This window comes from Hyperolius riggenbachi, chromosome 7 (assembly GCF_040937935.1).
Source record: "Hyperolius riggenbachi isolate aHypRig1 chromosome 7, aHypRig1.pri, whole genome shotgun sequence".
In the NCBI taxonomy this organism is placed as follows: domain Eukaryota; kingdom Metazoa; phylum Chordata; class Amphibia; order Anura; family Hyperoliidae; genus Hyperolius; species Hyperolius riggenbachi.
In genome coordinates, this window is record NC_090652.1 from 63,431,694 (window position 1) to 63,503,782 (window position 72,089).

Genomic DNA, 72,089 nt, shown 5'->3' on the forward strand with positions numbered 1-72,089 from the left:
GCATATTATCGTTCATGAACCTTGCTTTCACTATCATTTCATGAACATTTGTCTGCAGCGGCCATCCATTCCAGTGAATGGGTCTGCCATGAATTAATGTTCATGAAAACAATTGCGAGAGATTTGAGAATGATCGTTTGTGATATTCGCCCATCACTATGCCTTGGACTGCAATTAAAGGGACACTGTAATGAGAGAGATGTGCAGGATGCTTTTAACCCTACCATCCTGGCTTCACTGCTAATTCCATGCCTCTAATACTTTCAGTACATGGCAAGGAAATGAACAGCGCTACTTAAAAACAGACTAGTGCTTACCTGCAAGAGAGTGCAAGCCCCACTTGTGGGATAAAATACACACCTAGCATACACATGCCCTGTCTACCACTGGAGGATGTTAGTTTCCTGTAACAGCTTGCATGCAACTTGTTAAGTACTGATCCCTCCCACTGCCCAGAAGTCATCCTTGATGAGAGGGGACCTAACACTAACTAAATCCTTACCTATGTATATGCATAGCCTGGGTGCGGCCAACCAAGTAAAATCGAAAATTGAAAATTGCGCAAAAGGTGGATCAGCGCATCACCAGGCCGCCTCCAAATGGCCTCCAATCAGAGTTGTGCTGAGCCCCCCCCCCCCAGAAACTGCAAACGCACCTTGAACCCAAACAGAAGCTCTGCATATACATACATATACAGGACATAAGACGATGCATAGACAGTACTGTTTGATGTCTCCATATATTACCTGTGCAGCAGTGCATTTCAGCAGTGCACTCCTCCATGTATTTTCTAATTAAGTAGGATCAGCACCTCAGTGGCTGGCAACACCTTTAATACATATGTTTGTTAAAGTGGAATAAAACCCAGCATTTCTTCTTTGCTCAAAAAGATTATTTACAACATATACTATACTACCACCATTTTTTTTGACTAGAATAGTATTTAACTAGTTAAACACAGGACTTACAAGCTCAGTGCAGAGCAATCTGGACATCCAAACTGGAGATAATGTTATCTTGTGTTTACTTAATTGTATCAAGTGAGGAATGTGACACATATTCCTGCTTATATTAAAAGATGAATAAAACCAGTTATGAATAAAATGCAAAGTCAGCTCTCAGAGCAAAAAAAATGTACTTTGGGAACTTGTAATTTCTAAATGAATAATACTACTTGTGCACAAAAGCAAATATGATAACCTTATGGTATATAAAAAGTAGGAAAACATGTTTTTTTTTTTAATATTATGTCAGGATTTTATACCGCTTTAAAGAGGAACTCCAGTGAACATTTTTACTGTTGGCAGGTGACGTAGCTGCTGCATGGTTTTTGGCAGTTGGAAACAGCTGTAAACAGCTATTTCCCACAATTATTATTATTATTTTTTATGGAGGCTACCTCAGAAGCAGCAGCCAGCTGCGACCGCACAAGGCATCTCCCCTGGCCCCCCACGGATTATTGATCTGGTAAGCGGACGCTAGTCACTACATTTTAACACTGGATCACTTTAGATCATTACTGCATAGGTGTATTGATTGGTATTTCACAGCAATTATATGTATTTTACCCGTTTTTGATTTTTCAAGCACTTTTTTGTTGTTTGGTGGTCTGTGTGTATGCGTACACCTATCGGTTTCATTGATGGGTGTGGGCATGCACACATATATCCACCTCTTATTTGTTAACCCCCTCTTTTTTTCTGATGTTTTTTCATAGAGCTCTGTGTATATTCATTGAGCCGGAGATTGAACACAATATATGAAATATTTTTAGCACTTTAACTGTTGGGCACTGGCACCTTTTTTGCGGCACTTCAAGCACTTTAATAGGTTTTGTATATACGTGGCACCTGCTTACTCCAGGAATGTACTTATTTATTTGATGTATTTCAATTCATTTATTTATTACTAGTGGGGGCATATATCCATTACATTGGCAGCCTCTGGGAGCGTTTTTTATATACATTTTTTAATTGTTTTTAATTGTATCTAGCTTGCTGTAATCAAGATAATTAACTTTAATTGGAGACAAAATTGTGGAGTATTTTTTTGATATAGTGCCCTAGATGGCTTTTTCTTTTTCTTTGATGGTGGTACTTTTTTATGGTTGATTGCCACAGGGCTTAATTGGAGCGCACATAGGTGCACAGAATATGCTAGTGCTCATTTATGGGTATATGGTTAAAGTTAAATTTTTGGTCGGCGTTTCTCTTAAATGCAACTTAACTGACCTGTAGCCATCAGATGCAATTGCTGAGGTTACAGTTTGGTGCTATAATGCTCGATAGATGCATTGTTTTGCTGTTGCCAATTCATCTGTACAGTTGTATCTGTACAATACTGGGGCCCCAAACTCTAACCCTAGCAATCACGTACGAACATTGCAGATGCACTGGAGATAATCGTCTGCCACGTGTCCAGCTAGTAAAGAAACAGGAAAATTGATACTTACCTTCAGTAATTTTCCTTTCCTGGTGCATCTCCATGTCGGCATACTGCTGGGTTAGCTCCGCCCCTCTAACCCCTATAGGACCAATCAAATTCTTATAAATATATGGTCCCTACCCCTCCAACGCATTCTCGTATATAGAACTCAGACACGCTGGACAAGGGTGGGACGTATGCCGACATGGAGATGCACCAGGAAAGGAAAATTACCGAAGGTAAGTATCAATTTTCCTGTTTCCCTGGTGCCTCCATGTCGGCATACTGCTGGGATTTGCATAGAATAACAAAACCAATCGGGTGGGTGCAAAAAGTAATTATTTATGAGAAGCAGACAAAACACTTCTGCCAAACTCTACTGAGGTCAGCAGGGCAGGATTCACTCTATAATGATTAATAAACGTGTTAGGCAATGACCAGTTTGCCGCTTTACATATGTTAACCAGCGAGATCCCTGCTGCCGCTGCCCAAGAGGAGGACATGCTCCTGGTTGAATGTGCTGAGGTACCGGAAGGTACTTCTGACCCTCTGGCTCTGTATGCAGACTTAATCAGACGAATTAACCATGCTGCAATCGTCCTGGTAGTAACCTCTTTCCCTTTTTTCGGTCCTGCTGGATTTATGAAAAGATGATCCGAGTCCCGAAATGTGCTTGTCATATCCAAGTAATGTTTCAGACACCTTGACACATCCAATGGGTGTCCCCGTGGAAAACTTTCATCATCAGGAAAGGCTGGCAAGGTCCATTCTTGATTCAGATGTTTTATTGTTACCACTTTTGGCAAGAAGTGGGACATTGGTCTCAGTACCACTCGATCCTGAAAAAAGGTTAAGAAGGGATCCTTCCAACCCAAAGCCCTGATTTCCGATACTCTTCTGCCAGAAGATATGGCTATCAGAAAGGCTACTTTCAATGTCAGATTCCATATTGAACAGTTCTGAGGCGGTTCGAATAAGTCTGACGACAAATACTCCAATACTAGAGGGAGATCCCAGCTCGGACAAATCTTTTGTAGTGGAGGTCTCAACTTCATTAAGGCTTGAAAGTATTGCTGAATCATCTTGTGCGAAGCTAACTGAGAACTGACCAAGGCTGATATGGCTGACACTTGGACTCTAAGAGATCTTACTGTCAAACCTATGTCGAAGCCTGTCTGAAGGAACTCTAACACATGCGGTACTGAAGGAGAAAGATAACTAGCTTCCTTTTGTATTGAAAAGTCAATGAATTTTTTCCATATTCTGTAGTAAGTATTATTCGTAGATGATATCCTTGCTTTAAGCAGTGTCTCTGTAACTGTTGAAGAAAATCCAGCCTGTATTAGCTTCCTCCTCTCAATCTCCATGCAGTCAACGACAATTTCTGCAGATGTTGATGCCGCACCTCCCCCTGTGTCAGAAGATCTGCTATCTGTGGCAATTTCCAGTGATCTGCCACCGACATCTTTATCAGTCGTGGAAACCACGGTCTTTTCGGCCAGTAAGGTGTTATTACTATAGCCTCCACTTTCTCCTGCTGTAGCCTGTTGAGGAATCTCAATATAAGCGGAGTCAGGGGAAAAGCATATATCATAGATGCTTTCCACGCTTGGGTCAGAGCATCCACTCCCTCTGACCTCTTGGAGGGAAACCTCGAAAAGAACCTGGGCAACTGGTAATTCACATCCGAGGCGAATAAATCCACCTGTGGCAGACCCCAACGCTGAACCAATGTCTTGAAGATCTCCGTCTTCAACTTCCACTCGTTGTTCAGCACTAGGTTCCTGGATAAGAAATCTGCTTGAGAGTTCTGTGTTCCGGGAATGTAAACCGCTCTCAATGCCACCAGGTTCTTCTCTGCCCACGTCATCAGGGGAGCTACTTCTTTCATCAAAGACCAACTTCTCGTTCCCCCTTGCTTCTGGACATAGGCTACTGCTGCCTTGTTGTCCATCTGAAGACATACAGCTCCTCCTTTCAGAAGATGCGCAAATGCTTGAGTTGCCATAAACGCCGCTCTCAACTCCAGAATATTGGACACCACATTCAGTTGCGGCTGACTCCATAGGCCCTGGGACCAGTAGTCCTTGTAGTGAGCTCCCCAACCTAATCTGCTGGCATCCGAAGTAACCGTGATCCAACAGTGGGGAGATAGTTGGTTGGCTCGTTGAAGGTTCCGGATGTTCATCCACCACAGTAAGGACATCCTGACTCTTGCTGAGATTCTGATGCATTGTGACATTGAATAATGATTCCATTGTTCTAGTAGCAGATTCTGCAAAGGCCTCATGTGCCATCTGCTCCATTTTATCATGAGTATCGCTGATGACATGATTCCCAGAACATGCAGACACCTCCTCGCTGAGACCGATCTCTGCTGGTACAGCCATGTCACCTTCTGTACTAGGTCCTTTGCCTTGGCTTCTGGTAAGGCAACTGTGTTTTCTACCGTATCGAAGACTGCCCCCAAGTACGTCAATCGTCTGGCTGGGCTGAACTGGCTCTTCTTCTCGTTTATCAGCCATCCTAGTTCGGAAAGGAATTTTACCACTCTTTCTGAATCTCTCATAAGGTTTTCTCTGGAACTTGCCATAACTAAAATATCGTCCAGATAGTGATGGATTTTTATTCCCTGCGTCCTTAATTCTGCCACTACTGCCACTAGGACCTTTGTAAAGGTTCTCGGTGAAGTGGAAAGTCCGAAAGGCAGAGAACAGAACTGCAGATGAACATCTCCTATGGAGAACCTCAAAAACTTTTGACAGTGTTGATGTATTGGTATATGGAAGTACGCGTCTTGGAGATCTATGGACATCATCCAATCCCCTGGAGATACCGCCAATATTATTGACTGTAGTGACTCCATCTTGAACTTGGGTATTCTTATTGACCTGTTCAGATACTTTAGATCTATTACTGGTCTGAAGCCACCTGACTTTTTCTGTACTAAAAACAGGGGTGAATAGATACCTTGGAACCTCTCTGAGGCTGGAACTGGTAGTACCACCTTCTCGGCTATCAGACTTTGAACGTATTGCTGTAGAACTTCTCTTTTTGTAAGATCTGACGGTATCCTTGTTGGCGCCCATCTGTCTTTGGGGATCTTCCGGAAGTGCCACTTGTGACCCTTGTTGATGACTGACGTCACCCAGGGATCTTGAATCCTCTCCACCCAGACATTGATAAAATTCCTTAGTCTTGAACCTACTATCAATGACTGGGCGGGCGCACCTTCAAAAAGGTTGCTTCTGTTGTCCCCCAGGTTTGGTTGAGGACTTCAAGGATCTTGCCAGATTAGCTTGTGTACTCCTCCAATTCTTCCTGAAAGATTTTCCTGGCTTGTAGCTTCTTGATTCCGAGAATTTGTTTGAAGCCTGTCTTTTAGGATTGGAAAAGCCCTTTCTAGCTGGTCTATCTTGTGGTAGTAGGCCTGATTTTCCGCCTGTCACCCTTGAGATAGCCTTATCCATCTCCTTTCCGAAAAGTGAAGATCCGTCAAATGGTATCTTGACCCAGTTCTGTTTCGAGTTCATGTCTGCGTTCCAATGTTTCAGCCATAAGGCCCTTTTGGCTGTCACTGAATTCAACATGACTCTCGCTGATGCTCTAAGAGTGTCCATAGCCGCTTCACTAACGAAATCAGCTGAGAGTTTTAGGTCGTCAAGAGCTGAAATAATCTCTCCTGCTTCCACTCCTCTCAAGATAGCCTCTTCCACATTTGATATCCAAACATTCAAAGCTCTACCTACTGAGGTCAGTGCTATAGCTGGTTTGCAGATTTGACCAGACATCAAATAGATTTTCTTTAAATCGTTATCCACTCTCCGATCCAGGATATCTTGAAAGGTCACCGTATTTTCCATGGGAAGGGTAACATGTTTCATCAATCTTGATAGTGAAGCATCTACCACTGGTGGTGATGACAGGAATGGCGCCTCCTCTTCTTTTATAGGATAAAGTTTTGCGAATTTGTTATGTAATGATGTTTTATTCTCCACTTTCCCCCACTCTTCCAGTACAATATTTTTAATTTCCTTCATTAATGGAAATGAACAGGTCTTTTTTGACAAATGTGAATAATACTCTTTGTTCTGAGCCTGTTCCTCCGGCGGGTCATTCCACTCCAGTGCTTCCTTGACTGCCGCCACAAATGGTGCTGTGAGCGCAAAATTAAAGAGGCCTGAAGAAGGTTCTTCTTCTGAAACCTCTGGGTCTGGCTGCTTGTCTGTTACTGGTAACCCAACTTGTGAGGTACTTGGGACTGCCGAAAGAGTAGCCACTTCTTCTCTCACTACTCTTCGGATCACGTCCACTAAATCTTCAGTCTTTGTTTCATTTTCGTGTGCAACGTGACCTAAGCACTGAGCACACAAGGTCTTGCCTTGCAACGCCCTATTAGGGCAAGCCCAGCAGTGACCTTTCCCAGGCATAGATCTTCTCCTTGGAGATCTGGATCTGGACCTAGATCTCGATTGTCGAGAGGAACGATATTGTCGAGAGGATGAGTAACCATAATATGCTCCGGACCCCGAGCGATGACTCTGTGATGATCTTCTATCCCTGTTGTCCGGTGGTGCATGAGGGCTATTAGCTCCTCCTTGACCCGGTGGAATCACGTAAGAGCTGTAAGATATAATTTATATATATATAGCTCAGTGATGTGTTCATAAAGTATTTAAACTTTTTTTTTTTTTTTTTTTTTTTTTGTGTCCCTTACCCAGAGGGTCCATGATGCTCGCCAGCCTCAGCAGATGAGTCCACTGCAAACGTGATAACAGACAATCAGAACCAAATTGCATACTTGAAACATTTGCATATAACAACGACTTCTCAATAGTCTCTAACTTACAGGCAGAATCATGAGAAAGGTTTGCCTCATCAACCTTGTCCTCCATATGCAGACTCAGGCACTACAATATATATAACTTCTCCTGACAGCCCCGACAGCAGCACTGATCAGCAGCAAGGTCAGCCTTACACTGAGACATTCTGTCTCGTTTAAATAGGCCGCCTCCCTGCGCCTCCCAACGTGCTGGCGTCACTGGCCGCTTTGTTCCCACATCAAAGATGGCCGCCGCATCCTCCGACCTCTTGATGACCATTTCCGGGCTCGCGCGCATGCGCAGAGGTCACTTCCGCCCGCCGAACACACGAGAGAGGCCGACCTCGCCGCCATTACTCATTCAGGTCGGCCCCTCTCCATCTCCGCTTACCTCGGATAACATCCATCTTCCGCGCAGCTTCTGCGGACATGCTTCACAGCCTTTAGCTGTTGCTGGGCTGGCTTCCCCACTACACCACCAGGTATGTTGGGCTCGACCACGGGCGCATTTAGCTGCCCCCTCGCACAGGAAAGCTTAAACCTGTGGAGACTGGGTAAGGGAGTCATCAGGAAAAGATCCAAAATAGAACATAGAAGAAAAACTCTAAATAGAAAAATGTAACCAAATAGAACAGTCCTATAGTGTCTGAGGACAGCAAGAAGAATGCGTTGGAGGGGTAGGGACCATATATTTATAAGAATTTGATTGGTCCTATAGGGGTTAGAGGGGCGGATCTAACCCAGCAGTATGCCGACATGGAGGCACCAGGGAAATAAGGAATATGTGATATCAGTTTAACTAGGAACTGCCAACAATCCTACTAATCCTACTAATATCAAAAATGGGAAAGTTCGGATGTTTGGATGTTTGGATGTTTGGATGTTTGGATGTTTGGATGTTTGTTACTCGATCACGCAAAAACGGCTGAACGGATTTGAATGAAATTTGGCACACACATAGTACATTACCTGGAATAAAGTATAGGATACTTTTTATTCCCATAACCAAAAAGAGACAAATACAAATTTCACTGGAAAATGTAAACTGCAGCCATACACTGTTACACTGGAGGTGTGTTTAGCTTCTAAGGGTAGAATGGTTAATTTGCATATATTCAGCAGTGATGCACTGGGAGACATCTCAAGCTCACTCCAACCTGAATTATCGCAAATTTTTTCTGTTTTAAGAAAGCAAACGTTTGTTTTTCTTAACATCTTAGTAAGGGGGCTTTTAGGACCATTGTAGTCCCTTACACACTCCAATGAGTTCTGGGTCACCATGAGCTTTCTGGGTAGTCTGTACCTCTCTGTGTTACAAGCCCTACTGCATAGAGCCAAATTAATCCATGCCATGCACTGATGAGGATCAAACAATCCAAATCAGGCTGTGCATCGCCGCTCGGCCTTTTGGCTTAGACCAAGTGTGTCTGTATTTGGTTCTGAGTCAGGAGGTTTAGTGGGGGGTCTCCTTTTGGGGGCCCCGGGAACATCAGAGGGGCGAAGGTCGTCTAGCTGGTTGCTGCGATGACGGAGCCCAGGAGAACGCCACTGCGCAATTCTGTGCGAATTCAGGTGGATAAGGAGGCGGTGAAGGAAATCGGTCTGAAGACGGTCTGTGTCGATGTGCTGCTGGATATCCTAGACCTACAGGTAACAGAGATCTATGCCATTCAGGAGTTTGTGGAATTGGGCACTTATGATCTTTCTCTTTATACCGAGGAGAAATGTCTTGCACTGTGTGAAAATTGGAAGAAGCTGGTTCTGGAGGGGACTTATCCTGTGCTGCAGAAGATCCAGATCACTCCCATGTTTGACCCTGGGGTGAAGTATTTGACTGTCCATTGTTTGAACCCGTTTATGGAAGTGCACACAGTGAGGACCTTTTTGAAGCAATATTGTGAGGATATTGGTAATGCTGAGAAACTGTATAACCCTTATAAGATGTATCGGAGTAAGATCAAGTTTAAGGTGGTTTTGAAGAAAGACTCTGATGGGTACGGTGGCACTGTGCACCCTCCGGCTGCCTTTACCGTGGCAGGTGAGAGATGCACGGTGTACTACCAGGGGCAGCCGAAGTATTGCCGATATTGTTTCCTATATGGCCATTTCAGGGACCAGTGCCCCAATAAGGCAGCCTGCCGCATTTGTAGGCTGAAGGGACACATGGCCTCTGCGTGCCCGGCCCCCCGTGTGTGTGATCTCTGCGGGTCGGCCGAGCACATGGCACGAGACTGTAAGATGACCAGGGGGAGGAGCTTATTCTCCTACGCTGAGGTGGCTCGGGAGAGCCGTAATATGTTTGCTGGCTGGGGTGCTAATACCACCGGGCGCTCTGTGCTGGCTGCTGCTGCTGATGTGTTACGTGCTACTGATACTGTACCTGATACTGTACCTGATGCTGAGGAGCGGAGGGAGGCGTCCGGGCCGGTGGCAGAGGAGGGCGGAGGTTCTGCCGGCTTGGCGTCTCACGTGACTGCTGCAGAGAGTGGTGGGCGTGGTCAGGAGAGCGGGGCTGCAGCGAATGGGGAGGTGTCTGTGGAGCGTGGGGAGGTGACTGGTGTGGGTGCTGAGAGTGGTGATGTCAGTGAGGTGGTCCCGCTCTCGGCGTCTCTGGATACTGTTGCCGATGTGATTGGGGAGTTGGAGGAGTTGCTGGATGATGCGGCTGTGATGGATGTGACGCTGGGTGGTGAGGAGGCGGATGTTGGGCTGCTGGATGTGGAGAGTGAGGAGGGTGATGAGTACAGTGAGGAGGATGGCCGCCAGGAGACTGGGGTGAGTGACGAGCGTGCGGCGGAGGTGACAGCGGCTGTGATTGCGGAGGTGACTGGTGTGGGAGTGGCTGGAGTGATTGTGGGAGTGGCTGGTGAGAGTCCGTGCAGCCAGGCGGATCTGTTTGCGGAAGATGGGAATGTGACGGCTGAGGAGTCCGTGGGTGATGATTCTTGTGTTCAGGCTGTGGAGCGAATGGAGGAGGAGACTCGTGGAGAGAGAGTGAGCGGAGCTGCACCGGCAGATGGTGACGTGTCTGGGGAGGAGGAGCCGGTGGGTGACGCTACTTGTGTGCAAGCCGTGCTGCGGGAGGAGGAGGAGGAGGCCCTGGCACGGAAAGTGGCTGTGCAGAGTGGGTCCGGTGTTGGGAAGACTGCGGAGGTGATTGCGGGGGTGAGTGAGGGGCAGGGGGTCACCCAGGAGCGGGGGAGACGGCGGGAGGAGGCGGGTCAGCCAGAGAAGAGGGAGGAGTCAGTATGCAAAGGTAAGGTGAGCAGTGGGATGGGCAGCGGGAAGGTGCAGAGTAGCCGAGCTGGGAGTAGTAGTTCCTCAGGAGTGGGGGGTGTGGCCAAGGTGCAGAAGAAGCAGAGTGCGGTGTTGCTGCCGAAGGTAGTAGGTTCTGGTGAGGTAAAGGAGGCACGGGGGGGAGAGGAGCCCATAGATTGGGGTGCAGAGATGGATAAAAAGGAGGAGCAGGATAAGATGGAGTGGGAGAAGCAGAAGTCAAGGATGAGGCATGGAGGGAGGGGGAGGCTGAGGAAGGAGGAGGAGGAAAGCAGAGTAGGAGGGGGTAAGAAGCTGAAGTTGGGGGTAGGGAGTGCTCCAGAGGTGCCCCTGTCACCTAATCCGTATGTTGTACTGGAAGATTCGGATGATGAGATGGAAGTTCAGGTGGAAGATGCTGGGCAGCCGGATAGCCCTGCTCCGCAGCCCAGGCGATGTGTTGCAGCGTCTGGGAGAGAAGGAGGTGATCAGACTGTGTTATTGGAACATAGTATACCGAATGTGCGGCTTGAAAGGCAGTATTATGAGCCACTTGAGAGGGACTGTGTGATACAGACTAGAAGTTGTGCTAAAGAGATTGTGAAAGTGGTGGAAGAGACGAATAAGTTGTGGAATAGTATGTCGGAAGATGTTGCTTTACGCATAATGATTGCAGTGAGAGAGATACTTGGAGAAGATACTGCTATAACAGCGAGGAGGTATGGTTTTCCATTGTGGCTTGTAAGAAGGATGCAGGTGTATCATTATAATTTATCAGATTATCGTCAGGATGATATGACCGTGAGGTTAATGGGTTACTATGTGTCTAAACAGGAAAGAGTGTGGGGAAGATTAATTTCTGGAGAATATTGATTTTTTACGACCCAAGAAAAAGATTATAAAAATAAATGCCATATGATGATTGGACTGATTCCTCTTTTAGGGGGCATTTATGTCTCTATGGAGAGATTAAGACTAATCTGAGGTAAAAAAAAAGAAAAAAAAAAAAAATCCAAAACAGTCTGTAAGCATGTTGGATTATTATGGCTCTGTACAATTTAACAAGCTGACACATCATTGCAGTCCAGCAGTTCTGGATGTGTGTTTAACTTCTATGGGTAACAATGGTTAATTTGCATATTTTCAGCAGTGATGCACTGGGAGACATCTCAAGCTCACTCCAACCTGAATTATTGCAACTTCTTTCTGTTTTAAGAAAGCAAACTTTTGTTTTTCTTACACTGTTAATGGTAGGGTTCTCAAACTTTGCACAGTTGGTTATTGGGTGACTAGGATTATTATTCAGAAAAGTGGGTTGGAGCCTATAAAAGCCAATCAAAATTCACCTAATGATTTACAAGGGGAATATTTACATTTCTGCCATTCTTGCACTGTTAATGGCACAAGCCTCAAACCTGGTATAGTTGATCATTGGGTGACTGGGGTTCAATTTCAGAAAGGGGGTGGAGCCACACATAGCCAATCAGATTTGTTTTATTCCAATGCAAATTATTGTTGCCAAACACCGCAAAGCTCACAAACTTGGTAATTGATTAATTGTGTGTTAGGGTTAGGAAAGTGGGCACAGCCAACACCAGCCAAATACATAAGCGGGCAATGCAGGGTCATAAGTGGGCGGAGACAAATACAAATTTTACTGGGAAAATGTAAACAGCAGCCATTCTTTCACTGTTAATGGTAGGGTTCTCAAACTTTGCACAGTGGGTTACTGGGTGACTGGGATTATTATTCAGAAAAGTGGGTGGAGCCTACAAAAAACAATCAAAAATTACCTATTGATTTTTCAGGGGAATATTTCAGTACTGCCATTCTTGCACTGTTAATTGCACAAGACTCAAACCTGGTACAGTTGATCATTGCGTGACTGGGGTTACATTTATATAAGGGGGTGGAGCCCCAAACAGCCAATCTGATTTGTTTCATTTTAATGCAGGTTATTGATGCCAAAGACCGCAAAGCTCACAAACTTGGTCATTGAGTAATTGTGTGTTAGGGTTAGGAAAAGTGGGCGCAGCCAACACCAGCCAAATACATAATCGGCCAATGCCGGGTCATCAGTAGGCGGAGACGAATACAAATTTCACTGAGAAAATGTAAACTGCAGCAATTCTTACACTATTAATGGTAGGGTTCTCAAACTTTGCACAGTTGGTCACTGGGTGACTGAGTTTAATATTCAGAAAAGTGGGTGGAGCCTACAAAAGCCATCAAAATCCACCTATTAATCTTTAAGGGGAATATTTAATTGATGCCATTATTGCACTGTTAATCACCTGTACCTGGTACAGTTGGCCATTGGGTGATTGGGTCTTAAATTCAGAAAAGGGGTGGAGCCACAGCCAATCAGATTTATTTTATTTCAATGCAAATTATTGATGCCAAAGACCGCAAAGCTCACAAACGTGGTCATTAAGTAATTTTGTGTTAGGGATAGGAAAAGTGGGCGGAGCCAACACCAGCCAAATACATACCTGGGCAATGCCAAGTCATCAGTGGGCAGAGACAAACACAAATTTCACTGGGAAAATGTAAACTGCAGCCATTCTTACACTATTAATTGTAGGGTTCTCAAACTTTGCACAGTTGGTCACTGGGTGACTGAGTTTAATATTCAGAAAAGTGGGTGGAGCCTACAAAAGCCATCAAAATCCACCTATTAATCTTTAAGGGGAATATTTAATTGATGCCATTCTTGCACTGTTAATCACCTGTACCTGGTACAGTTGGCCATTGGGTGATTGGGTCTTAAATTCAGAAAAGGGGTGGAGCCACAGCCAATCAGATTTATTTTATTTCAATGCAAATTATTGATGCCAAAGACCGCAAAGCTCACAAACTTGGTCATTAAGTAATTTTGTGTTAGGGATAGGAAAAGTGGGCGGAGCCAACACCAGCCAAATACATACCTGGGCAATGCCAAGTCATCAGTGGGCGGAGACAAACACAAATTTCACTGGGAAAATGTAAACTGCAGCCATTCTTACACTATTAATTGTAGGGTTCTCAAACTTTGCACAGTTGGTCACTGGGTGACTGAGTTTAATATTCAGAAAAGTGGGTGGAGCCTACAAAAGCCATCAAAATCCACCTATTAATCTTTAAGGGGAATATTTAATTGATGCCATTCTTGCACTGTTAATCACCTGTACCTGGTACAGTTGGCCATTGGGTGATTGGGTCTTAAATTCAGAAAAGGGGTGGAGCCACAGCCAATCAGATTTATTTTATTTCAATGCAAATTATTGATGCCAAAGACCGCAAAGCTCACAAACTTGGTCATTAAGTAATTTTGTGTTAGGGATAGGAAAAGTGGGCGGAGCCAACACCAGCCAAATACATACCTGGGCAATGCCAAGTCATCAGTGGGCGGAGACAAACACAAATTTCATTGATCATTGGGTCACTGGGGTTAAATATTTAGAAAAGGGGTGGGGCCACAAACAGCGAATCAGATGTGTTTCATTTCAATGAAAATTATTCATGCCAAAGACCACAAATCTCACAATCTCTTGGTCATTGACTATTGACAATTGTGTGTTAGGGTTAGAAAAAGTGGCTACAGCCAACAGCAGCCAAATACATACCTGGGAAACATTAGGACATCAGTGGGTGGAGAAAAATACAAATTTCATTGCTAGAATGTAAACTGAAATTTGGCACACACATAGTACTTTACCTGGAATTAAGTATAGGATACGTTTTATTCCCATAACCAAAAAGGGGGCAGAGACAAATACAAATTTCACTGGAAAATGTAAACTGCAGCCATTCTTACACTTTTACGCTGGAGGTGTGTTTAGCTTCTAAGGGCAGAATGGTTAATTTGCATATATTCAGCAGTGATGCACTGGGAGACATCTCAAGCTCACTCCAACCTGAATTATCGCAAATTCTTTCTGTTTTAAGAAAGCAAACTTTTGTTTTTCTTAACATCTTAGTAAGGGGGCTTTTAGGACCTTTGTACTCCCTTACACACTCCAATGAGTTCTGGGTCACCATGAGCTTGCTGGTTAGTCTGTACCTCTCGGTGTTACAAGCCCTACTGTATAGAGCCAAATTAATCCATGCCATGCATTGATGAAGATCAAACAATCCAATCTGTGCAATCTGTACAAATTAGCAAGATGACACATCATTGATTTCCAGCAGTTCTGGAGGTGTGTTTAGCTTTTAAGGTTAACAATGGTTAATTTGAATATAATCAACAGTGATGCACTGGGTGACATTTTAAACTCACTTCAACCTGAATTATCGCAAATTCTTTCTGTTTTAAGAAAGCAAACTTTTGTGTTTCTTACACTGTCAATGGCAGGGTTCTTAAACTGTGCACAGTTGGTCACTGGGTGACTGGGATTAATATTCAGAAAAGTGGGTGGAGCCTACAAAAGCCAATCAAAATTCCCCTATTGATTTTCAAAGGAGTGGAGCCACAGCCAATTAGATTTATTTCATTTCAATGCCAATTATTGATACCAAAGACCACAAAGCTCACAAACTAGGTCATCCTTGAGTAATTGTGTGTTAGGATTAGAAAAAGTGGGCAGAGCTAACACTAGCAAATTACATACCCGGGCAACGCCGGGTGACCAGCTAGTATAATAAATGGGAAAGTTCGGATGTTTGGATGTTTGTTTGGATGTTTGGATGTTTAGATGTTTGGATGTTTGGATGTTTGGATGTTTGGATGTTTGTTTGTTTGGATGTTTGTTACTCGATCACGCAAAAACGGCTGAACGGATTTGAATGAAATTTGGCACACACATAGTACATTACCTGGAATAAAGTATAGAATACTTTTTATTCCCATAGCAAAAAGAGACAAATACAAATTTCACTGGAAAATGTAAACTGCAGCCATTCTTACACTGTTACACTGGAGGTGTGTTTAGCTTCTAAGGGTAGAATGGTTAATTTGCATATATTCAGCAGTGATGCACTGGGAGACATCTCAAGCTCACTCCAACCTGAATTATTGCAAATTATTTCTGTTTTAAGAAAGCAAACTTTTGTTTTTCTTAACATCTTAGTAAGGGGGCTTTTAGGACCATTGTAGTCTCTTACACACTCCAATGAGTTCTGGGTCACCATGAGCTTGCTGGTTAGTCTGTACCTCTCGGTGTTACAAGCCCTACTGCATAGAGCCAAATTAATCTATGCCGTGCACCGATGAGGATCAAACAATCCAAAACAGTCTGTATGCATGTTGGATTATTATGACACTATACAAATTAACAAGCTGAAACATCATTGCATTTCAGTGGTTCTGGAGGTGTGTTTAGCTTCTATGAGTAACAATGGTAATTTGCATATATTCAGCAGTGATGCACTAGGAGACATCTCAAGCTCACTCCAACCTGAATTATCGCAAATTCTTTCTGTGTTAAGAAAGCAAACCTTTGTTTTTCTTACACTGTTAATGGTAGGGTTCTCAAACTTTGCACAGTTGGTCAATTTTCAAGGGGAACGTTTCTGTCATTCTTGCACTGTTAATGGCACAAGCCTCAACCCTGCCATTCTTGCACTGATAATGGCACAAGCCTCAAACCTGGTATAGTTGATCATTGGGTGACTGGGGTTCAATTTCAGAAAGGGGGTGGAGCCACAAATAGACAATCAGATTTGTTTCATTCCAATGCAAATTATTGTTGCCAAACACCGCAAAGCTCACAAACTTGGTAATTGAGTAATTGATTAATTGTGTGTTAGGGTTAGGAAAGTGGGCACAGCCAACACCAGCCAAATACATAAGTGGGCGGAAACAAATACAAATTTTACTGGGAAAATGTAAACAGCAGCCATTCTTACACTGTTAAAGTGGACCCAAATTAAAAATACAAGATTTTTAGAAATAAAATCTATTTCCTAAATTTTAATAATAAATAGCAGCCTTTTTTCAGCTGCATGATGACAAATATAAAATATTTTACATTTATTGGAGGAACCCTTCCCTTCCTTTCATATTGCCGGGACAGAATCCGGCAAAAGGCTGGAGTAGGTAGTGTCTGGCAATGGAGGAATTGCTAACGGCTGCCACCTGTATAACACTACTCATGAAAAGAGAAGGGTGAAAAGCATGCACTGAAATGCTCCTAGGCTTGAAGGAGTGTTTATTTATCTTTGTATGTGTCAGAGTGGTGCAACTACATATTTTGAATTAAAAAAAATGATTGGTTTGGGTCTGCTTTAATGGTAGGGTTCTCAAACTTTGCACAGTTGGTTACTGGGTGACTGGGATTAATATTCAGAAAAGTGGGTGGAGCCTACAAAAAAACAATCAAAAATTACCTATTGATTTTTCAGGGGAATGTTTCACTGCTGCCATTCTTGCACTGTTAATGGCACAAGACTCAAATCTGGTACAGTTGATCATTGCGTGACTGAGATTTAAACATCCAATCTGATTTGTTTCATTTTAATGCAGGTTATTGATGCCGAAGACCGCAAAGCTCACAAACTTGGTCATTGAGTAATTGTGTGTTTGGGTTAGGGTTAGGAAAAGTGGGCGCAGCCAACACCAGCCAAATACATAATCGGGCAATGCCGGGTCATCAGTAGGTGGAGACAAATACAAATTTCACTGAGAAAATGTAAACTGCAGCAATTCTTACACTATTAATGGTAGGGTTCTCAAACTTTGCACAGTTGGTTACTGGGTGACTGAGATTAATATTCAGAAAAGTGGGTGGAGCCTACAAAAGCCAATCAAAATCCACCTATTAATCTTTAAGGGGAATATTTAATTGATGCCATTCTTCCACTGTTAATCACCTGTACCTGGTACAGTTGGCCATTGGGTGATTGGGGTTTAAATTCAGAAAAGGGGTGGAGCCACAGCCAATCAGATTTATTTTATTTCAATGCAAATTATTGCTGCCAAAGACCGCAAAGCTTACAAACTTGGTCATTAAGTAATTTTGTGTTAGGGTTTGGAAAAGTTGGCTGAGCCAACACCAACCAAATACATACCTAGGCAATGCCAAGTCATCAGTGGGTGGAGACAAACACAAATTTCACTGGGAAAATGTAAACTGCAGCCATTCTTACACTATTAATTGTAGGGTTCTAAAACTGCACAGTTGGTCACTGGGTGACTGGGATTAATATTCAGAAAAGTGGGTGGAGCCTACAAAAACCAATCACAATTCACCTATTGATTTTCAAGGCAAATATTTAATTGCTGCCATTTTTGCACTGTTAATGGCACAAGCCTCAAACCTGGTACAGTTGAGCATTGGGTGACTGGGGTTAAATATTTAGAAAAGGGATGGGGCCACAAACAGCGAATCAGATGTGTTTCATTTCAATGAAAATTATTCATGCCAAAGACCACAAATCTCACAAACTTGGTCATTGACTATTGACAATTGTGTGTTAGGGTTAGAACAAGTGGCCACAGCCAACAGCAGTCAAATACATACCTGCGAAACATTAGGACATCAGTGGGTGGACAAAAATACAAATTTAACTGCCAGAATGTAAACTGCAGCCATTCTTACACTGTCTGTCAATGGCAGGGTTCTTAAACTTTGCACAGTTGGTCACTGGGTGACTGGGATTGATATTCAGAAAAGTGGGTGGAGCCTACAAAAGCTAATCAGTATTCACCTATTGATTTTCAAAGGAGTGGAGCCACAGCCAATTAGATTTATTTCATTTCAATGCCAATTATTGATGCCAAAGACCGCAAAGCTCACAAACTAGGTCATTATTGAGTAATTGTGTGTTAGGATTAGAAAAAGTGGACAGAGCTAACACTAGCCAATTACATACCCAGGCAACCAGCTAGTATATAATATATCTTCTACATTTTCTATTTTCCCCCGTAAAATCATTATAAAATAGGATAACTTTGAGAAAAAAAAATTTACCCAAAGAAAGCCTATTTTACCCTGAAAAAAATTAGACAAACAAACAAAAAACAAACAAACCCTAAATATATTATGGTAGAGAACAGAGGCGCCAAAAGGATAAAAACAATATTTAAAAGTTTTAAAATTATTGCTTAGGAGGCAGTGGTGGACTCACCTCCCACAAGCAGACACAACAACTGTGTATTCACAAAAGGGACATTTATTGGTATACTCCAAATAAGGTCGCAACGCGTTTCGCAGGTCAAACCCGCTTCATCAGGCAATTACAGGAAGGAGCACACAACATCTAGCAAAACAAACAACACTCGGTGCCTCTGTGAGAGGCACCGAGTGTTGTTTGTTTTGCTAGATGTTGTGTGCTCCTTCCTGTAATTGCCTGATGAAGCGGGTTTGACCTGCGAAACGCGTTGCGACCTTATTTGGAGTATACCAATAAATGTCCCTTTTGTGAATACACAGTTGTTGTGTCTGCTTGTGGGAGGTGAGTCCACCACTGCCTCCTAAGCAATAATTTTAAAACTTTTAAATATTGTTTTTATCCTTTTGGCGCCTCTGTTCTCTACCATAATACTGATTGTATCCACCTTTGGTGGAGGGGGATACCCCTTCTTGTTTTTCAAGCCTACAGAGAGCGACTTCTTATTCCTGAGTGAGGACAGGCTAATCTCCTCACCTGCCTATACAGTGGTTGCCTGGAGGTAACCCTGGTTTGTGAGTATACAATTCATACTCTTTCTAATTATCCAATTACCTTGACATACTACACCATATCGGGCTCTCGGTTCTTCTCTTCTTCAAACCCTAAATATATATCACTTAGAAAAAATTCCAGAGTACCAGAAAATGACATATGTTATGTGTTAAATGCTGAAATGCCAAAATTGCCAAGAACTGTTTCCTTTCAGATCCTATACCACAATGTCTACCCAACTTCAGTGGCCCTCAGGACTTCAAGCATGCCTAACCTAATATAAAAAAAGGTCATTTTTACTTACCTGGAGCTTACTCCAACTTCCTGTAGTATTCAACTACTCTCTGTGTCCAATGTGTCCCCTATGTTGTTCTGCTTTCACCCTAATTAAAAGCTCCAACCCAGTTGAGTTGCAACTACAAGGCATGTTATATCTCAGCTGGAGGCCTCATCAATCATGCTTCCATGGCCAGGAGGAGCTGTGGGGCATGATTCTGTGGGGCGTGATTACATTTCTTTTTGAACCGCATAAGCACATAATGCTCCCAGCAATGGGAACCCAATCAAGAAGGTGCGAGCCCGAGACAGTGCATGCACCGTAGCCATGTCCCAACCGAGTCAGAACATTATTTAGTCGTGGCACAATTCAGGGGACACTGAAAGGCTTCACAGAATGCAGGGGGCTGGAAAGACCCCAGGTAAGTAAAAATCAACAGTTTAGGTGTGCTTTAAGCGTGCAAGGTACAGGATCCAGGGGCCAAGGAAACTAATGAAACATCCAAGAGCCAAAGACAACAGTCCCGAAGTAAGGCCAATCACAGGAGGTCAGATAACTAATAAGGGTTAGTCATCATGGTTCGGAACCAACTAGAGGATCATACACAGAAGATAAGTCCATCAGGCAGATGAACCAAGATGAGGCAAGAGATTAGTCAGAACAAGCAGAGATCAATGCAGGCGGCAATCCAAAATTTGGTCACAAAAAGGTAAAGCGAGGTTTTCACACAAGAGCAGTCTGAAACCACATCCTAGCAGCTTAGCACACCAGCAAGGAAATGTTATCACAGGTAAAGAGCACTGGGTGTGGGCAAAGCTTTTTTGGGGCAAGGGCACTGGGCATGGGCAAAGCTTTTTGGGGGCAGGTGGGGTGTTAAGTCCCAGCAGCCCATAAGCTGCCAAAGTAACAGATTTGGCCACTCACAAATAATAATTTAAATTTCCCTCCAGCTGCTAGTGGCAACACCACAAAAAGGAATAAGAAGGGTGCTTGCGCATGCATGCCTATCCAAACAGACCCAGGCACATGCATGTGTGCCAATAGGGATACTGAGCAGACCTGAGGTGGCTATCTATACTGGTGGCACCTATACCTGGCTATCTATACTGGGGGAACCTATACCTGGCTATACTGGGGGCACTTATACCTAGTTATCTATACTGAGGGCACTTGTACCTGGCTATCTATACTGTTGGCACCTATACCTGGTTATCTATACTGGGTGCACCTATATCTGGCTACCTATACACTAAGACTGTCTATTTGTTTGTTTTTAATATCCCACCTGGCCTGCCTATCCAATTTTTTTTTTGTTTTTTTTTTGTTTTTTTTTGGGGGGGGGGGGGGGGGGGCATCCAAAGTTTTGCAGAGGGCCTAGTGATTTCTTCATTCCCCTGAATGTGTGCTCTTGATTTTCTTTTGTTTTTACATATTGAAGTGTTAGATTCAAAAAGTAAAAGTAAAAATAAGTGTATACATCCACTTGAAATTCTGAAGATTCATAAAAATGCTATAAAATGTAATCACTGAGAACTTGAGAAGCAAGTTTTATTGTACAAGGAAATGTTCATGCTACACCCCTGACGACCTGAGCAGGGTAGAGGAGAGCACTCCATAAACCTTTGTTCATTTAAAGAGAATTGTGAGGGAGCCAGTATATGCTGCAAAGATGCATGCCGCAAACAGAAAACCCATTCCTGAGTTGTCCTCCACAGCTACCCCAATGATTGAAATGCAGCTCAGAAGTTTCATATCACACTTTTCTTTTGATGCATGTGAATTTGGCAACCAGGGCTTTAAAAGGGTTCTCCTACAGCTGTTCGGTTACTCCGGTCACGGGAAGTCCTCGTTCATTAACACATGCCTTATGGTCTGGAACAACACTGGATACACCAACCATTCAAAAGCCTTGGGTGCCGATGGGGGTCAAACCACAGAAAGACTCAGCTACCCTCTGACCACAAACATTATGTTGGTGGACAACCGTGGATGTAGGACAATGAATGCCTTTGAGACTGGAGAGATATTTGCCCAGCTTGGTAAGTGAGAGTTATCAGTGTTTGTTGACAGATGGTACAATTGGTTTAAAGAGAAAAGGAGAGTAAGATGATTGACAGATAGATACAAGATAGATAGATAGATAGATAGATAGATAGATAGATAGATAGATAGATAGATAGATAGATAGACCCTTCAAAATGTAATTGCTGTCTGAGCCAGAGATAGATTAAGATGTGTTTGGGGCCCTAGGCAAAGGAGTAGATTTAGGGCTCCCTTAAAGAAAACCTGTAATGAGAAAAACCTCCCCTGGGTGGTACACAACTCAGATGGGGGAAGCCTCCGGATCCTATTGAGGCTTCCCCCGTCCTCCTCGGTTCCACAGCGGGGGCGAAAATCCTCCTGGAACGGCGGGGATGTAAATATTTACCTCCCGGGCTCCAGCGCAGGCGCAGTATCGCCTTTCCTCCTCGGAGATAGGCGGAAATAGCCGATCGCTGTCGGCCCGCTCTACTGAGCAGGCCTGCGCAGTAGAGCGGACCCAACAGAGATATGCTATTTCCGCCTAACTCCATGCGGAGAGCGCCCCCGCTGGATCCAGGGAAAGTAAATAAATCAGTGCTTATCAGCGCTTGTCAGCCTTGTCGGAGGAGGATTGCGGGACACTTCGGGGGAGCCAGCGCTGGACTGCCTGCAGCTACAGGGGAGAAGGAAGCCTCATTGGGACCCTGAGGCTTCCCCCTACTGAGGTGAGTACCTCCCAGGGGACTTTTTTTGTTACAGGTTCTCTTTAAGGTCTTTTTGTTAAGCTGAGGATGAGAGAGGTCAGAGAAGGTGGCAGGTGGGCCCCTGAAACTCACTAGGCCCCAGGCACCTGCCTAGGTTGCCTGGTGGATGATCCTGCTCTGGTCTGAGCTAAGAATGTTTTAATAGCTGGGAACATTGGAAGGGGCGTTTTTAATGGTTCACCTGATTTCAACCTAGCTGCACACAACTATGGATTACTTAAAATAATTTAAAAAGTATTTTAAAATAGATAAGCATAATCAAATTAACATACGAGTGTCCTCTCTCCTACTTCCTGACCTTGGTTTATGCTCTTGCATATTGGAACATTAACTAACTACCTCTCAAGTTACAGTAGTTAGTGACATTGGCCTTGATTCACTAAACAGTGCTGCTGCAGCAGTGCGAGTTAAAAACAACGGAGGCTGGTTTCTCACCAGAAACCAATGGCGGCTTGCATCGTCAAAACAAGGCCTTCCCTGTCTGCCTACCAGACAAGCAAGAAGTGACACGCGTGTGACTTGCGCTTGCTGTTACTTCTTGCTTCGGGTATGTGTAAGTGTATTTTTTAAATAAACATCCACGTATGCACGCAACAACGTTGAGTCGGTGCTTTTTTTTTTAATCTATGCGTCGCCATAGACTAACATGACTTCCAGGCTGACGCAAATCGCTGCAACTCGACGCAACGCTGTTGTATTAAAGTGTTCTTGACCTGCGTAGGGGATGTGGTGAAAACATCACTTCCGTTGCATTGCGCCATAACATAGTAGCTACCGCGCTAGTGAAGTATCACGGCCGCGCTACAACACTATCGCACGTACAACAATTGCACGTAACTTCAGAGTGCATGCTACACTGATAGAACTGCGCATAGTGTGTGGGCGCTAATTTTATGCCGCAAAGCCTGTGTGTGGTAAATTTACCACTTTTTAGTGAATCAAGCTGTTGGTTATGTACTCTGTAAAGTGCTGAGGAAGATATCAGCACTAATATAAACACAGTGACATTGGACTGTGATATGGGTGGAGTTAGATTGTGATTGTGAGGACAGTCAGTGACATAACTACAGTATGTACTCTGTAAAGCATTGCTGAAGATGCCAGGGCTATATAAATAGATTTTAATAGTAGCAACATGGAAAGACATTAGATAATGACGATGGTATGGTGGAGATTAAATTAATGATTTAGCAGAACACAAATTACCGTCAATGTTCGCGAACCAACTGCTTGTGGCGGGCTGCAAAGACTTAAATGGCAGGTGAATGGCTGTCGACTTTACCAGTTAATAGCAAAGCCTCCTTATGGGTATGGGTATATGCATTTTTCAAAAAGAGCATATAGTTTTTGGGAAAATTGATTTTAAAATTCTCGTTCTGAGTGTGGGAAATGTTTTCTGGGCCCCTCCCCCAGAGCCTTGGGGCTCTTCCCTACCTTCGGTGCCCCAGGAGGAGATGGGGCCGCCAAAGTCCTGGGGGGTTTATGGTGGCATCTGGGAGTCCCCTTTAAGAAAGGGACCCCCAGATGCCCACCCCCTACAAATGAGTACAGGGGAACAGAGTTCTTCCCACAAAAAGTTAAATGGAATAAAAACACACCCATAAACATTTAACATTCTTAATTAAACGTAAATACTTACCTGTACCTTTAAAAAATGTTTCCACGCCCATATCCTCAGAAATTAACCCACGTCAATATCCTCTATCTTGTGATCTTGATTGAAGATCTCTGCCAGCCGCTGCCATATGAAGGTCCGCCACAGCTCTCAGCTATACTTAGTACTGTATAGTAGAGATCGCTGTCACCAGGGGCTCCCTGGTATGTCATCTTTGCGCCTCCCATCAATTTGCACACAACTAATACAACTTGAAGTGCTAGTTGCTCTCTTTCTTCCATTAAAGCGTCATTATGGTAGGGGCATATGGTTAGATTGTGAGCCCCTCTTAGCAACCAATAGTTATTGACATGAATGGCTGAATGAGCTCAGTAAAGTATCATGGAAAGTGCTACCACCATATAAATGCACAATAATATTCAATCATATTTTTCCCATAATTCAGCAAACTTGTTACCCTTGGATAAGCCTGTTGATTGCAGCAAAGGATTTGGACTGGCAGAAAGGATTGTGGAAGCCGAGCCTTGCGTGTTATTGTCAGATTTCATTGTCCCCGTCTTTGTCTACAGGTAAGAAATTAATATACTCTGACAAATATTATTTGTTATTTAACAAAATTATATTGCATTTCCATTTCTTCAAATATGCAGCTAATCTTGGCAGATTTTGTCAGAAACCTCTGATCTGCATGCTTGTTCAGTGTCTATTGCAAAAAGTACTAATATTGGAGGCAGAGGATAAGCAGGACAGCCTGGCAATGTTTAAAATTAAAGGACATCCGAGGTGAAAATAAACTGATGTGATAAACACTTGTATCTCTCTTCCTCCTAAAAATGACTTTTTTTTAGATATCCAACAGTTTTATTTTATATTTAAATCTAGTTTAACCTATTTTGGTTTCTACGTCCAGGAACCATGCACACTCCCGGCCGCGGATTCGGTAGCCAAGGAATCAATGTATCGGGCTATGGTGCCCGATCACTGATTCCTCTCCCCCGCTGAAAAAGCGACAGCTTCTCTCGGAAGCTGCGCTTTTTCTGGCCGTTCCCTTCCCGATGAGTCACTCTAAGCGTGTGTTACGCTTAGAGTGACGTCATGTAAACAAACTCATGGCCGCAATCTTGTGGCCAAAAAGTAATACTACAACTAAAATAAAAAAAAAATAAAAATAACACACAATTACATTAAAAAACTATACTTTACATCCCACCCTCCCAAAAATACCCAGATAAAATGTTTAATATAAAAAAAAAACCATTACAATAAAAAAAAAACATGTAAATATTTACCTAAGGGTCTAAACTTTTTAAATATCAATGTAAAGATGAAATATTTCTATATTTTTTTTATTTCAAACTTGTAAATAGTGATAGATGCAAAACGGAAAAAATGCACCTTTATTTCCAAATAAAATATTGTCGCCATACATTGTGATAGGGACATAATTTTAATGGTGTAATAACCAGGACATTAATTAGTTTTAATTATGGAGGCATGTATTATTTTAAAACTATAATGGCTGAAAACTGAGAAATAATAATTTTTTTCCATTTTGTTCTTATTCTTCCTGTTAAAATGCATTTACAGTAAAGTGGCTCTTAGCAAAATGTACTCCCCAAAGAAAGCCTAATTGGTGGCGGAAAAAACAAGATATAGATCAGTTAATTGTGATAAGTAGTGATAAAGTTATAGGCTAATGAATGGGAGGTGAACATTTCTCAAGTGAAAACGACGGAACCTGAATGGGTTAAGGTCTCTTTCACAGTGCGGCGTTAAAGTCGCACGTTAGAAATTTTTTTAACATGGACTAACGCACAGCAACGCTAAGTCTATGCAACATTCACAGTGCACATGTTGCGTTTCTGTGTAACGTGTATCATTATTAGAAAGTGCTGCATGCTGTGCGTTAGACACATTATTAGCTAGTTACATTGGACTGTTTGCACATGCTCAGTACTAACTTGGAAGCATACTTTTTATTGCTTGTATGCGACAATAACAAAATCACCCTAAAAGCAATTGTGCAATGATACCCTATGAGAGTGTTCACATCTGAGCGGTTCAATTCCGATCTGCTCACCAAACCACGGCCTGTACCATTTTTGGGTGATTTGCCTCAATGGAAGGTATAGGGAAATTGCAAAGTGTTTGTATGGCGATTTCCCCAGCGCTTTAATGAATAAATTCATTGCATTTATTCATTTCCGGGTGAAAGAGTTCACTTCCTGATTGACGTCAGGAAGTAAAAAAACAGAATCGCTCTGCAAAAGCACTTATAAAAACGCTTAATAAAAAGATTGCAGTGCGCAGGTAGGCGCATCCCGGCGCTAAACAAAAATCATGAAAAAATGTAAAAATGCTGGCGTCAAGGATTTCGATTTTAGATGTGAACAAGGCCTAAGAGGTTAAATAGATATTTTAGCTTCCCTATCCTTCCCACTTTGGGTTCCCTTTCAACAAAGTTTTATATACACACAAAAACAATACACACAAAAACAAAATATACAGATGAAAAATTGAAGAATAAAAATACAAATTAAAAATACTCATACATTAACAGATGGCCACCAGATGAGACCAAAAGATCAAACCCTCTCAGATCCGAATCTGATCAGAAAGTGATAAAAAAAAAACCATCAACACACTACAAATAGATATTCAATAGATTTCAGCTGTAAACCTAGTGAATATTCATCGATCAGCAGCATTTACTCGAAGCAATGCAATGCTATGGGCCATCTATCTAGCACCACTCCCGTCCCCATTTCGATCCAGATGTTCCATCCAGTACAATTGATCATTTCTATAATTTTAGGGTGAAAATTGATCAGAATTACAATAGGGTGGACATGTCGGGTCATCGACCTCTGGTAGTTTTCCTCACAGTTATCAAATCTTTTGGGAATTGAGAGGGAAAAGTGATACCTGTAGGGGCACCTTAGCATTAATGTATGTAGGTGAAAAGAATATAGCTTAATGCAGATGAAACAAAGAAGGGGAAAAAAAATGTTTTTTGAATATATATTTTATTAAAAATTTTGAAACCTGCATTTTTTGTTCTATAAAATATTTTAATGGTGTGTAGATGTTTTACTTTTTAAACTTTTTTGATAAACCTTAACACTTATTCTTCCTGACCGTTTCCGCTCTGACCTTGCTAAAACCTCGCTAACCACCTGGAATATGGAGCATTCAACCACAGAGTTCCATACCTATAAAGTGAACTCTTCATGTATTGTTAAAGGGATCCTGAAGCGAGAGGTTTATGGAGGCTGCCATATTTTTTTCCTTGTAAGCAATACCAGTTTCCTGGCCATTCTGCTGATCCTCTGCTGCCATAGACCCTATCGGAGTTGACAAGATTAGCTGCATGCTTGTTCCTGGTGTTATTCAGACACTTCTGTAGCTAAATAGATCTGCAGGGCAGATATTTTTAAAAGGAAATACTGTAAATAATGCAGCCTCCATATACTTCTCGCTTCAGTTTCCCTTGAATCATTGTCTGATTGTTATATGTTATATTATTGTCAGATAATCCCTGAACAGTTTTGCTATTTATGTCAGTAGATGATGCAGCTACTATCGCTACTGATGTGAACGAGGTCACACTAGCAAACAAATCTGTAACCTTCTGCACTCAAAACTTATGCTCATAAGCTACAACCCTAAGGACCAATTCACACGGGCCGATGCTAAATACTTCTCTGCAAATTGATTGCTATCATTCAGCAAATGCAACACATTTTGGCCCCTACATGGAAGCGATGTGATTTGCCAATCTTGGACAATACAAGTAGTTTCCAGGTGGAAATGAGACAACATGATCAAGCGTGGCATTTGTCCAAATGATGAGAGACGTTGCCACCAATGTTTAAAAAGCACCCTCCATTCATTTGAATGAACAGTGCTTGAGCGACGGTTCAACTTCCGTGTGAACCAGCCCTAACAGCAATAAATAAAGGTGTTTACTTTGTTTAAAATTTAAGAACCAGAAATGTCTCAGCTTGAAACCCAGGTTCTAGAGCATTAAAGAATACCTAAACTGAAATGTGACATAATGAGATAGACATGTGTATGTACAGTGCCTACCACACAAATAACTATGCTGTGTTCCCTTTTTTCTTTCTCTGCCTGAAAGAGTTAAATATCAGGTATGTAAGTGGCTGACTCAGTCCTGACTCCGACAGGAAGTGACTACAGTGTGACCCTCACTAATAAGAAATTCCCCTTTTTATCTCTTTCTTGCTCTCAGAAGCCATTTTCTGCTAGGAAAGTGTTTTATAGTTGGAATTTCTTATCAGTGAGGGTCACACTGTAGTCACTTCCTGTCTGAGTCAGGACTGAGTCAGCCACGTACATACCTGATATTCAACTCTTTCAGGCAGAGAAAGAAAGAAAGGAACAGAGCATAGTTATTTGTGTGCTAGGCACTGAACATACACATGCCTATCTCATGATGTCACATGTCACTTCGGGTATCCTTTAAGGTTCCAGAACATGAAGGTTCCAGAGCATGAAGGTTCCAGAACATGACATTTTCTTGTAGGTAGAGTACAGACCAGACCAATTCTAAAGAGGGAAGCATGATGGGGTTAACTGGCCACAACCACAATGGATCACGCTTCCTGCAGATCTTGATGATTTAGCTGGCACCCCTGATGCGCTACATCTTGCATGTTGATTGCAGCAGTACAAAGCTGAGCAATCACAAACTGCAATGGCTTTGTAAATCAGGTGGATATCATGTTGTTTCATGTCTGATAAATGAAAGGACAGACATAACTCAAATTTCCATGTAATTTTTAGCGCAAGAAAATCTATAGCCCCTGGTGAAGTAGAAGACTTGAAAGAAATGTTGTATGCGTGTAAAAGCCTGACAGGTATGTGTTTATTGGTGTAGCAAAGACAGCAAAGTGGTACCTGTAGGAGATATGTGAGAAGCAGGAGAAGCCACGCCAAATAGGGTGTGCCAAAGTCCTAGTGCCTCCCAGTCAGTGATGATCTGAAATATTGCATATGTCACGTGTTGATTACATCGTCAATTTTAAATTAAGATGCTTATTTGTAATTCATAATTTTTGGCAAACCTGTATTTAATCATGGTGTAATTTGTAATGTCGAATTGTAAATTAGTGTTTACTCATTATTTTGTGTTTCCTTGTAATTTTGAGTAAGTTATCATTATTTTGCTAAAATTACAATAAATGTGATTGATCATAATTATGCAAAAATTGGTCATAGCTTTGTACAATTGTGCGCAATTACAAATTATCTATTATGGAAATTATTGTTATTATGATAATAATCAAAATTACCCATGCACTCTTAATTACACTAATAATAATAATAATAATCTGAACATTTGTATAGCGCTTTTCTCCTGTGAGACTCAAAGCGCTCAAGAGCTGCAGCCACTGAGACACGCTCAGGAGGAGGCCACCCTGCAGTGTTACGGAGTCCTGCCCAAGGACTTCTTACTGAATAGGTACTGACCCTAGCCAGGATTCAAACCCTGGTCTCCCATGCCAAAGGCAGTGCCCTTAACCAGTACTCTACATTACACTAATTTTTGTGTACATTTGCGTAATTTATCACAATTATGATTTTGCTATTAAGATATTAATTATGAAAATTACGCAAAATTGTGAAATTTTCCATTACGATCATCACTACCCCCAGCAGTGTTCAGGCCTTCCAGTGACATATGTTGTCAGAGATGTATAACTTTCCTCGTAGTGGGCCCCTGCTTTCTAGCGCCTCCCATGATGTGTTTCTGCTTTACATAACCACTAGGGGTGGGACGACGAATCCTGCGAATCCACAAATCCCTCGAATATTAGGAAATATTCGAGATTCGTGGATTCGAATCCCGACGCCATTTTCCACTACACGAATCTGCCGAATCCCGACGCTGCATCGCCGCGCATCCACCGCTCGCACTTGTCCTCCTCCGCCCCCCCCGTGCCTCCTCCGCCCGCCCGCATACTGTAACAACTCACCTATTCATAGTGGAGCGCAGAGCGGCAGACCTCTCGCCGACTTCCTGGTTCCCCCTAGTGACCGGCTCTTATAATGACATCATCAGTAAGAGCCGGTCCGGCCACTAGAGGGAACAGGGAAGTAACGAAGAGGTCTGCCGCTCTGCGCTCCACAGGAAAGGTGAGTAGATTCTTATGCAGGGGTGAGCGGAGGAGGCACGGGGGATGGAGGGGGCCGTGGGGGGGTTGGCGGTAAGCAGAGGAGGCACGAGGAGGGGTTCTACCTACCGGACACTATGCTTACCTACCTACCTACAGGCCGCTATACCTACCTACCTACAGGCCACTATACCTACCTAGATTCGGGATTCGAAAGGTTTGAGATATTCGAGAACCTTTTCAGATTCGGATTCGGATTCAAAAAAATTGTGGATTCGGCCCATCCCTAATAACCACCATACTGTGCTCCAGCTCTACATTGCCCCTAAACCTTGTCTTAGCAATACAGTTTTTTTCAAAGTGTATCCCAAATTTTGTAGGGCTATAATTGTTGTCCTACTTTGTACAGTCTGTTCTACTACTGGTAGGGTTGGAACCACATTGCTAACAGAGATTGGCAGACTGCATTTACTTCTGATGGAGATCACGAAGGAAGGATCTCCCTGTAGCTGATCGAGATTGGGGATAGCATGTGACTTCCACAGCAAACAGGCACATTCTAACACAAATATTATAAACAACAACAACCAATTTACCATAATTTACAGATGTTGAAAACAACATGCAGATATTGGTTACATCCTTATGCTACCAACAGCAGAAACAAATATTAGATATGATATGGTGTCCAGTGGTTTTTTTTTTAAAAAAAAGAAAACTTAAGGAGTCATCCACAGATAGGAGAGCCAAGATGGAGGGGGGTAAGCCAGGACAAAGGGGGAGGAAGACCCAAATATGCAGATGGGGTCAACCAGAAAGTGGTCAAAAGCTAGGCTGCCAGGACAGGGAAGATTAGAAAATTATAATTAGAAAATTATATTGCACAGAATAATCTGATTTCAATTCAACAGCATGGGTTTACTAAAGTCAGGTTATGTCTTACCACCATTCTCAACTTTTATGAAGTGGTGAATCTAAATGTAGATCTTGGGAAAGCAATAGATGTAGTGTACTTGGACTTTGCAAAAGCGTTTGATACTGTTCCTCACAATAGCCTGGTGCAGAAGCTGAGGATACAGGGACTGGGAGAAAATATGTGTATGTGGACAGAGAACTGGTTAAGGGACAGAAGACAAAAAGTGACTGAAAATGGATCATACTCAAAAAGGAAAAATGTTAGCAGTGGGTCCCGCAAGGGTCAGTGCAAGGTCCAATCCTTTTCAATTTATTTATTGATGATTGTCTAGACTGAATAAAAAGTAATGTTCACAGGTGATACAAAATAATGCAGAATTACCAAAACTAAGACGGATAGTGACATATTACAACAGGAACTTGTCAACATGCTCTTATGGGCAGACATATGGCAGATGATTTAATGTTGATAAATGTAAAGTCATGCACCTTGGACATGCCAATGGTAAAGCACCATATAAAATAAATGGCAAACAGATGGGAACATCACACTTGGAGAAGGACTGCTCTTTGTATGGAGGGAAAAAGTTTTTGCCGTCTATTTAAAAAGGAATTCTTTACAGCAAGATTGGTTAAAATGTGGACTATCTTATCATAGCAGAAAGTCATGTCAAATTCCATATCTGGATTTTAAAGAGGGTTTCAATGCTTTCCTGCATTGAAGAACTTCCTGTCAGGCCCTCCACGCTTTTTACTGTTTTACTGCAAATCCGGCACAATTATTGCCCTGACGAAGTGGCTTATAGCGGTGAAGTGCACTGTCCAGTGCTGAATAAAAGTTTATCTTTTTTAACTACAGTATTAGTAAGTGCTACGTATATGGTTGGACAAAACTTAGCTTTCCTCTTTTTTATATCCCAGTCACGTGAAACGGGATTAAACATCTATCATTGGTTGCACAAGGTGTTAGGAGTGGTTTTGATTAGCAGCATTGGGTGCTGCTTGTTTACTCCATTTGGTTTGCTCAATCAGGTATTCCAGGATGAGGGACCATAGGAAATAAAGTCCTCGTAGTCTAATTCCTCTGCACATTATCCAGGTAAATTTGTAGAAGTGAAAGAAAGAGAAGAGTATTTCCCCAACCTACTTTACCAAGGTTACAAAAACTGTGGTTTGATGTCACAGAACATACCATTTGGTTTATTTGCAATACTTTAAAGAAATCAATTGTGAGATCTAATTTAATCTAGGCTATCAGGCTGGAGCTTGGCCAATGTTTATACAAAAAGCTGCACAGTCTCATTTCTAGGAATGCAAATATGCTTTAGAAGAACTAAATCTCAGAAAGTTAAGGTAAATTGCATCAAAGAAAGAGTGATGGAGGAACAGGGTGACTCTACCTAATGACTGAGATGGTAACAATCCTAGACCTAGAACAAACACACATCTGTTGCCCATGGTGGTGACTACAAGAACTTGTATAAAAAAAATTTTTTTAATTAAATATCTGTTTCGAAAGTCTTGCAGCACAAAAGAAAGTTTCAGCTTGAGGATTCCTGTATGAGTTTGGGTCTCCTTTAAAGTGAACCCGAGTTGGCACAGGAGGACACAAAGCCATGTTCCCTAGTCCATGACATGCCTCTGTGTCCCCTATGGGCCATTCTATGCCCCCCCCACGACACAATGTGACCCCACAAAATTGCCAACATTAAACTTGTTGCCAAGCTCAAGGTGTATCCATAGCAAGAGAGGAACCGCTGCAAAACGCCCACTGAGGGAGTTTCTTAATCCCCTCCCACAGCTGCCATTGGGGAGCTCTGCCTCTCCCCGGATGCTCCCCTGCCTCCTTGCACTCTGCTCTGTGTGCTCTGTGTGAGACACACAGAGCACAGCTGCCAGCATGACCTCAGAGGGCCACCATTGCAGGCCACATGAGCAGCGCAGAGCGGCAAGGATTGTAGCTACCTGATGCGGCCATCCCTACGGATCAGGTAGCATGTTTTTTTTTTTAACAAACATCCCCACCTCAGATTCCCATTAACCGCTTGACGCCCGCTTCACGCCGACGGACGTGGACATGGCAGCAGCCCCAGGACCGCCTAACACCCTAAGGTTCTTGGGGGCGTGGTTTTTCGGGAGATCGCACACGCCGATGCGCATGCACCACCAATCTGATGACGGAGCTCCGCTCTGCCTTCAGTCTCGCCATCTTTTATTGCTGTACAGCGCTGCGATCTGAGGCAGTGAGAAAGGAGAGCGATTGGCTCTCATAGGCTGAAGCCTATGACAGCCAATCACCGCTATTGGCTGGCTGGGGGCGGGAGGGAGTTTGAAAAAAAAAGAAAAAAGAAATATATTTGTAAAATGATGCAAAAAATATTTATAAAAAAATAATCACTGGGGGAGCGATTAGACCCCACCAACAGAAAGCTCTGTTGGTGGGGAGAAATGGGGGGGGGGATCACTTGTGTGCTGAGTTGTGCAGCCCTGCAGCGAGGCCTTAAAGCTGCAGTGGCCCATTTAGAGAAAAATGGCCTGGTCTTTAGGGGGGTTTAACACTGCGGTCCTCACGTGGTTAAGTGGAACTAAGATAATTTAAACTTATATTTCCACAACTGTGAAAAGTCAACAAAGAGCATATTTTATGCAGTTATATTGTATAGTGTACACCACTACTACACTACTTAAAGCCCTATTCCAACAATTTTTTTTCTTACTTTCTTCCTCACTAAATAATGTTGCCCTCTCCCACCTTCCAACCTTCCCCCAATCTCATCTTTAATACCACATGAAGCCATCTGGTTAGTAAGGATGGTCAATGAGATGCAAAGAGTTAATGCATGACTATACCAATTTTAAATGCAAATGTATGCAGCTTGATAACAGACAAATCAAATCCCAACTTGGTAGGATTGGATTTGGTCCATTTTTAAGCTGCATAGATTTGCACACAAAAAAAACCCAACTTAATTCTGCATCAACTAAGAACTATTTTCATCTCATTGGCTACCCCTGCTAGTTAGACAAAGCATTGAGCCAAAGTACCTTACTGTGTTTTAACTCCTGTTTGCGCTCTGTCCCAACTCCACTTCTCCCTTCCACAACCCCCAGAAACAACACATTGCTCTCTCATTATTATGCATTCCTCTCCTTCAAGGGTTCCCCTTGTATCCATTGCTTAACCTACTGCGGACCGCCGCAGTATAAATCTACGGCGGGCAGTGGGCACTGCGGTTCTGACCGGACGTAAACTCTGCGTCCCATTGACCGCGTGCCCCCGCCCGTCTCCGCCGCTGTCCCTGCTCGATCTGCGCCACAATATGCTGCCCTGCCACCTCTATGACGGCAGAGCACTTTGAGCTGGGCAGGAGCCGTTTTCATTGGCTCCTGGCCCTGTCATTCATTTAAACCGTTCCCATTGGCTTACATGGAGTGACAGGGTCAGGAGCCAATGAAAGCGGCTCCTGACCGGCGTACAGCACTCTGCCATCATACCGACGGCAGAGAGAGCAGCCTGCGGCGGGGACAGAGCGACGTGTTCGTCGAGAGCGGCGGATTTTAGCGGCGATTCATCGGGAAGCGGCTGTTTAATGGACCAGCACCCTCTGGTCCTTAAGGGGGCAGAGGGTGCTGGTCCCGAAGTGGTTAATATACTCCAGTTAACAACAATAGGTGGGGATGAGTGGGTGAGCATTATGACCTCTGTAAGATGTCATTGTGGGAGCTGAGGTTGCTGCTATAAAGTTGAAGCCTACCTTTAGAAGCTCACAGAGATCCATACCAAATAGAACCCCCAACATGATGTTATCACTGGAACCTTTAGGTGAGTGTGTAGCGTCTCCATTTAAAGAGGAATTGTAGTGAAAATAACATAATGTATAAAATTGCTTATTTTTTTACAATACCCCTTTACAGATTATCAGTGTTTGCCCATTGTAAAATATTTACTCTCTCTGCTTTACATTCTGAAATGTATCACAGGTGGGAACGTCTTTAGTTCTGCAGGTGATCTGTATAGAATGTTTGTTACTGAGAGTTCTATGCAGAGTGGGAGATATTGCTTGCTTGCCAGTTGGAAAAAGCTGATATCTCCCACAATGCAATGAGGTTCACAGACAGGAAACTGTCAGGAACTTGGTCATGACATTACACTGTGGGGGGGTCACCACAATATCAGCCATACTGATCCCCGCTGATGATCTATTCGAGAAAAGGTAAAGATTTCTCGTGGGAAAGGGGGCATCAGCTACTGATTGGAATGAAGTTCAATCCTTGGTTAAAGTTCTTCTTTAAATTGTGTGCACATGCATGATTATGTCAAAAATGATTCTTGAAGATATCTTTAAAAGGTTTTAGTTATCATCATTATTAGCTTATTCCATTGTACAACTGTATTGGTCAGGCAATTATGTACACTTACTCTCAATCTGGTTTGGTGCAGGTGTATTTCCCATTGTGGTTCTCACTCATAAGACAGATGGAAGACTTGAAGAAATAAAGAAAATGTTCAGAGATATGGGAATGGAGACATTGTTTGACCTAGAAAATTATACAGAAAAAAATCCAAAATATTCAACAGAAACCCATAGCTCAGTCATCAGATTTTTACATGAAGCTGTTAGTGATGCTAAATTCCAAATTAATATACCACAGAATCCTGAGAGAGAAAGGATGGAGCGGAAAATATCAGTGCTGAATTATATTCACAAAAGAGAGCTAAAAGTCAATGAAAGAAAACTGCAGCAACAGAAAATAGTGGAGGGCGCATGCATGAATCAGACCATACGTCTTCAAAAGGAAGAGGCAGAAAAACAGAAACAACAAGAACAACAAGAACACAACAAACAGATGAGGATGCTTGAAGAAAAGTATAAGAGGCACAGTTTGTGGGATCAGTGGGACTATGAGCAACGCCTTAAAAAAATACAGAAAAAAAGACACAGTAATTAAGAAAGGAACAAGAAGAATTTGCAGAAAAAAATGATGACTTTTGACTTTGCAAAATTCAAGTTAAGATTTAATCCTTCAAGTCAAATTTTGTTTAACCACTTCCCCTCTGCCGGGACGAGTAACTACATTCTGCAAAATGCCACAACTCTGTGCAGGGACGTAGCTACCCCCCCTCCCCCCCCCGCACGCTGGGTACCGCCGCTCAGTGCCATCAATCGTTAGCCGCTAGATCAATGAATGGGAACACAGTTCCCATTCATTGATCTAAGTTCCCATGTGAATGACTGCAGCCGTCTATTCAGACAGCTCTGCCATTCACAAAACCCGTCCACACTGTCCTTCCATTTCCGTAAACTGAAGTCACCACTAAGGACATTTGACAAGAGATGGCATGCAAACTTATGCACGTGAACATAGCAGTTCTCATTTGTGATCGAACACAAACTTTATGCGAGTGCGATCCGCCCCCTATACTACATCATTGCGCTAAACTTTGGCCCTCTACATCACAGTCAGCAGACACATGGTAGCCAATTGGGCTACGCTCCCCCCCTGTATAAAAGGCAGCTGCGTCGACCATGATCTCACCCTGTGTGCTGCAGTAATAGTGAGAGCAGGGAGAGAGTTGCTGCAGAGATTAGGGAAAGCTTAGGTAGGCTGTTGTTAGGCTTGGTAGCTTGCTCCTTGCTGATACTTATTGCTAAAAAACACCCCAAAACAGCTCTTTTGAGAGCTAATGTTCTTGTGATCAGTTTTTTGTGTGTGTGTGGCCCACTGACACTTGCATATACAGCCCTGTCAGTCGCAGCTGGCCCTTGCTAATTGCTATGACTGTGCCAGGCCCAGCACATTCAGTGCCTACCTTTTCACTGCACCTGTGTGTGACAGCTGCACATTTGTAATACCAGTCTGTGCATACCTGTTCACGTTCACTGCACCTGCGTGAAAGACAGCACGCAGTGTTATATACCAGTCATCGCATGCCTGTTCAGTGTACCTGTGTGTGTGACAACCACACATTGTATTGATACCAGTCACTGCATACCTGTTCACGTTCACTGAACCTGCTATTTCACGTTCACTCTTCTGCTATTTCCTCTCCAGGATACCACTCCTTTTTCATGCCAGCTCTAAGGCTACACTGTTCAGGAGGCCCCGGCAAAGCATCTTTGAGCCTCCCCCTGGGGCTTTCTATTGGGCCAGAGGTTTAACCAATGAAAATCCTCTCTGAGGGGGACTTTCATTGGTCAGTTTTAAAACCATCTTGCTCTTTAAAGTGTAACTGCATTCAGAAAAATGGGTCAGTATGTTTAGGTTTATGTGTAGCTGGACTGAAATAGAAATACTAGTGGGACAGTGGCAGACAGATGCTGATTTATGGCTCTTGATTACCAATTCCTTCTGCCATTTGAGAGACCAGTGGTGATCTGCAGTGATGATCGAAAATGCTGATATTCTTTTAAATGTTAAATTTGAAATTTGAGCGAAAACGCTATAAAAAATAATTTAGTAATAAGCTTGTGATTTTTTAATTTGTTCACGAATTGTCATGCTAAAATAAAGGATTTTCGCACTTTTCATGAATTTTCAACTTAAAATTACCAATTGCAAATGTTCTCATCAGAACAAAAAATATGTTTACTTTCACCATATTGCAAAAAATACAATGCGTTTTCGCACATATTTTCTCAAAACCAAAGATAGCATTTTCAATGCGAAAATGACTTTGGCAAAAATTTGCAAGCAACACTGGTGATCATCTGTTGCACCGCACTGATAACATACTAGAGAAGGCAGACCATGGGTTCATTCACTATAACAAATAGCCTGCCTTATCAGAGTTAACGTGTCTTATCAGAGTTAACATGCCTTGTCAGAGTTAACGTGTCTTATCAGAGTTAACGTGCATTATCAGAGTTAACATGCCTTATCAGAGTAGCATAGCAAGCTCCACGAACTTATGCTTGCTAATTGGCAATGTGATGAGAGCTCCACTCTCCTGCCCTGAGCCCCTGCGGGTCCAATCCCTTTAAAAGACATTATCCCCCACACTTTGATTGGCCCAAAAGGCTGTCTTGTTGAGTTTCTTGTCAAGTGACAAGCAGCCTATTGGGCAAATCAAACTGCGGAGACAATGTCGTTTTAAGTGGGTGGACCCGCAGGGGCTCAGGGCAGAACGAGTGGGGCTCTAGTCATTGCCAATTAGCAGGCATACGTTCGTAGCGCTTGCTATGCTACTCTGATAAGGCATGTTAACTCTGAAAAGGCATGTTAACTCGGATAAGGCGTGTTAACTCTGATAAGGCACACTATTTGTTATGGTGAATCAACCTCTATGTGTAGTATGAAGAGCCATGTGTTAGCCTAATGGCACACAGCACATAAGATAATAGAACAACAGTATGGCTACCTGTAAAGGTAGCCATACATCAGGCAACTTGGTGGGGGATTGCCCATCCGATTCAATTATTATATTCGAATCAGATTAAAAACGGTGCCGCCAAGTGCATGTCCAACCAACAATGTGACCAATTTCGGGATGAAATTGGTGGCATAAGTCGATCGCACATGCTGCAAAAATTTGGGCCGACTTGCCCAATCGGGTGCCCGGCAGCAACAACATGCAATTCCGGAATGATCGACAAACGTGGCAAAAAACCCCAGCTATGCCCCCCCCCCCCCAATGTTAAATGTCCCCCCGGTTCCCTGTGCAAGTTATACAATACATTACCTGTCTGCGGCCTCCGCTTGTCCTCCACTGCCTCCAGGATTCCTCCGTTCTGCATACACTCATGCCCCATGTGGGCGCACATGTGTGATGTCAAATGTCACACATGCGCCCACATTGCTAGGCAACCACGTAGTACACGTCTATGGAAAATTGAGGACCTTTAGATGAATCTCTCTTTGCACTGCATCATAAACCGCTACAGCTGCTTTCACTCATGGGGCTTCAGACAGAAGTGTGCACAGGCAGAGATGGAAGGTAAGTAAAGAGTACACTAGGCACCCTCACTTGCTAAAGTGACACATTTTATTGTTAAAAAGTCAGAGACACATGCACGCTTAAAGTGGACCCAAATTAAAAATACAAGATTTCAGAAATGAATTCTATTTTCTAAATTATAATAATAAATAGCAGCCTTTTTTCAGCTGCATGATGACAAATATAAAATATTTTACATTTATTGGAGAAACCCCTCCCTTCCTTTCAAATTGCCGGGACAGAATCCGGCAAACCGGTGGAGTAGATGGTGTTCAGCAAAGGAGGAATTGCTAATGGCTGCCCCCAGTATAACCCTAGTTATGAAAAGAGAATGGTGAAAAGCATGCACTGAAATGCTCATAGGCTTGAAGGAGTGTTTATTTATCCTTGTGTGTGTCAGAGTGGTGCAACTAAATATTTTGAATTAAAGAGATGTTTGGTTTGGGTCCTCTTTAAGGTTCACTTTAAAAAGGTGTGCGGGCAGTTTTTTTTTTAAAGAAAAATCAGGAGGAAAACTGAATAAAGGTGGCCATACATCTAGCGATGATAGGCATATTCGACCAAGAGACAAATCTCTCTCTTATCAAGTCTGATAAGAGAGAGATCTGTCAGCTGCCCATACACCACAGGCTGATTCCTGATCAATTTCATGTTGAAATCGATCCCTAATTGACCTTGTGCGCCCCATCTGCTGCCTCGCCGCTGTGGCCCTCTAATGTAAATGTCCCCCTCCCCCCTGGGGCCCCATGTAAAGTATTCATTACCCATCGACCTTCGCTTGTCCCCCGCTGCTGCTTCCGGGATTCTTCCTCCGCATGCACCCCACGTGGTTTCCTAGAAAGGACACGCGTGTGTGAAATTACACACACGCCCTCACTAGGAAACCATGTGGGGCGTGCATGTATGAAGAGGGGAATACGCACCGAGTAGCAGAGGGATGAGTGGAGGCATGGACAGGTAATTATATACTTTGCACGGGCATTGGGGGGGGGGGGCATTCTTCATTAGGGGGAGAGCGGTTTTGTCGCGTTCATCGATCGTCGCCAAATTGCACACCGTTCCCGCAGCATACCCTATCAAGCAAGTCAGCCCAAAATCTTGCAGCATGCACAATCAAGAATGTGACCAATTATGCCCCAAAATTGGTCGCATTGTCATTTGGGCAGCACCAATTTTCATCCAATTTGATTATAATAATCTAATTGGATGGTCAATTGGCCGCCAACTGTATGGCCACCTTAAAGTGACCGCCCATGGAAGCTGTTTAGGGGGGATCCATATGATGCAGTTATTTTTTTTTGTATATTATTATTATTATTAACTGCATAATTAGTTACAAGGTCTTAAAATTTTTTTACATTTTTTGCTGTGAAATTAAATTTGAGAATTTTGCCTGCTCATCTCTTATCAGAAAAGCAACCATCTGATTTAGCTGATTAGGAAGACCAGAATCCCGCTGTGAAAAGACATAGTTGACTCAGAAAGCTGAGATAGGGGATTTCCTTGTTATACAGAAGGCAAGGGAGTTCTTAATATGCCTATGGAGTGGTGAAAAGATAGTAGTGATAAACTTTGGGTTCAAATGGAAGGGGAAATTACCCAGAAATCATTAAAGCTCTTTATAGCAAAATCGATAATAACAGAGACTCCTTTAAAAACATCTTTCCCCACAATTCAAGCAACCCTGATATTTTGTAGTCAATTCATGAAAAATCTTAAAAATACTGAAAACGAGGAAACATTTGTCCCTAAACTACCAATTTCAACCTTAAACCTAGTGATACCTAATATTAATATCCAACCATGGAAAATCAGAGGTATCTTTCTCATTAATAATTTGTTTCATAACAACACTCTTAAAGAGGAACTGTAACGACAAAACGGCCCCTGGGGGGTACTCACCTCGGGTGGGGGAAGCCTCAGGATCCTAATGAGGCTTCCCACGCCGTCATGCGTCCCTCGGGGGTCTCGCTGTAGCCCTCCGTACAGCCGTGATGCAATATTTACCTTCCTGGCTCCTGCGCAGGCGCTCTGATGGCTGTCGGCACCGAAGTAGGCGGAAATACCCGATCGCCGTCGGGTCTGCTCTACTGCGCAGGCGCAAGTTTCCGGCGCCTGCGCAGTAGAGCGGACCCGACGGAGATCGGGTATTTCCGTCTATTTCCGTGCCGAAAGTCGCCACAGCGCCCCCGCTGGAGCCAGCAAAGGTAAATATTGAACTGACAGTCGGCACAGTCGCCGGCTGTTCGGAGGGCTGCGGCGAGACCCCCGTGGGACAGAGGACGGCGTGGGAAGCCTCATTAGGATCCGGAGGCTTCCCCCACCCGAGGTGAGTACCCCCCAGGGGATCTTTTTGTTGTTACAGAGTCTCTTTAAAAGCTTCCAACAACTCCATGAAGAATTTGACCTTCCCCCCAACAACAATTTACTTACAGCCAAATACATCATTTAATTTCTGGTACCCACTTATATATACCTAAACTACCTAGACAAATCACTCACCAACGCAGATAAAAGGTGGAATATCTGCTTGGTACGACTGTATTAAACATCAGCCTAGGCTACAACCCTCTAGGTAAATACCTAAAAACTTGGTCTTCAGACCTGGGTTCAGAAGTCTCCTCATCCCAATTCCTAAATGCCACATCCTCACTACATAAATTCTCTAAATGCATCCAACATAAAGAAACCCTCTATAAGATTTTCTTTAAATAGCATTATACACCCAGGAAATTAGCCGTTTTTTCTACTGAAAACTCTTCTTTATGTTGGAGAGGGTGTCAAGAAATTGGAACCATTCTATACATTTTATGGGAATGCCCACTAATCAACCCCTACTGGTCTTCCATAAATTCTCTCCTAAGTAAAATTCTAAAATCCCAATTCAAACTAGAACCAAAAATGGCTCTCCTCTATATGGACTTACGTACAATTCCCTTAAACAGAAGACTTCAAGTCAAACATATATTATGTGCGGCTAGATCACTCCTGTCTAACTGGGCCTCAGTGGAAATTCCTTCACTACCACAACTGAAAACACTAGTTGATTATAATATTTCACTTGAAAAGAAACTAAGAACCAGTGTTATGCTACCACAAATGCAAAAACTAGAGATCTTATTTGAAATACACTGGATATTTCTGTTACAGGATGGTGTTAGTTTATCATAATAATCCTCCAATCATTCTTTGTGATAGTCAAGTAACTCCACTACTCTTTAGGCCATAGATTGGTATTTATAACTAATAATATGCTCATTGAATAATTTTCTTGAGCAAGTTTTGAAGATTACAGTATATACTCCATGTTATTAACTCACAAGCCCTGAATGTACAATATTACGTGTGTAATAGGATCCTTTTCCTATAATCGCTGCTGAATTCGAAAACCACTGGTGAAAATTACCACTGTTGACTTCCAGGTTTTCTACTGTTATTCCGTTATTACCCTGGTTATTTTTTGGAATCTTGTTCAGATTTCTTTTCTTTCTTCCTTCCTTCCTAATGTACTTTCTATCCTCTTAGCTATATCTCCCAATACTTTCTCTTCGCTCTTTTTTTCCCCTTCTTTCAATGTCTTTTCCTCATAGTAATGAGCAACTTGTTATTAATAATGTTTCTTTTTATAAAAAAACAAAAGTTAATGTGACGTATGTATCTTGCATTTACAATGGTTATTCTATTTTATCTTCATGTACAATCTATTATTTTTATTGTGTTGTATTTGCATCGAAACATCAATAAAAATAAAGTAACAAAAACACTCTAGATTCTCGGCAGAGGAGGCCGTTATTGGTCACCTTGGCCAAGTTTAATCTTAGCGTGTGTACCCGGCTTTACTTTTTTTTTTTTTTTTTTTTTTTACTGTAGCTCTTAAAACTTGTATTTTCTTCTTTCTACATTATAGAGGACTGTTTGATCTGGCCTTGAAATCATAAACATTGTCACTTCCTTAAAGAGACTACAGAGAAGATTGCCTATTATTTTTATTACATGCGCTAGGCTCTAAATAAACAGCATTTAACACGAAGCACACAAGCCCACAGCTATCTTTTCACTTTGGACTTTTAATCTTGTAAACTAGAGACATGGATTATTTGCATATCTCTACATGTTTTACATTGTGTGTTACTCTCTGCACCTCCTTATTGCTCTGCTTCTACACTGCTTTCTAGGGCTGCATATATATGTTTTTCCCTCTCCGTTCAACTGTCACCAGCTGCCCTTGACACACACATATTTTTTTCCTGATAAGGACACACACACACACACACACACACACACACACACACGCACACACGCGCGCACACACACACACCAGTGGTGTATCTAAGGAGCTGAGGGCCCCAGTGCAAGTAGTACATTGCCCCCCCCCCCCCCTAAACACTCTATATATAACAATTGATGTAGCACATCAAAACCTGCCAAGGACAATCATAGTGTCAGTGGGAACAATTTGTTAATGATTACTACTACTGAATTAAAGAATCTATAGAAGTGATTATTACCAGCACAGGACCAATAAAGAGCTAATACTGTGATTGAGGGAGGGACCCTCTTGCCCAAGCGTCCCAGTGCATTAACTGCTCTCTCTCTCTTTTCCTCTCTCCTGTTTCCTGTCTCTTTCCTAGAGCCGTCCTTCATTATCTATACTTTAACCATTTCAGGACCGGCCGCCTAACCCCCCTTAAGGACCAGGCATTTTGCGGTGGTGGGGGGGGGGGGGGCGCGCGTTTGGGGGGTCAGGCAGGCGGATCCCCTCTGTGGTTGGCTGGGCAGTGTCCCCCCATGGTGGCAGGTGTCCCCCCTTTCGCCAGCAGCCATCACTCACCTTCCAGGCTCCAGCGAGTAGCCGTAGTAGCCCCATCTTCTCCGGCCTGCTCCTAAAGCCGCTCAGTTCACATCAGTGACATCATCAAGCTGGGACCCGGAACTGAGCGGCATTAGGAGCAGAGATGCCTGCCAGAGCAGAAGGGGGCGTTGATCGTCATGGGAACTGCAGGGAGGTGAGTGGATCCTCTTCTTTCCCCCTGCCGCCGCTGCTGTCAAAGTGATCACTATGATACGCCGGCGATCACGTGATCAGCAGCCATACGCGATGGCTGCTGATCACTTGGGGGAGATGTCAGCTGTCATATGACAGCTTGATCTCCCCCTCCGTGTGCGCACAATCGGGAGTGGAAATGGCGGGCCGGCCTAGATTCTACGCCGCATCAGGCTACAACAGCCACAAGTGCGGCATAGAATCTAATGCAGGAGATCCGGAAAAGGTTAACGTAAACCAGAGATCTCGCTAAGTAAAGATTCAGTACTTACCCAGGGCTTCCTACCGCCCCATAAACACATGTGAGGAACTTGCTGTCCTCCCGTGGTCTGCCGTTTAGCCACTATCAGCCCTGGTAACTTGCTCAGTCGTGTCCAGTCTGGGTCTTCTGCGCATACGCGGTTCTCCAGCACATTTACTGCGCATCCGCAGTAGACCCAGACTGATATGACTGAGTCAGTTAGCGGGGCTGATTGTGGCTTAGGGATGGCGAGGGACTCACAAGGGTTTATGGGTCAAGAGGAAGTCCTGGGTAAGTATCAAATCTTTACTTGGCGAGATCTCTGGTACACTTTAACTAAGTATGCACATCCAGTAATTGTCACCCATCAGGGATTGAGAAATGATCCATCGGCTGATAATCAGTGATGTGGCAAACAATACATTTTCAATTTGCAATAAATTTTCAATCTTTCTTCAAAAGTTTATGGCCACAAAAACAATGAAAATGTTGTTTCAAGGGGTCTGACACCTGTACCGTGGTGTGCCGGAGGGGGATCCTTGGCTAAAGTCCCACCGAAAATTACGGAGTTGACACAGAGTCATGTTTTCATCTCTAAAGAGGATAAATCACAGTACATTCCTAAATGTGTGGAATTAAGTGCTTTAAAATGTCTGGCGTGCGTACACGGCAATCATGAAGTGCAAGGGTTGGGCCCAGTTAACAATGACAAACAAAATGTTGCATTTAACCCACTGCAAGCAACCCCAAAGAGGTTTAGTGATAAAATCAGGTGAACAAATCATTGTTTTTGCTAGTTAACACCTCCAGGATGTAAATGTTAGTCCTCTCTGCGGCAATCTTTGTGTAGTAGTGTGTAGTAGTGAGCTTGTGCGCATGTTCACAGGAGTGCAGGCAATTGTGGTTTTCCAGCCCCTATGGTCAGGTTGAGGTACATCAATGACAGTTGAGTGACCAAAAAACACTGATTCTGCACTGAGGCCTTTTACATGGGGCAGTAGTGGATACTAGATGCCAGTAGTGGTGGTGAAGGATTATTGGGTTATGGTTGTTGCACTACAAGGACCAGCAGACCTGTCTGCAACAGCTAATGTGTGTGCTGGACACACAGAACTGCAATATAACAATAGCAAGAAAAAGAAAAACATCACTTACAAGGGTGATTGATTTATCAAGTCGGTGCACTACTAGGACCAACAGACCTGTCTTCAACAGCTAATAGGTGCACTGGACACACATAACTTCAAATTAACAATAGCCAGGAAAAGAAAAATTGCCCTTAGAAGGGTGAACTACTGTAATACTACGCACTGATTGCACCTGTCTACAACAGCTAAAGTGCACTGTGTGGACACACATAACAGCATTATCACAAGATTAAAACAGAGCCTTTAGAAGGACTCTTGGGGTTATGTAGATGGTGAATTGGTACTGTAGCAGCAAGTAATTTCACTGGGGACACAGAACACAGGTCTAATTAATGTTTTCCCTAATAGCAGACCAGCTCTGTCCCTAGTCTCCTTCACAGCAGCCACAGGCAGAGTGTAAAATGGCTTCTGTGCTGGCTTTCTGATAGGTGGTGGGGCGGTCCAGGTGGGAGGGATAGCTGATTGGAGCATGGAGTGTGCCTACAAGGCACGTGGCTGTGCATGTGAGGCCACAGCTTCCTGTTATCTGCAACTGCACATGTGCCAAATGTAGTCGGCCAAACCTGCGCATGCATGGATCCAGGTCAAATGTCCCAACCTAAGAGGGGTCAGGGCCTACTCCGGGCTAATTAAAAGATGAAATCAGCTGTGTGAGGGAGGAGTGGTGGATGCAGTCCTCATCAAGAAAACATTAATGCCGGTCCCCACCACCACTTGTCATAGTCTCATGTCCTATATTATTATTAATAATTAATAATAATAATAATAATAATAATCGTATGTGTTTTTATAGCACTAACATCTTCACACACAATGTACAGACAGAGTACATAGTCATGTCACTGACTGTCATCAGAGGAGCTCACAATCTAATCCCTACCATATGTATTAACTAAGGCATTACTTTTTCATCAAAAAGGGGGGTTCTATTCAAGGATTTGCTCTGCAGACTCTCTGTCTATGAATAACACAGTTACTGATGTTATGTTTATTTGATCTTGCCCATGACACAATGACCACACATATTTTCCAGTATATGGCCACGCCTATTTTTTGTTGCACTTGCCACAGTCACCTAGCTACCTCACCAGCGGATTCAGCACCTGCTTAGCTCTTTCACTAAAAAAATTCCTGGAACGGCCTCTGTATGCCTGTTAATTTAAAGTGAATCAAGAAACGATCCATTATCTATTGTTAAGTGTTTGAATACTGTACTACATAAATCTACGATAACATCTCCACAGTCCAAACAGAACACAGATATCTCCCCGGTGAAAAGTTCAAAGCAACCCTTTGACCTGCTACATACTAAGGTCAAAAGTTGGAGCTTCATTGGAGGCTTTGGTCAGTGGAGATGCTACATTTCCTATCTGAATGGCTTTACCGCTGCACACTGATCTATAATGTTTATATGGAGATCAGCAAATATGTCCTTTTACAGTAATCTAATAAGACAACAAGGGACAATAACGTGAGGACTTTGGCATCTGCCTACTCTGCAGCCAGGCTTGTAAGTAGTAAGTAGTATACAGTCTTGCAAAAAACAGAGAGCAAGCCAGAGATGAATATTGATGAACTTAAAAACACTATTCAGTCTTTCAGCTTTGAGAAATGTAAGGAAGGCAACCAGGGCTTTACCCGACTCCTCATCCAACTCTTCGGGTTTACGGGTCATGGAAAGTCCTCGTTCATTAACACTTGCATATATGTCTGGAAAGACATTGCATACAGGAACTGGGCCAAGGCTTCTGATGAATATGGAGCTGGAACACAGGAGAGGATCACCTACCCCCTCACTGAAAACATCACCATAGTGGATAATCGTGGCTGCAAATCTCTGGACAGTTATGAAACTGGAGAAATCTTTGCTCAGCTTGGTAAGTGTGCATGTCTATGTATTATTTCTGGGGGTAGAATGCTACTGAGTAGCTTTGCATAACTTGTAGTAAGAGGACTATGGAGGTTGCCATTAATTACACCTACTACAAATGCCGATGGTTGCAAATTCAATCCACTGCCTTCTATGAAGTGTCCTGTTTACACTCGATAGAATGTGTTCTCATTTCCTCCAACACACTTTTCTTTTAAGCAAGCCAATTGTTGCATGTACAATGTTCACAGCAATGTAAATATACTTTGGAGAGTGCAAAGATTATAAAAATAAAATAAAATAAATGGATTGGAAATAAAGTAAAATAAAGGAACTATAAACAGGGATGGTCGGAAATGCACATTTCCGCAGAAATTCTGATTTTGTTTTTCCGATTTGCGAATTTCCATTTTTTTATTTTTCAATTTGCATTTTTCCTGATTTCTGAGGATTTTTTTTATTAGTCATTTTTTTTTGCATCAGAGAATAGAAAGAAAAATGTAAATCAGAAAAAAAGCAATTTGGAAAAATCAGTTTTGTGATTGTTCTAAAATTAAAAAAAATGCAAAAAAAAATCTGGGCCCCCCCTAGGGCCCGCTCAGGGACTTTTAGGGGGCAGGAGGGGTTGCAACATAAGAGGAGAGCGTGGCCGCAGATCGGTGGGGAGGGGGGACATTCCCCCCCCTCCCTCACCTTGGGCTCTCCTCTCAGCGCTCCCCTCCCTCCTGCAATATTTAGTGACAGCGGGAGGGAAGCAGCGGCGGCAGGCAGGTCACATACCTCCTTTGCCCCGGAGGTCTCCGATGTCTAAGAGCTTCATGTCACTTCCTGTTTACACAGGAAGTGACATGAAGCACTTACTGATGGGAGACCTCCGGGGCGAAGGAGGTATGTGACTTGCCTGCCACCGCTACTGCCCGCCCGATGCAGGGGCAGGGGTCGCATCCCCTATTGTTACGCTGGTGGTTACAGAAACATTTTGCATCCTCTGATTGGTCCAATGCCTCACTGAAAACATTGGTCCAAGGGGAGAGGAGAGGGATGGCCAAAGGATGGCCTGGTGCCTACTAGTGGCAGACCATGGCACAGCTGCCTGTGACATCACAGTTTCTTTTAACATAAGTTAAAAGAAAAAACGCTGGCCGCAGTAGCGCTGAGGACCCCATCGGTTTGGCGGAGACTAATGGAGATCCACAGCAGCACATTTAAAGATTTTTGGCTGGGGCTTGCTATAGCTTAGTATAAAAAGTGCTTGCGGTGGGGAGCAACAGGGCTGTTTCTTGGGCAGTGCAGGCAGACCGACAGACCAGCAAGTACAAGAAGGGGGCGCAGGCAGAAGGACATAACTGTTAGTGAGCTGGTGACTCGCGGCGCAGCTAAATGGAAGAAGATTAGTAGCGCAATCACCTTCCTTAAAGGGATACTGTAAGGGGTCGGGGGAAAATGAGTTGAACTTACCCGGGGCTTCTAATGTTCCTCCGCCGACATCCTGGGCCTGCACAGCCACTCACCGATGCTCCGGCCCCGCCTCTAGTTCACTTCTGGAATTTCAGACTTTAAAGTCTGAAAACCACTGCGCCTGCGTTGCCGTGTCCTCGCTAACGCTGATGTCCCCAGGAGCGTACTGCACAGGCCCAGTATGGTCTGTGCCTGCGCAGTACGCTCCTGGTGACATCAGTGGGAGCCAGGACACGGCAAGGCAGGTGCAGTGGTTTTCAGACTTTAAAGTCTGAAATTCCAGAAGTGAACCGGAGGCGGGGCCGGAGCATCGGTAAGTGGCTGCGCAGGTACAGGATGTCTGCGGGGGACCATTAGAAGCCACGGGTAAGTTCAACTCATTTTCCCCCGACCCCCTACAGTATCCCTTTAACTCCTCCTGGGCTGCCTGCATCAGGCGTCAAGTCATCATTATGTCACCCCCGCTTGATGACACCTGATGTCCTGTACTGCAGGCTGTCAGTGCGCAGCACCCATGGAGGAGTCAGCTTTCCAGGCTCTCTTCACTTGTGTGTTTTCCTGGTCCCTGCTAGTGTTGGGCGAATACCTGGATGTTCGGGTTCGCGAACGTTCGCCGAACATGGCCGCGATGTTCGGGTGTTCGCGCCGAACTCCAAACACAATGGAAGTCAATGGGGACCCGCACTTTCGTGCTTTGTAAAGCCTCCTTACATGCTACATACCCCTAATTTACAGGGTATGTGCACCTTGGGAGTGGGTACAAGAGGAATTTTTTTTTTAGCAAAAAGAGCTTATAGTTTTTGAGAAAATCGATTTTAAAGTTTCAAAGGGAGAACTGTCTTTTACATGCGGGAAATGTCTGTTTTCTTTGCACAGGTAACATGCTTTTTGTCGGCATGCAGTCATAAATGTAATACAGATAAGAGGTTCCAGGAAAAGGGACCGGTAACGCTAACCCATCAGCAGCACACGTGATGGAACAGGAGGAGGGCGGCGCAGGAGGAGAAGGCCACGCTTTGAGACACAACAACCCAGGCCTTGCATGAGGACAAGAAGCGTGCGGATAGCATGCATTTTGCCGCCATGCAGTCATAAATGTAATAAAGATAAGAGGTTCCATAAACAGGGACCGGCAACGCTAACCCAGCAGCAGCACACATGATGGAACAGGAGGAGGGCGGCGCAGGAGGAGAAGGCCACGCTTTGAGACACAACAACCCAGGCCTTGCATGAGGACAAGAAGCGTGCAGATAGCATGCATTTTGCCGCCATGCAGTCATAAATGTAATAAAGATAAGAGGTTCCATAAACAGGGACCGGCAACGCTAACCCAGCAGCAGCACACGTGATGGAACAGGAGGAGGGCGGCGCAGGAGGAGAAGGCCACGCTTTGAGACACAACAACCCAGGCCTTGCATGAGGACAAGAAGCGTGCGGATAGCATGCATTTTGCCGCCATGCAGTCATAAATGTAATAAAGATAAGAGGTTCCATAAACAGGGACCGGCAACGCTAACCCAGCAGCAGCACATGTGATGGAACAGGAGGAGGCGCAGGAGGAGAAGGCCACGCTTTCAGACACAACAACCCAGGCCTTGCATGAGGACAAGAAGCGTGCGGATAGCATGCATTTTGCCGCCATGCAGTCATAAATGTAATTAAGATAAGAGGTTCCATAAACAGGGACCGGCAACGCTAACCCAGCAGCAGCACACGTGATGGAACAGGAGGAGGCGCAGGAGGAGAAGGCCACGCTTTCAGACACAACAACCCAGGCCTTGCATGAGGACAAGAAGCGTGCGGATAGCATGCATTTTGACGCCATGCAGTCATAAATGTAATAAAGATAAGAGGTTCCATAAACAGGGACCGGCAACGCTAACCCAGCAGCAGCACACGTGATGGAACAGGAGGAGGCGCAGGAGGAGAAGGCCACGCTTTCAGACACAACAACCCAGGCCTTGCATGAGGACAAGAAGCGTGGGGATAGCATGCTTTTTACCACCATGCAGTCATAAATGTAATACGGATAAGAGGTTCAATAAACAGGGACCGGAAACGCTAACCCATCACAGATGGTCATTGTTCATGTTACTTGGTTGGGGTCCAGGAGTGTTGCATAGTCGTTTTCAATCCAGGATTGATTCATTTTAATTTGAGTCAGACGGTCTGCATTTTCTGTGGGGAGGCGGATACGCCGATCTGTGACGATGCCTCCGGCAGCACTGAAACAGTGTTCCGACATAACGCTGGCTGCCGGGCAAGCCAGCACCTCTATTGCGTACATTGCCAGTTCGTGCCAGGTGTCTAGCTTCGATACCCAATAGTTGAAGGGTGCAGATGGATTGTTCAACACAGCTACGCCATCTGACATGTAGTCCTTGACCATCTTCTCCAGGCGATCGGTGTTGGAGGTGGATCTGCACGCTTGCTGTTCTGTGGGCTGCTGCATGGGTGTCAGAAAATTTTCCCACTCCAAGCACACTGCCGATACCATTCCCTTTTGGGCACTAGCTGTGGCTTGTGTTGTTTGCTGCCCTCCTGGTCGTCCTGGGTTTGCAGAAGTCAGTCTGTCGGCGTACAACTGGCTAGAGGAGGGGGAGGATGTCAATCTCCTCTCTAAAGTCTCCACAAGGGCCTGCTGGTATTCTTCCATTTTGACCTGCCTGACTCTTTCTTCAAGCAGTTTTGGAACATTGTGTTTGTACCGTGGATCCAGAAGGGTATAAACCCAGTAATTGGTGTTGTCCAGAATGCGCACAATGCGTGGGTCGCGTTCAATGCAGTCTAGCATGAATTGAGCCATGTGTGCCAGAATCCTGCCAGAATCCTCATCATCCTCTTGTGAGCGTTGTGATAGTTGTTGTGATGCATCATAGTCGTCACCTTCATCCTGATCTGCTTCTGCTGACCATTCGCGCTGAATTGTGGAAGTCCAACGTGCACCACTCTGGCCCTCGTCAGTGGTGGCATGAAATTCCTGCTCCAACTCCAGCTGTTCCTCCTCCTCTTCTTCGTCATAGCTGCTGGGGCCAGCGTTCCCTGAGGCGGATGGCCTGATGTTGGTACCATCACGCTGATCGTTTTCTCCTTCAGATTCCCCCAGTTGCATCATGACAGCTGTTTCCTTGATTTTCAACATTGACTTCTTTAGTAAACACAGCAGTGGTATGGTAATGCTGACTGAAGAGTTGTCACTGCTCACAAGCAACGTGGATTGCTCAAAATTTTGGAGGACTTGGCAGAGGTCCAACATGTTGGCCCAATCGGATCCACAGAAGCTTGGCAGCTGTCCGGATGCGCCTCAGTACTGCGCCGTCATGTACTGGACCACTGCACTCTTCTGCTCGCAAAAGCGGGCTAGCATGTGCAGCGTAGAATTCCAGCGCGTAGGGACATCACACAGCAAGCGATGGTGGGGGAGATTGAAGCGCTCCTGCATCTTGGCGAGTGCCCCCGAAGCATTACTGGAATTTCTACAATGTTTGGCCACTCGTCGCACCTTCAACAGAAGATCGGCCACGCCTGGGTATGTCCTCAGGAACCGCTGAACTACTAGGTTCATCACGTGCGCCAGGCAAGGGATGTGTGTCAGCTTAGCCAACCTTAAAGCGCGAATGAGATTACTCCCATTATCACACACAACCATGCCCGGTTTCAGGTCCAGCGGTGCCAGCCACAAATCCGTCTGTTCCTTTATTCCCCTCCAAATTTCTTCCCCTGTGTGCTGCTTATCCCCAAGGCAGATCAGCTTCAGCAACGCTTGCTGACGCATGCCAACAGCTGTGCTGCACTGCTTCCATGATCCTACTTCTGCTGGGTTAGCTTTTCCGGATGAGGTACAGCTTTGAGATGCGTTGGAGGAGAAGGAGTCAGAGAGGTAGGTGCTGCTGTTGTTATCCAGTGGGAGAGACGGCGGTGCAGCTGTTTGTGACGTGGGCAACACCCGCGCCGTAGCAGGTGAGGAATCGCTGCCAGGCTCCACAAGGTTCACCCAGTGCGCGGTAAGGGAGATGTATCGACCCTGGCCGAACGCACTCGTCCAGGTGTCAGTGGTGAGGTGAACCTTGCAGGCAACGGCATTCTTCAAGCTTTGGGTTATTTTGCTGACCACGTGCTCATGCAACTCAGGCACTGCAGAGCGCGCAAAGTGGTAGCGGCTGGGAACCACGTAACGTGGGATGGCCACTGACATCATGCCCTTGAAGCTGTTTGTCTCCACCACTCGATATGGCAGCATTTCGCAGGCCAGAAGCTTGGCTATGCTGGCTGTTAGTGCCACGGCCCGGGGGTCATTTGCTGGCAATTTCCTCTTGCGCTCAAGCATCTCCGAGACAGACAACTAAACCGTAGGGCTGCACACTGAACGGCTGTTGGTTGTTGTGTTTGATGACTGGGAGACCTCAAGAGCACTATTCCGGAAAGTGACAGTGTCAGCGTCGTCTGATGTTTGTGAATGTTGTTGTGAACCACGCAATGGTTGGGCTACTGCTGCTGCTGAGGAGGGTCTGGTGGTGAGTCTGGTGACCCCAAGGGAGGCAGTGTTGCTGGTACCCTGTCCTGGCAGCCATGCTGGTGGTGGAGAGGTTGTTAATATGTTTCCCCCTGCTCAGGCGGGTCTTGCACACCTTGAAAATCACCATGGTACCATCCTCACTGCAGTCTTCAAAGAAAGGCCAGACTTTGGAGCACCTGCCTTGCTGGCAATTTCTGTTTGCGCCTCTTTTGCGTCTCACTTGAACTTCCACGCTTGTGGTGCCTGAAATTTCGTGCCGCCTACCTTGTGGCACAAGGCGAACTCATGCAGCAGTGGATTCTTCAACAGACTCATCTGTGCTGCTATGACGGCGATGTTCTCCTTCACATACAAAATCTGGGTCTCTGTCAACATTGTCCACACCCTCCTCCTCTTCCATCTCCTCAAACTCGTCATATGTGATTGTGGGCCGCCGCCGTAAAGTAGAGCTCCCCACAACAACCTCTGCGCAGCACACTCCAACGTCGTCTTCAAGATCTTCTCGGCCAACCTCCTGCAATTGAAACCCCTCCTGCCCAACTTGCTCTGGGATTTGGGTTTCAAAGTCCTCCTCAGACTCGCCTTGCATTTCAGTGCGCGGTGCATTTCCCACAGTCAATGGTTGTGAATCCGGGCACAAAATTTCTGGCTGTTCCATTGACCTTTGAAAGGTGGAAATTTGTTGGGCTGGGAATAGCTCCTGCGAATACCCCATTGTGTCCTGAGGAAATTCTTCGCACTGGTTATTTGGCAGTTGTGTGCGTGGTGTCGCTGCCGGTTGTGTCAGCTTTGTGCCCACTGGCTCCTTGTAACTGGCTGAGGACTCGGACCTCGTGCGTGATGTGCTGGTGCTGCTTAACCCACTGCTGGATGCTTGAGAGGTCATCCAATTAATTATCTGGTCCTGTTCTTTTGGATTTGTGAGGGTTGATTTCCTGGACAACATGGGCGGTATTGAGTGGGTTTTCTTCGGTGCTCCACTGTGGCCTGTACGTGAACCGTCAGGGGAAACACCTCTTCCCTTGCCCCTCCCTCTTTCACAGGATTTCTTCTTCATTTCACTTATCCTTAAAGTACACGCTGACTGGCAGCAGTACAGTGGCAGTACAGAAATGCTATACAGTGGCGGGTGAGCGGTGTACTACTGTTCCCAGCAGAGACACAGAGTGGCAGTAAACACAATGCTATATAGTGTGGGTGAGCGGTGTACTACTGTTCCCAGCAGCGACACAGAGCAAAATGCTATACAGGGTGAGCGGTGTACTACTGTTCCCAGCAGACACACAGAGTGGCAGTAAACACAATTCTATATAGTGTGGGTGAGCGGTGTATTACTGTTCCCAGCAGACACACAGAGTGGCAGTAAACACAATGCTATATAGTGTGGGTGAGCGGTGTACTACTGTTCCCAGCAGAGACACAGAGTGGCAGTAAACACAATGCTATATAGTGTGGGTGAGCGGTGTACTACTGTTCCCAGCAGCGACACAGAGCAAAATGCTATACAGAGTGAGCGGTGTACTACTGTTCCCAGCAGAGACACAGAGTGGCAGTAAACACAATGCTATATAGTGTGGGTGAGCAGTGTACTACTGTTCCCAGCAGCGACACAATGACTGGGGGGACCCTGGCTAGCCTGGCTGGAGAGAGAACTACCCTGCCTGCCTACCCAAAGCTAAACCCACAGACAAATGGCGGAGAAATGACGTGGATCGGGTATTTATTTACCCGAACCACGTGACCCGTTCGGCCAATCAGAGCGCGTTCGGGTCCGAACCACGTGACCCGTTCGGCCAATCACAGCGCTAGCCGAACGTTCGGGTAACGTTCGGCCATGCGCTCTTAGTTCGGCCATATGGCCGAACAGTTTGGCCGAACACCATCAGGTGTTCGGCCGAACTCGAACATCACCCGAACAGGGGGATGTTCTGCAGAACCCGAACATTGTTTCCATTCATAAATTTAATGATCGGTTGGCGGAAACCGGCAGAAATGACGGCGGGAAACGCGGCGGCTCCATTTACAGAATTAACACTGTTTTTGAACAAAAACAGTGTTTATTCTCGGCGGACATGCTCGGATTGGCACAGGGGACTTTTGTCCCCTGCAGCCAATCCCCCCTGCTAGCAGCAGCAGCGCGATCACGGGCATCAGCCCGCAGGATCGCCTGCAGACCCCCCAAACTGCAGGGACGTGACTAGCGCGTCCCTGCGGCTCTAGCACCTGCCGCTGCGGACGTGAAGCTCACGTCCGCACGGCTGAAATGGTTAATGATTTCACCTGAGCCAAAGGCTAAAATAAGTATTCAAAGAACACATTTGTATTTAAAACACAGAACTCACCAGTTTTCTTCTGTTTCCTGCTCAATATAAAGCATAATCTGTTTGACTTTCAGGAAATTTACTACCATTGGATAAAGCCGTGGAGTGGAGCCCGGGTTTTGGACTTGTTGAAAACATTGTAATGGCAGAAAAATTAATAAAAATCTCCGATTTTATTGTGCCAGTGTTTGTATACAGGTGAGCAACTGCTTATGAATTAAATAATTTGGGATGCTCAAAAATCAACTTTATTCAATAATAATATACACGTTTAGAGACCGCTTGAAGCCGTGCTTCTTAAAACCACTAATCTAAGTCCAAAGGGCAGCCTTATGAGGTACTAGAGGTCTACAGTTGTAAAGTGAACAACATCTAATATACAATACATGTGAAGAGGACCTCCCAACATGACCTGGTTTAGCCTGGCTGTATCCAGGAAGTGATGTCAGATTGATCATGTGATCTGGTTTACCATGCACACTTGCATTTCCCTCACAGATTTACTCCATACCTGTAAAGGGTCGCCCTGGTTTCCCTTAGCATATACATGGTTTCCATGGACAACACAAGGTTTGAGTAGGACCACGGAGGTTGCAGCCTCCGTAGAAGCGCTGTTTAGCGCGAAACGGCCGTCAGGCATCCTGTGCCCAGCACCCACCATCCTCCACGCCTCTTCTCACCAGGGTATGTGTTTCTTCATGCTATACTTTTTGCAAGATGCTGCACGTTTGCACCTTATCTTTGCTACAATAAATTGAACACTTGCAGCAGTGCCAGCTTTCCTGCTATCTTTGTCTGCTTGCCATTTGAGTAGGACCACACCCGGCGGTGGGAGACATCTATCTGCAGTATCACAGGTATTTAACCTGAAGCCTCATTTGGCAACTAAGCTCTGACTTGGGCTGTTGTTGCTGGGAATTTTTTTGGTTGGGGGTCTAATGTTTCTATTGTATATTATTGCACCATACACTGTCTTTTCCTGACGAAGCCTTTCGGGGTGAAACATGTTGAAACTCGTGTGACTGTATATATTTACACCCTCTTATGTTATTCCATCAGTTTAGTGAGCAGTAGACTTTGTACAGGGCCATGTTGTGTCCAATTGGGGAAGTGATTCTTCACCCATTGGTTACACTGACCTGCATCTGTCACTGCTTAGCCCTACATGTGTGTGAGATAGCTACCCCCCTCCCTACGATTCACATATTAAGGAGGTGTGGGATCAGCAAGAACCCGAGCACACCTGTGGGGCATGTGAGCCTTCCACACTGACTTATGGGGGGGGAGGGGGTCTCATCATGTTTTTTGTATAATAGGTGTTGAGCACTTTACAACTGTTGACCTCTAGTCAGGGCCGCCATCAGAAATTTTGGGGCCCCTCAAGCATCATCAGGCCTGGGCCCCCCTCCCTGAGCCCACCCACTGGTTGCTGTGCCTGTCCACTAGCCACCCCAACACCATGTCCGTGCGCGGAGTGCGCTGCGGCAAAAAAGCTCCAACACTGAAGAAAGCAGCATGTACAGTGTGATGCGGCAAAAAGTGGGTGTGGCCATGGCATGTTGTGGGTGGGGCAAAATACTAGCAAAATACAGGTAGTCCCCGGTTAACAAATGAGATAGGGACTTGTAGGTCTGTTTTTATCCATTATCTGTTCTCTTTTGTCCCCCTCTATTGTCCAGCCCCAGTATAGGTAGCCAAGTATAGGTGGTGGCCCAGTATAGGTAGCCTGTAGCCAGATATAGGTGGTGCCCCAGTATAGAAAGTCCGCTGTAGCAGGCTCACTCATCTGCTCCCCACGTTCAAGCACTGATGCCACTCTTCTCTCAGTGCTGGAATGGGTTAGTGAGCCACAGGCCCACAGCCAGCACATGCGGCCCTTCCAGTGCTTTAGGGGGGGGGGGGGCAGGGCCCCCAGAAGCCCAGTACCCATCACTGTAGTGTCAGGTGTCCCCCCCCCCCCCCCCGATGGCTGCCCTGCGTCTAGTACCTCATAGAGCTGTCCTTGACTTAGATTAGTAGTACATTCCCCTGGTACACTATTCGGAAATGTTGCATTCTTATAAACACAACAGTTTTGCACTGGCTTTGCACTGTTTTACCAATATGACATTTCAGGAAATTCATGCAAACCTAGTGCAAAACCAGAGCAGATCCTTCTTATTTTGTAAGTAACGAGTTTACTCGCAGAACACCTGCAGAATACTACATTCTTTGTGATTAAATGGGTAGGAAATATGTAGAAAAAACATGTAGGCCTGGAATCCACTGGCAGTGCTTTTCTAAGCATTTTCTAAATGCTTGTGATTTTAAAAAAAAAAAAAACAACCTCTTGCTAATATAGTGATAAGTGTGCTATGTGCATGATCCCACTTGAGGGAGGGGATTTTTTAAAACCTGCTATAGCATTACATTAGTAAGAGCTTTTAAAATCACAAGCGCTTTGAAAAGCCCAAAGGCGCTATTTGTGCTACTGACGAGCTACTGTTTGTCCCCTATCTTATTGCCTGATGAAGCGAGCTGTGCCTGCGAAATGCGTTGCATCTTTTGGGGTACCAATAATAAATTTATTTGTTTAATTCAGACAGTATTTTGAGTCTGCTTTCCGGAGGTAAGTCCACCACTGCCTCCCAGCAAATTTTAAAATTTTTATTACCTTTTATCCTGCTGGTGCCTCTGTTCTCTTACGATAATACTGTGTCCACCCCTGGTGGAGGGGTGACCTACCCCTACTTTCCTGATCTACAGAGAGCGACATCTTAATCCTGAGTGAGGACAGGTCTAATCTCCTCACCTGCATCTACAGTGGTTGCCTAAGAGGTAACCCATGTTTGTGAGTATATTCATCTCACACTTACATTTATCCACGGTTTCCAATACATACTACACTATATTGGGCTCTCTGTGTTTCTTATTTAGCTTTGAAAAGAGCTGCTATTGAGTCCCAGGCCTTACCTTGCTTTTGTAATTGCTTTGATAAATCTCCCCCAAAATGTTATTTATAACATTACTAAAACTCTTGCAAAGCTGTGCGTTGTACTGTCACCTTGTACTGTATGCAATGTTTTATCCCCCACAGTGGTTAGACACATATCTGCCTTGTAAAGCCCGACAAGGTTGGATTTACCATAAGGCACTATAGGCACATGCCTACAGGCACCTGCTGATGGAAAGGTAGATCACTCACCTCCCCAAGTGGCTCTCTCACTCCTTCCATATACAGAGTACTGAGCAGACACTAAATGAGAGGCTGTCAGCATTCTGTTGATGAGATCTCCCTTCAGTCAGGGGCAAATCTAGCTACTTAATGCTGAGTGTACCTCTTGCTACCTAATACTAAGGAGCACCTGTATCTACTTATAACAGGCAGATGACAGATGGGACAGCCAGCACACTTGCGGGTGGGGTTAGTAGGTCCATGGAGGGTGAAGTCTAAGGTGCCAGGATATACAGTATGTGCCTATAGGCTCCTGTGATATAAATCCAGGCCTGCCTACCCCCTTTCGCTATTAACCTTCCTGGCGGTAAGCCCAAGCTGAGCTCGGGCTATGCCGCCGGAAGGCACCGCTCAGGCCCCGCTGGGCCGATTTGCATAATTTTTGTTTTGCTACACGCAGCTAGCACTTTGCTAGCTGCGTGTGTAATCCAATCACCGCCGCTCCCCGCCAATCCGCCGCTATCCCTCGCGCCACAGCCGCCCCCCCCCCCCCCAGACCCCGTGCGCTGCCTGGCCAATCAGTGCCAGGCAGCGCTGAGGGGTGGATCGGAGTCCCCTTTGACGTCACGACGTCGAGGACAACGGTGACGTCATCCCGCTCATCGCCATGGCGACGGGGAAAGCCCTCCAGGAGATCCCGTTCTTCGAACGGGATCTCCTGATCTCCGATCGCTACATGATATAACATTTTTTTTTTTAAAAAAACGGCTGTGCTGCCCCCTGGCGGATTTTAATAAACCGCCAGGAGGGTTAATGTGAACCTGTGGGGGATGATCCAGATGTTTCTCTAATTCTCATTCACCCCACCACAAAGGTGTCTTCTTCATCTTCTTTGCAGCTGCACTCCCATCCACGTAGGAGTGCGACCGCACTGCACAGATGCAAGTACAGCCCATGCCTGCACAGTAGCTAGAGTTGCTCATGCATGGAGGAAGAAGTCATGCATGAGCAGCTCCATGCTGCTGTGCAGGGGCCATACTTGCACCTGCACAGTACAGCCACACTTGTGCACAGATAAGAGAACAGCTACAAGAACGTATTTGATGAGCCCCTGTCAGACATGTTTAGAGAGTCCTAGTGCTGGATCAGTCGGGAAGGATGAAGGAAGTATTCCGTTTTGGTTTTTTTTTTGCTTCAGGTACCCTTTAAAACTGCCACAGTACAGTCCTATCTCCTCCTATTTTTGAATTGTTTTAGTAGAAACTGCACCCTCTATAGAAGTCACAGTTCTGTACTGATTTCTAGAGACCTTCTTTCCTCAAAGACACACCTATTACTATGCGTGATTAATGGGGAGAGAGAACCAAGGGCCCAATATAGACTGTATTATTTTATGGATTAAAGAATGTGAGAAATAAGGGGTACTCACTAAGGTGGGTTACTACAAAGGCAACCACTGTATGAGCAGGTAGAGAGAACAAACCCGACCCCACTTAGGTTTAAGAAGTCGCTCTCTGTAGGATCAGGAAGAAAGGTGTAACACCCCTCCAGCAAGGGTGGACATTATAATGCTGAAATATGTGTAAACAGAGGCGCCAAAAGAATAAGATACTCTGAAATCAATTTTTCTAAACAATTTTAAGAAATAAAAAATTCAAATTGCAATGCATTTTACAGCTTCTTCAGGCAAAAAAAAAAAGCCTTTTATTGTTTTAATATTGATGATTTTGGCATACAGTTCATGAAAACCCAAAATTCCTATCTCAAAATATTAGCATATTTCATCCGACCAATAAAAGAAAAGTGTTTTTAAAACAAAAAAGTCAACCTTCAAATAATTATGTTCAGTTATGCACTCAATACTTGGTCAGTAATCCTTTTGCAGAAATGACTGCTTCAATGCGGCATGGCATGGAGGCAATCAGCCTGTGGTACTGCTCAGGTGTTATGGAGGCCCAGGATGCTTCGATAGCGGCCTTAAGCTCATCCAGAGTGTTGGGTCTTGCTTCTCTCAACTTTCTCTTCACAATATCCCACAGATTCTCTATGGGGTTCAGGTCAGGAGAGTTGGCAGGCCAATTGAGCACAGTAATACCATGGCCAGTAAACCATTTACCAGTGGTTTTGGCACTGTGAGCAGGTGCCAGGTTGTGCTGAAAAATGAAATCTTCATCTCCATAAAGCTTTTCAGCAGATGGAAGCATGAAGTGCTCCAAAATCTCCTGATAGCTAGCTGCATTGACCCTGCCCTTAATAAAACACAGTGGACCAACACCAGCAGCTGACATGGCACCCCAGATAGGGCCGGCCTTAGGTTTCACGGTGCCCTGAGCGAAACCTGAATTTGGTGCCCCTACCCCCCTGTCATCCTACACACAGTTGTCCTAAATATAGGTAGCCAAGCATAGATGCCCCCAGTATAGGAAGTTAGGTGTAGGTACCCCCCCATAGGTAGCCAGGTGTAGGTGCCTCCAGTATATGTAGCCAGGTGTAGGTGCCTCCAGTATAGGTAGCCAGGTGTAGATGCCCTCAGTATAGGTAGCCAGCTAAAGGTGCCTCAGTATAGAAAGTCAGGTGTAGGTCCCCTCTGTATAGGTAACCAGGCACACGTGCCCTCAGTATAGGTAGCCAGGTTAAAGTGCCCTCAGTATAGGTAGCCAGCTGTAGGTGCCCCCAGTATATGAAGTCAGGTGTAGGTCCCCTCTGTATAGGTAACCAGGCATAAGTGCCCTCAGTATAGGTAGCCAGGTTAAAGTGCCCTCAGTATAGGTAGCCAGCTATTGGTGCCCCCAGTATATGAAGTCAGGTGTAGGTCCCCTCTGTATAGGTAACCAGGCATAGGTGTCCCCAGTACAGGAAGTCAGATGTAGGTGATCTCTGTATAGGTAACCAGCTATAGGTGCCCCCTGTATAGGAAGTCAGTGTGTAGGTGCCCTATGTATAGGTAACCACGCATAGTATAGTTGCCCCAGTAGATGTAGCTAGTATGGTTGCCCCCAGAATAGGTAGTAGTTTCGCCAGTTTGTGTAGCTAGTATAATTGCCCCAAGTCTCTGCTCAGTCAGTTTCTGCGCTCCCCCTCCCCCTCCAGATAGTGTCAGTGGATAGCAGGCGGAGAATTACTCACCTGTCATCCACGTTGCAGACTTCCAGCGCTGACGTCACTCTTCTTTCCCTGCTTCTCCCCATCACCTCTCTGTTATTAGAGTGGGACTACAACAAAATGGCCGTCAATGTCCGCATTTGTGGACATCAGCGGCCATTTTGTTGTAGTCCCACTCTAATTACAGACAGACGGCGGGGAGAGGCAGAGCGGGTGGCAGGTCGGCGACACTGTACTGTGCGCCCTTGTAAGCTGGCACCCTGAGCGACCGCTCTGGTCGCTCAGGTCAAAGTCCAGCCATGACCCCAGACCATCACTGACTGTGGGTACTTGACACTGGACTTCAGGCATTTTGGCATTTCCCTCTCCCCAGTCTTCCTCTAGACTCTGGCACCTTGATTTCCCAATGACATGCAAAAGTTGCTTTCATCCGAAAAAGTACTCTGTTTCTGGTTGAAAAGTGGCTTGACCTGGGGAATGCGGCACCTGTAGCCCATTTCCTGCACACGCCTGTACACGGTGGCTCTCGATGTTTCTACTCCAGACTCAGTCCACTGCTTCCGCAGGTCCTCCAAGGTCTGGAATCGGTCCTTCTCCACAATCTTCCTCAGGGTCCGGTCACCTCTTCTCGTTGTGCATCGTTTTCTGCTACACTTTTTCCTTCCCACAGACTTCCCACTGAGGTGCCTTGATACAGCACTCTGGGAACAGCCTATTTGTTCAGAAATTTCTTTCTGTGTCTTACCCTCATGCTTGAGGGTGTCAATGATCGCCTTCTGGACAGCAGTCAGGTTGGCAGTCTTACCCATGATTGCAGTTTTAAGTAATGAACCAGGCTGGGAGTTTTTAAAAGCCTCTGGAATCTTTTGCAGGTGTTTAGAGTTAATTAGTTGATTCAGCTGATTAGGTTAATAGCTCGTTTAGAGAACCTTTTCATGATATGCTAATTTTTTGAGATAGGAATTTTGGGTTTTTATGAGCTGTATGCCAAAATCATCAATATTAAAACAATTAAACGATTGAACTACTTCAGTTGTGTGTAATGAATCTAAAATATATGAAAGTCTAATGTTTATCAGTACATTACAGAAAATAATGAACTTTATCAAAATATGCTAATTTTTTGAGAAGGACCTGTAAATAACAACTTGTTTTATAAACAGATTTATTTTATAGGTGTCATTTATAATGAAAATGGTTGTCAAATAATTTATCTAAAGACTTTCTGTTAGATCTTATACCCAGTATAAACAAACTTTTTCAAGCTCGATCTGCATCCTTCTTATTGATACTACAAAGCACTATTGTTACTCTTACTTTAATGTTATATATGTTGTTACTAAGATATCTGTTGGAAACATGCTTTATTACTTTTCCTATTCATGTTAAAAGCTTGTATGATACTTTCATTGACAAGATGGAAATCAATAAAAAAAAGTATAACAAAAAAAAAAAAAAAAGATCTTATACCCAGTAGGACAGTTTCTTAGTCTATTGTTCCGTACTCTCCAGATACTCCCACTTCTTTTTGCCTGAAGAAGCAGGAGATTCATATGAAACATGTTGCAATTTGAGGTTTTGATGTCTTTTTTGTAAATACATTTTTTTTCGAAATTTACATACAAATCTTTACTCTAGATAAACATCTTGCAGATAATTTGCATAGTATAACAAAGCAACTTTGCACTTATGTACATTACTATGAAGTTATCATCATGTGGTACATATTAAATCTATATAACTTGCAATAATGAAGAACATATGGTTATATATAAACTCAATTATGCTAAACATGAAAGATATCATTATAACAATATAACAGTAGAGTATACAGAAGGGAGCCTCAGTATAATGGGATCAAATCTGCAGAGGCCTCAGTCTACATCTGCTATGACTGGGGCTTACAGTCAAAAAGAAAGTCAGTCAGAGGAAATCCATGGGGGGGGGGGGGGGGGGAGTTTCTATCGATTAGTCTGGTGGGTATGGTTCATCTTAGGCCAGTAAATAGAGCAAAGTGAGTGGATAATTTCTTAGAAAAATAGTGAGTGGATAGTTTGATGTAAAAAGGCTTTCCAGTCAAATAACCATTTATCCCGCCAAATGCTCCTGTGCAGGGATGCTCATCCGGATTCCGGATATCCGGGTAACCCGAATATCCAAATTTTTACACTATCCGATTCGTATTCGGATTCCAGATTATTTTTTAAAATCCGGATTACTATCTGCGGATAGTTTCACCCATGATTCGGATATCCGTGGATTTACCAGATATCCGAATCCGATTACTAGGTCAGTGGCAAAATGGACCACCACCACATCTCTCTCTCATTTTGTCTTCCAGGGATTTGTAGGCTGTCAAAAGCAAGCTAACATGCATTGGCCAGGAATCAAACCCAGGTCAACTGCTTGGAAGGCAGCTATGCTCACCACTATACTACCAACAGCACTACAATGCTGAAGCCAGCCTAGCATGTACCATTGTGATATACCCAAGAGAAAAATGAGCTTGCTTATTTGCCTAATTTGCTAGATGAAAGCAGTGGGACACATGGTGAAACTGCTAACAGGCTTCAATTCAAGACTTCAGAATCAGAAATCATGTGCCCTCATCATTCATAATCATGTGCCCCCCTGGATGCTGGTGTAACACACACAGCAAAGGACAGCAATTTGAAGTCTAGAAGATTCCAGGGCAAGGGTGGGAAGGATGAAAAGCTAGGTGGCCATGCAACCCTTCCTGCTAGGGACAGCCTTGCCTTTTGTGTTCAACAGTTGTCCGAAGAGAACCCCAGATAGCCATTTAGCAGCAACTACATACACACAGTCCTTGTGGCACAATTGGTTAGTGCATTTTGCTATTAACTTTAAAGAGAATCTGTACTCTAATATTCTTACACTAAAAAGCATACCATTCTATTCCTTATTTTCTCCTGTACCCCTCTGTGCTGTTTCTGCCACTCTCTGCTGCAATCCTGGCTTGTAATTAACAGTTTTAGGCAGTGTTTACAAACAAACTAACCAGCTTGTGATAGGCTCACATAAACAGAGTGTGTGAGTCATACAGAGTGTGCAGGGGGCCTGCAGAGGGTGTGTATCGCTTCTATCCAATCACAAGCAGCCCTGCACATTCCACACATTCAAGCCTTAGCCCGACAGACACGACAGAGGAAAGGAGATAAGATTTATTACAGAGACAGTGCAATTAGGAAAGGCTGCAGTAAGCCAGAGCACATTAGAACAGGCATAGGAACTTATAGGATAGAAGAACTAATGCTGAAAAATTTCTTACAGAGTCTCTTTAAGGTTGGTGGTTCAAGCCCACCCAGGGATGGCCTTGTGTTTTGTGAAGGGAACTAATGTACCCTTCTTAAACTTGAAGATTGTATACAAATGTAAGTAGAGTGGTGCAGCAGAAGTGTCCTGGGCCCATAACCCAGAGGTTGATGGATTGAAACCATCCTCTGCTAGGCATGATTTCATTTTTGCACCTTGCTTTATTGCATGGGCAAAATGGTTTCCAAAGCCCTGTAAGAGAAATTGTAATAAGGGCCCTGCCATAACATAGATATTACAGTAGCTAAGACTACTCCTGGGCCTTTCTTGTAGTTGAAGAGATGAGTGAAATGGCTGGCTTCAGCCTGTAATGTTAGTTGACCTGGGTTTGATTCCTGGCCAATGGTGGTATAGTGGTGAGGAGAGCTGCCTTCTAAACAGTGGACCTGGGTTCAATTCCTGGCCAATGTATGTGAGTGTGCTTTTGACATCCTACAAATCCCTGGAAGACAAGATCCTCCTCCTCCGGGGGAGGGGAGGAGGATAGAAGGTGTTCTTAAAGGTTATAAATGTTTTTAAAGCATTTTAAAAGGCACTTCCGGTTTCTCTATCCAGATATCCGAATAGGTTGGATATCCGCAGATAATGCGTTCGAATATCCGCGTTCATGCAGATATCCAAAAGTTCGGATTCGGCTATCCGAACCGGATCCGGATAACTGAATATCCGGATCCGGATCAATTCGGATTTTAAAAAGTACTGTCCGAGCATCCCTGCTCCTGTGGCCTTGTCTTAGTCTGAGCAGATGTTCCATGTTAAGGTTGTGGTCTACTAGGTTTAAAAGTTGTGGAAGTGTAGGGATACTGGTTTGTTTCCAGTTATTCAACAGTAGATGCCAAGCAGCACATAAAATGTGTGTAGATACTAGTCGTAGATCAGGTGGGAATTGGTCGAGACCTATTGAAAATAAGGCTAGTTGAGGTGTCATGCAGGTTCTGGTGCCAGTTATGGCAGAAAGTAGTTTAACTATCTGGTTCCAAAAGGGGACCAATATAGGGCAAGACCATAACAAGCAGTTTTTATGTCTTAAAGGCACTCCGAGCACCTCTCATAGGCATGCTTTTAAGACAACTTCCAACAAAGTTGTGCTATGACCCCTCTGGAGGAGCGTCTTGCAAAGGCCATGCGTGTCACTTCTTCTTCCTGCTTCATTCAGTGATGCAATTCTCTAACAGAGCAGACAGGAGTGACTACCATTATATCCATTTTAAAAAGTACAGGGTGGGCCATTTACATGGATACACCTTAATAAAAACAGAATGGTTGGTGATATTAACTTCCTGTTTGGGGCACATTAGTATATGTGAGGGGGAAACTTTTCAAGATGGATGGTGACCATGGCAGCCATTTTGAAGTCAGCCATTTTGAATCTAACTTTTGTTTTTTCAATTTGAAGAGGGTCATGTGACACATCACAAGAAAACAGAATGGTGTGCTTGGTTTTAATGTAACTTTATTCTTTCACTAGCTGGTCGCCCGGAGTTGCCCGGGTATGTAATTGGCTAGTGTTAGCTCTGCCCACTTTTTCTAATCCTAACACACAATTACTCAATGATGACCTAGTTTGTGAGCTTTGCAGTCTTTGGCATCAATAATTGGCATTGAAATGAAATAAATCTAATTGGCTGTGGCTCCACTCCTTTGAAAATCAATAGGTGAATTTTGATTAGTTTTTGTACGCTCCACCCACTTTTCTGAATACTAATCTCAGTCACCCCGTGACCAACTGTGCAAAGTTTAAGAACCCTGCCATTGACAGACAGTGTAAGAATGGCTGCAGTTTACATTCTGGCAGTGAAATTTGTATTTTTCTCCACCCACTGATGTCCTAATGTTTCCCGGGTATGTATTTGGCTGCTGTTGGCTGTGGACACTTTTTCTAACCCTAACACACAATTATCAATAGTCAATGATCAAGTTTGTGAGATTTGTGGTCTTTGGCATGAATAATTTTCATTGAAATGAAACACATCTGATTCGCTGTTTGTAGCCCCACCCCTTTTCTAAATATTTAACCCCAGTCACCCAATGATCAACTGTACCAGGTTTGAGGCTTGTGCCATTAACAGTGCAAAAATGGCAGCAATTAAATATTTGCCTTGAAAATCAATAGGTGAATTGTGATTGTTTTTTGTAGGCTCCACCCACTTTTCTGAATATCAATCCCAGTCACCCAGTGACCAACTGTGCAAAGTTTTAGAACCCTACAATTAATAGTGTAAGAATGGCTGCAGTTTACATTTTCCCAGTGAAATTTGTGTTTGTCTCCGCCCACTGAAGACTCGGCATTGCCCAGGTATGTATTTGGCTGGCGTTGGCTCCGCCGACTTTTTCTAACCCTAACACAAAATGACTTAATGACCAAGTTTGTTAGCTTTGCGGTCTTTGGCATCAATAATTTGCATTGAAATAAAATATATCTGATTGGCTGTGGCTCCACCCCTTTTCTGAATTTGAACCCCAATCACCCAATGGCCAACTGTACCAGGTACAAGTGAATAACAGTGCAAGAATGGCATCAATTAAATATTCCCCTTAAAGATTAATAGGTGGATTTTGATTGGCTTTTGTAGGTTCCACCCACATTTCTGAATATTAATCTCAGTCACCCAGTGACCAACTGTGCAAAGTTTGAGAACCTTACCATTAATAGTGTAAGAATTGCTGCAGTTTACATTTTCTCAGTGAAATTTGTATTTGTCTCCGCCTACCGATGACCCAACATTGCCCGATTATGTATTTGGCTGGTGTTGGCTGCGCCCACTTTTCCTAACCCTAACACACAATTACTCAACTACTCAATGACCAAGTTTGTGAGCTTTGCGGTCTTTGGCATCAATAACCTGCATTAAAATTAAACAAATCAGATTGGCTGTTTGGGGCTCCACCCCCTTATATAAATTTAAACCCCAGTCGCGCAATGATCAACTGTACCAGGTTTGAGGCTTGTGCCAATAACAGTGCAAGAATGGCAGCAATGAAATATTCCCTGAAAAATCAATAGGTAATTTTTGATTGTTTTTTTGTAGGCTCCACCCACTTTTCTGAATATTAACCCCAGTCACCCAGTAACCAACTGTGCACAGTTTGAGAACCCTACCATTAACAGTGTAAGAATGGCAGCTATTTACATTTTCCCAGTAAAATTTGTATTTGTCTCCGCCCACTTATGACCCTGCGTTGCCCGCTTATGTATTTGGCTGGTGTTGGCTGTGCCTACTTTCCTAACCCTAACATACAATTAATCAATTACCAAGTTTGTGAGCTTTGCGGTGTTTGGCAACAATAATTTGCATTGGAATGAAACAAATCTGATTGGCTATTTGTGGCTCCACCCCCTTTCTGAAATTGAACCCCAGTCACCCAATGATCAACTATACCAGGTTTGAGGCTTGTGCCATTAACAGTGCAAGAATGACAGAAATGGAGATATTCCCTTTGAAAACCAATAGGTGAATTTTGATTGACTTTTATAGGCTCCAACTAGAGATGAGCGTAATGACCTAATTACGATTTTGCGAAATTTCGCGTAATTAGTGTAATTACGATTATGGCCGTAAGTACATAATCGTAATGAAGAAGGATTTCGCGAAATTTCGCGTAAGCGTAATTTTCGCGTAATTTTCGCATTACAGTCGTATCATGCCGTAATTTCGCATTAAACGCTACCGTAATTTCGCGTTAAACCGTAACGCTCCGTATAATATAAAAAAGCCGCCGACTTTAAGGGTTAATGGCAAAGCCCCCTTAAATGCTAAGAGCCTCAAATTTGGAGAATATATTAAGGAGATCAGGAGGAATAAGAGGAAAAAATTTTTTTTCAAAAAGACCTTATAGTTTTTGAGAAAATCGATGTTAAAGTTTCAAAGGAAAAATGTAAACATTTAAAAACCCGCCGACTTTAACGGTTAATAGCAAAGCCTGCTTAAAGTTTAGGAACACCAAATTCCCAGGGTATATTAAGGGGATCAGTGGGAATAAGAGGAAATTTTTTTTTTTCAAAAAGACCTTATAGTTTTTGAGAAAATCGATTTTTAAGTTTCAAGGGCGAAAATGTCTTTTAAATGCGGAAAATGTCAGTTTTTTTTGCACAGGTAACAATAGTGTATTATTTTCATAGATTCCCCCAAGTGGGAAGAGTTTTACTTACTTCGTTCTGAGTGTGGGAAATATAAAAAAAACGACGTGGGGTCCCCCCTCCCAGACCTCTTTAACCCCTTGTCCCCCATGCAGGCTGGGATAGCCAGAATGCGGAGCACCGGCCGCGTGGGGCTCCGCACCCTGACTATACCAGCCCGCATGGTCCATGGATTGGGGGGTCTCGGAAGGGGAGGGGCAGCCAAGCTTTCCCCTCCCCCTCCGAGCCCTTGTCCAATCCAAGGACAAGGGGCTCTTCTCCACCTCCGATGGGCGGTGGAGGTGGAGGCCGCGATTTCCTGGGTGGGGGGTTCATGGTGGAATCTGGGAGTCCCCTTTAAAAAGGGGTCCCCCAGATGCCCACCCCCCTCCCAGGAGAAATGAGTATAGAGGTACTTGTAGTACCCCTTACCCATTTCCTTTAAGAGTTAAAAGTAAATAAACACACAAACACATAGAAAAAGTATTTTAATTGAACAAAAAACATAACCACGAAAAAAGTCCTTTAATATTCTTAATTAACCATTAATACTTACCTGTCCCTTTAAATAAATGATCCCACGCAATATCCTCGGAAATGTTCTATCAGTTACAATGTAACAAAGTTATTACAATGTAACAACTTTGTTACATTGTAACTACGCCGCACCCGACGTCACTCACCGCCGCCGCCGCCGCCGCGTCTGCGCTGCAGGACCCGACAGAGCTCTGAGCTATAGCTCAGAGCTCTCAAAAGCATCTTTGTATTTGGGCTCCAAGGAGCCCCATTGGTCCTTAGCAGACCAATGGGGTTCCTTCTGATTTGAAGGAACCCCATTGGTCTGCTAAGGACCAATGGGGCTCCTTGGAGCCCAAATACAAAGATGCTTCTCAGAGCTCTGAGCTATATAGCTCAGAGCTCTGTCGGGTCCGTGCAGGACGCTAAGTCCCCGCCGGCTCCGCTGCCCTCCCCGCCTCTCCCACATGTCACCCACATGTCACCCACATGTCACCCACATGTGGGTGACAGATGTGGGCGGGGTGGACAGCGGGAGCTGCGGGGACTTAGCGTCCTGCACGGACGCGTATGCGGCGGCTGAGCGGCGAGTGGCGTCGGGTGCGGCGTAGTTACAATGTAACAAAGTTGTTACATAATAACTTTGTTACATTGTAACTGATAGAACATTTCCGAGGATATTGCGTGGGATCATTTATTTAAAGGGACAGGTAAGTATTAATGGTTAATTAAGAATATTAAAGGACTTTTTTCGTGGTTATGTTTTTTGTTCAATTAAAATACTTTTTCTATGTGTTTGTGTGTTTATTTACTTTTAACTCTTAAAGGAAATGGGTAAGGGGTACTACAAGTACCTCTATACTCATTTCTCCTGGGAGGGGGGTGGGCATCTGGGGGACCCCTTTTTAAAGGGGACTCCCAGATTCCACCATGAACCCCCCACCCAGGAAATCGCGGCCTCCACCTCCACCGCCCATCGGAGGTGGAGAAGAGCCCCTTGTCCTTGGATTGGACAAGGGCTCGGAGGGGGAGGGGAAAGCTTGGCTGCCCCTCCCCTTCCGAGACCCCCCAATCCATGGACCATGCGGGCTGGTATAGTCAGGGTGCGGAGCCCCACGCGGCCGGTGCTCCGCATTCTGGCTATCCCAGCCTGCATGGGGGACAAGGGGTTAAAGAGGTCTGGGAGGGGGGACCCCACGTCGTTTTTTTTATATTTCCCACACTCAGAACGAAGTAAGTAAAACTCTTCCCACTTGGGGGAATCTATGAAAATAATACACTATTGTTACCTGTGCAAAAAAAACTGACATTTTCCGCATTTAAAAGACATTTTCGCCCTTGAAACTTAAAAATCGATTTTCTCAAAAACTATAAGGTCTTTTTGAAAAAAAAAAATTTCCTCTTATTCCCACTGATCCCCTTAATATACCCTGGGAATTTGGTGTTCCTAAACTTTAAGCAGGCTTTGCTATTAACCGTTAAAGTCGGCGGGTTTTTAAATGTTTACATTTTTCCTTTGAAACTTTAACATCGATTTTCTCAAAAACTATAAGGTCTTTTTGAAAAAAAAAATTTTCCTCTTATTCCTCCTGATCTCCTTAATATATTCTCCAAATTTGAGGCTCTTAGCATTTAAGGGGGCTTTGCCATTAACCCTTAAAGTCGGCGGCTTTTTTATATTATACGGAGCGTTACGGTTTAACGCGAAATTACGGTAGCGTTTAATGCGAAATTACGGCATGAACGAAACGCGAAATTTCGTGTTGAAAATTACGCTTACGGTATTTTCAATTACGATTTTAATGGCAATTTCGCTACGCTAATTTCGCATCGTAAACGCAAATTTCGCATGCGTAATTATAGTAATGCGAAATTACGAAAATTTCAGCTCAACTCTAGCTCCAACCACTTTTCTGAATAATAATCCCAGTCACCCAACGACCAACTGTGCAAAGTTTGAGAACCCTACCATTAACAGTGTAAGAAACACAAAAGTTTGCTTTCTTAAAACAGAAAGAATTTACGATAATTCAGGTTGGAGTGAGCTTGAGATGTCTCCCAGTGCATCACTGCTGAATATATACAAATTAACCATTATTACCTTTAGAAGCTAAACACACCTCCAGAACCACTGGAATGCAATGATGTGTCAGCTTGTTAATTTGTACAGAGCCATAGTAATCCAACATGCATACAGACTGTTTTGGATTGTTTGATCCTCATCAGTGCATGGCACAAATTAATTTGGCTCTTTGCAGTAGGGCTTGTAACACCGAGAGGTACAGACTAACCAGCAAGCTCATGGTGACCCAGAACTCATTGGAGTGTGTAAGGGACTACAATGGTCCTAAAAGCCCCCTTACTAAGATGTTAAGAAAAACAAACGTTTGCTTTCTTAAAACAGAAAGAATTTGCGATAATTCAGGTTAGAGTGAGCTTGAGATGTCTCCCAGTGCATCAATGCTGAATATATGCAAATTAACCATTCTACCCTTAGAAGCTAAACACACCTCCAGAGT

At 44.1% G+C, this 72,089-nt stretch overlaps 1 long non-coding RNA gene across 1 annotated transcript; it reads left to right on the plus strand.

Annotated features, from left to right (window-relative positions):
* Positions 1-24,251: 24,251 nt before the first annotated feature.
* Positions 24,252-35,570, plus strand: LOC137525537 (uncharacterized). The gene is made up of 3 exons (XR_011022933.1): positions 24,252-24,331; positions 28,569-28,642; positions 35,256-35,570. It is a non-coding gene; the product is annotated as an uncharacterized lncRNA (long non-coding RNA).
* The last annotated feature ends 36,519 nt before the right edge of the window (positions 35,571-72,089 follow it).